Source organism: Phragmites australis, chromosome 7 (genome assembly GCF_958298935.1).
Source record: "Phragmites australis chromosome 7, lpPhrAust1.1, whole genome shotgun sequence".
NCBI lineage: Eukaryota > Viridiplantae > Streptophyta > Magnoliopsida > Poales > Poaceae > Phragmites > Phragmites australis.
This window is the reverse complement of record NC_084927.1, coordinates 22,694,567-22,766,382: the sequence shown is the minus strand read 5'-3', so window position 1 is coordinate 22,766,382 and position 71,816 is coordinate 22,694,567. Positions and strand designations below refer to the sequence as shown.

General features: G+C 46.5%; 2 protein-coding genes and 1 pseudogene across 2 annotated transcripts; 1 reads left to right on the top strand and 2 right to left on the bottom strand.

The window, feature by feature from the left end:
* Nucleotides 1–36,587: 36,587 nt before the first annotated feature.
* On the top strand, nt 36,588–38,078 carry LOC133925482 (uncharacterized; annotated as a pseudogene).
* Nucleotides 38,079–38,322: 244 nt separating this feature from the next.
* LOC133923497 (glutathione S-transferase T3-like) lies at nt 38,323–39,563 on the bottom strand. The gene is made up of 2 exons (XM_062368784.1): nt 38,998–39,563; nt 38,323–38,920 (listed from the first exon to the last, which is right to left on the bottom strand). The coding sequence occupies exons 1-2, from the start codon at nt 39,415–39,417 to the stop codon at nt 38,354–38,356; spliced, it is 987 nt and encodes a 328-aa protein (XP_062224768.1). The 5' UTR covers nt 39,418–39,563; the 3' UTR covers nt 38,323–38,353.
* A 1,045-nt stretch (nt 39,564–40,608) lies between these two features.
* Nucleotides 40,609–53,899, bottom strand: LOC133925481 (uncharacterized). Its single transcript, XM_062371395.1, has 4 exons — nt 53,828–53,899; nt 40,969–41,727; nt 40,748–40,877; nt 40,609–40,664 (listed from the first exon to the last, which is right to left on the bottom strand). The coding sequence occupies exons 1-4, from the start codon at nt 53,897–53,899 to the stop codon at nt 40,609–40,611; spliced, it is 1,017 nt and encodes a 338-aa protein (XP_062227379.1).
* Between the last annotated feature and the right edge of the window lie 17,917 nt (nt 53,900–71,816).

Sequence of the window (71,816 nt, the reverse complement as noted above, 5' to 3'; positions counted from 1 at the left end):
GTTATGACTTCCTCATTGGGGGGAGACCTCCAACACGTGATCGGTGGTATTGCTATGTACCATGTCCACCATAACCACGGCATAGCTACACGTATTGGGACCGTATGTAAGATACTGACGCCTGGAAGCACCTGGCCCCTTGCAACCTCAATGTGATATCCACCAGGCCTGATTACAAGGTTGCAGGATGTGGGCCCTTCTAGCAGGTCAATTGTATCCAGCTCAATATCAGTAGCAACTACTTGTTGCTCGACCTCCCTGGAGGCGTAGCTACTATTCCCTGTAGCTCCAGGGCTAAAATCCTGTGGTATGGAAATCTCTATTCCCTTTGTTGCAAGCTGCCCCATGATGCTTGAGCAAACTTTCTGGGTGATGTCCCATGTCAATGCATCCACATCCACTGCATCCGACCTCTTGGTCTTCTTGTACATCCCGATGACTTCAGGAAAGCCGTATTTTCAGCCCTAGGAACTTGATACACTTCACACTCTACCTGGGTGCTCCGAGTTTCCCAGCGCCGCTGTGAGAACATCACTTTCCCTGACCCTAGTGAAAGAACCTTGGTTGGCTTCAGCTGCCTTTTCTTTGAGTTTTTCTGCGACTGTCTGGGTTTCGCTGTTTCTGAATGTGATTTCCCCGCTTTCGGATAGCTCACCCCTTGCACGTAAATATGACAACGATCATCCCGGGAATTCATTCCAAGGATTCTCGCGGCCTTCTCTGGCTAATTTCTCGTCCTCTTCCTGCCATTTCACCCTTTTCCCCGTGTACCCGGCTACGCCGGTCCTGTGGTAATGCTTGTTCTTAGCCCGAAGCTGCTTCTTCTTCTCACTCTCCTTCTTGAACTGCTCTGAGTTCTTCATCTGCACAAAAGCATCCCAATCTTCCAGTATCAAGTGTTTGTAGCTCTCGTAGGGTGCCACCCCTTTTGCTAAGTACTGATTCACAAGCTTGCTCTTAAAGCTTCGGTGAAGTTTCACGATCGCTTTCATTGCTGCATTGACCGCAGCGTTCTTTTGACGCTCGCTCATGTTTCCAGGGTACTCCAGATACTCCATGACGATATTATTGAACAAGTCCCTCTTCGCTTCATCAGTGAGGTCATCGAACTTAGTCGTTATTAGCACCCTTTCCCGAGCAATGAGGCTTGTGACCCTCCAGAATCTATTCAGGGCCTTTTCTTCCGTAGGCAACCTGTCAGCATCGATTCCTGTGATGGTAACCTTGTCCGTCGGCTACTGTATTTGTGTCCTTGGCTTTTGGGCTCGTGCAACACTACCAGCTGTCTGGCTTGGAGACTGCGCTGCTGCCATCTAAAGAGAAAAAAAGGGGAGTTGACATAAACAAAGAATATTCCTCCATTCAACAGGTATAAAATGTATTGACTCGCTTGTATCAATACCTCTGTGGCGGGATTGTATTCTTTGTCACTTGCCTGACGTTGGCTCTCCCGATTCGGTGATGGGTCAGGGCTCGGGCTGTGATACTAGCTTTCACTGCTGCCGGAGGAGGACTCCGGGTGTGGGTTTGGGCTCCTATCCTCCCCATCTTGTGCCGGGGGGGGGGGCCTCTAGTGCTAGCATCCTCTTTGCTTTTGGTTTCTCAGGGGTGACAATCTTCTTCTGCCCCATGAAAATCAAGTATAGTATATTCTGTTCTCAATAGAGGAAAGAAAAGGAATCAAGGTTAAGAACAGTATAGCATCAGTCTAAGTATAAGAGGTGTAGAAAGGTAGCTAATTTTGACAAATCTGTCTAACTACACGACATCAAAGTACGCTCAAGTACAAATTGTTAATCCCTTTGTTTAATCAAAATATAAGGTATATAGTTGTTACACCTGTCAAACTGTAGACCTTTGAGCATATCATACAATGAATACTCTTTCCTAGTTTTGTAAGAGTTTTTTTTGTTTTTGAGCTAAAAGCTCTCTTGCCTGCAGCAACATACAATTTTTAGGAAGGAGTATGCCTTGGAATAATCTTACACATATGCTGTTAATTTAACAACAGGACAACAACTGTCTCGTATAGTAAGAGCGCATGCAATAACATAGTTAAGGATATAGGATGCACAAGTCAGTCAAGTTATTTAATAACCATCACTGTCTAGAAATGTCACATGTGCACTTAACATAGATTCAATTTGTGAAGATTGTATGTAAATCACAGTTTAACAAATGAGTTCGAGCAAATTGGTATGTGCAATATAGTTCTTCAGATTAGTAGGTGCAGATGATGAACTACTTCTAAGAGGCATTTGTGCGATAATGAGAGCATGAACATTAAAATTTCACAAATAACATAACAAGAGCAACTTTGACAACAGGTTGACAAACAAAATATTGCTCTCATATGTTCATTAACAGCTGGCCCCAGAATAACTATGCTTCTGCTCCCTAGCTATTCTTTATACATATCACAGATTGGTTTAACAAATTGAGATCACACCTTGATGAAGACTCAGAACAATATTTCTCTGAATTAACTATTGCATCCTAGACATGGCTGCTGTACAAGAGAGTAAACACTAAAAGAGGAAACAAGGTCCTGAATAACCAAATACTAGCAGCACATACCAACAAATGACATAAATTACTGTATAATCAAATCATGCTGCTCTTCCAAACATCAACCAACAGGTTAATCTCGAAAAACAATTAACAACATTACATGTCCAGGAGCACAATGCAATTAGGCAGTGAACTGGAAAGCTACAGAAGCCCAAAAACGGTATAAGGAACCGATCAAAGTACAATACCAGTCACTGCCTATGTCGTCCAACAATCAGAGAATCAACCAATACTTCATCTATTGTACTCAATAATCTAGACCAATCTCAACATATTTAATCATCACAGAGCATATTTAATCAGAGAATCCAAATTTTTTGAAAGTTGCCACATGATGCCCAGGGAGAAGGAGAAGGAAGAAGGAGAAGGGGGAAGGAGAGAGAAGTACTTGGATCTCGGGGTTCTCGACGACGAGCAATGGATGACGGGGTGACGGTGGGGACGGAGACGGATCGGGGGGCAACGGTGCATGGTGACAGCGATGGCACGTGGCGACGGCGACGGGTGGATGACGATGGGCAATAGGGCAACAGTGGTGACGGGGAGACGGGTCGACAGTGACAGGTGGAGAGCGACGGCGACAGGTGGATGGCGACGGCTCGTGGCAGCAGGTGGAGGGCGACGGCAAAGGCAAACCCTAGCTTGCGCAGGCAAAAAAACTTAGGCAAAACGAGACTACGCACGTGGGGACTAGCTTAGGTTATATACAAACAAGTCATAGGTGACCGGTTATAAATGTCACACGTCACTTATTGTAATTAAAAGGTGACGGGTTATTAATATCACCCATCACCTTTTACTTCAACTCGGCCCGCACATATAAGTGATAGTTGACGGGTTGTAAATGTCACCCATCACTTATTGTAAGTAAAAGGTGACGGGTTATGATTCATAATCTATCACCTTTTACTTTGACTCAGCCTTTAAGTCATAGGTGTCATAACCCGTCACCTTTTACTTTGACTCGGCCTTTAAGTCATAGGTGACGGGTCATAAATGTCACCTGTCACCTATGAGTATGACCCATCACCTTTTAGCAAAACTAATATTACAAATTCAAATTTAACATTAATATTAAAAATTCAAATTTGACATTAATATTACAAATTCAAATAACTTGAAACTTAAAATTCAAATTTGACATTAACATTAACGATTCAAATAACTTAAAAGTCAAATTTGCCATTAATATTACAAATTTGACATTAATATTACAAATTTGTCATTAATATTATAAATTTGACACTGAAATTCAAATTTGTCGTTTTCGTGCTTTCTTGACATGGATCCCTTCGTTATGGTCAGCACGGATGTATGGAGTTTCCTGGATCGGTGAAAGGCGTGGCACGACTGCAGTAGCAAAAGGGGGGATTTCATCGAATTGATTGAACTCCTCCTCATCAATGACGTTTGCAACTCCGATGATGCGTCTTTTCCCAGTGAGAACCACATGACGTTTCTTCTTTGTTGTGTCAGTCACATAAAAGGCTTGGCGAACATCTTTAGTGAGTATGAAGGGTTCATACTTGTATCTGACATGTTTGAGATCAACGCTAGTGAACCCATACTTGTCATTAGTGACGCCTTTTTCCCCATGTACCCAACGGCACCGAAATAGGGCTACCTTGAATCCCAAGTAGTTTAGCTCCTTGATCTCCTCTATTTGACCGTAGTATGTACCCCTCTGCATATCGTTGTCATAAGCATCTATACGAACACCACTGTTCTGGTATATGCTGTTCTCATCTTGGGCAACCGTGTAAAATATGTATTTGTTTATATTGTCTTCTTTCTAGCTCCTCCAGCGAGTCTGGATCGAACACCTTTTGTTCAATTGCATTGAAGAAAAAGCACAGGCTCAGGATAGCCTCAAGAACCTTTATTGGGAGGATGTTCCTAATTGCTACCGCAAGCAGTGACGCCATCATCACATGGCAATCATGGGAATTCATCATGGCGAAATTCATTTTTAGCTCTTTCACCGAGACAAGTCTTGCGATGTTGGATGAGTAACCAGAGGAAAATTTCACATTGTGCAAGAACTCGCAGAATTCTTTTTTTCTCCTTCCTGGAGAGAGTGATAGTTGCTAGGGGTAGGTGTTTTCCTTTGCCTGTGTCTTGTGCATGGAGGGCCTTAAGCCCATTTCTTCAAGGTCAGCTCGTGCATTCTCATGATCCTTTCCTTTTCCCTTCATTTGGAGCAATGTACCGATCAGACTCTCGCAGATATTCTTCTTTACATACATGTTGTTGATAGAGTGACGAACATCTAATTTTTTCCAATACTCTAGCTCGAATAGTGTTGATTTCTTATTCCACATTCCTAACTATTCATCATCCTTAGAGGATTGATTTTGCTTGCCAAGGACAACATTGATATCCTTAACCTGATTGTGGACATCTTCCCCGCTGAAATGCCTCGGAGGTAACGCTTTCTCCCTTGTGCCATCGAACTAGCGAATATCTAACTTTGGTGTATATACGCATAAGGAACATACCATACAACGACAGGGTATATTGTGCCCATGGTTAACAGTTTCGGATATTATGAAACTGAATCTGTGGTACCTAATACTCCCAAAATTACAGAAAAGATATCCTAGGAAGGTCTCGATTGGTTACCCAACTCAAGACGACTGGTATCCTTATCAGATTCATTCGCTCTACCTTGGCAGACAAGATGAAGGACTCTCTATTGACTACAGTAATATAGGAGGCAGTACCTGACCCCTATATAAGGCAGGATCTAAACCTGTAGAGGGAGGATCCAATTTGACACAACCCATCTGCATCTCGGTGCAAGCACCAAGACCAGAGGGGATACTCGGTGACTTCAACCCTAGACTAGCCCAGATCCGATCTACTCCGTGTAATAGGTATAGACACCTTGCTTCTACTCAAGAGATATACATATACATTATCAACCACACAGGACATAGGATATTACTCCACCCAGGGGCCCGAACCTATATACATCGCGTGTCTCATTTCTAGTTCAATTTTTGAATCACGAAGGCAACCCTGTTATTTCTGGACACTTTGTCAGGAATAAACCCTCGACACCTCCGGCACGCTCGGGTGGCAGCAAAGCCGAGTGGAGTTGGATTTGATGAGGCTGTGGGAGTCGTACTTTCTCGGGCACACTCCATTGTCAATGAACCCTGAATAGAGTTGAAGTTGACGAAGGCATGGGAGTCACACTCCCTCAGGCATACTCCGTTGGCGACGAAGCCTGGAGGAGTTGAAGTCGAGGAAGCACTCCCTCCAGCACGCTGAAGTCAACGAAGGCGTGCACGAAGTTGAAGTTGACGAAGGCCTAAGTGTCGCACTCCATTTGGTATACTCCATTGGTGATGAAGCCTGGCGGAGTTGAAGTCGTCGACGAAGCCCAAGCGGAGTCGAAGTCGTCGATGAAGCCCGAGTGGAGTCGAAGTCATCGACGAAGCTTGAAAGGAGTCACAGTCGTTGACGAAGCCCGAGCGGAGTTGAAGTTGTCGATGAAACTTGAATGGAGTCGCACTCCAGGGGTGACAAAACCAAATGGAGCCGAACTCTGTGAGGTAGAGGTGGTTCATACTGCCTCAACACTTTGACCAATCCATTCTATACACGTGTAAACATATACCAAGTAAGAAATAGCTAATAAGCTATGAGTATACATAAAGTTAATACTCCTTGCAAGGCCTCGGGCCGCGGTTCACGATAGCCTATAAGGTGTAGTAGTGCTTCATGCTGCGAAGCTCGTTCACCAGCAAAGAAGAGCTTTGTGCCTGCAAAGTCCTGGATGGTGAGGAGGTGGCCATCGGTATGAAGACAAAGACGAGGGGCTGACTGGCCCATCTGAACACGCCGACCACTGTCCCAATCTGCGAAGGTTCAGCCCCCTTCTCAGAGGCCCTTCGCACAAAGGCCGCAAAGGCTGCAAAGGTTCAAATGCTTCTAACGGATAGACTAAGAAGGCTGGCCCGAAGGGAACTTCGACCTCAGTGAAGGGTTGTTTTGACATGTGGAGAAGGTGTTTCTATCTACTCTCTCCCATTGGAACTGGATCCCCATGGACGGCGCCACTATTGGGACAATAGTCTCCAACAGAATGGGCCTTAGGGCTTCACCCAGAGGTGCTCCCCGAGGCTTAGAATGTTCGGACCCAGGCCAAGGGGGAGAGAGAAAGTAAAGCTAGTGGCTATAATGAACTTGGGAGCTCATGACCCCCTTAGGGTCTTATATATATGAATAGGGAGGGGTATAAATCCCCCTCCTGCCTTTGATGGGATACATGATTTACAACTTACCATTACATAGATTAGGCTGAATCTTTACATGGGCCTATTCCTGGGAAATTGGGCTAACCCTCAACACCTGTGGTTCGAGCTTACTCTAATGCTTCCCTGCTGACTTGCCAGGGATGCCGCTAGAGCGTGACATAGAGTTCTGTATTGATAGTATTCCTAGTACTTGACCTATTTTAATATCACCGTACTAGTTGGTTCGCTCTTTTAGAAGAATTGAAGAAACAATTGGATGAACTATTGTCTAAGAAGTTTATCCGACATAGTGTGTCACTTTGGGGAGCTCCTGTTCTATTTACAGAGAAGAAGGATCGGAGTTGACGTATGTATATAGATTATTGTGCCCTAAATGCAATGACTATCAAGAATAAGTACCCATTACCCCGTATAGAGGACTTATTTGATTAGCCGAAGGGAGCTAAGGTATTTTCCAAGATTGATTTACAGTCTAGGTATAATCAAATACAAGTAAGAGAAGAGGATATTGAGAAAACTTTATTCTCTACCCGGTATGGGCATTATGAGTTTAAGGTTATGTCTTTTGGACTCACGAATGCACCTGCTTATTTCATGAAGATGATGAATAGCATGCTATATGAGTATCTGGATAAATTCATAGTGGTGTTCATTCACGATATTCTGATTTAGTCCAAAACTGAAGAAGAGCATGAGCATCATTTAAGGATTGTACTAGAGACTACTCTACAGGAGAATAAGGTCTTTGCTATAAGTTGAAGAAGTGCGAGTTCTGGGTATCAGAGATTGGCTTCCTGGAACATATCATTAATCAGCAAGGTATCTCTGTTGATAAAAGCAAGGTTTACACAATAGGGGAATGGGAGAGGCTGACTAACGTGAAGGAGGTGAGGAGTTTTCTAGGCTTAGCAGGATATTACCTATAGTTTGTGAAGGATTTCTCTATTATTGCCAAGCCTATGACCATGCTCACATATAAGGGAGTAAAGTTCCAGTGGACAGTTGAGTGTGAGCATGGTTTTCAATCATTGAACGAAAGATTGGTGACTACTCCTATCATCACTCTTCCTAAGACTGGTAGACGGTTCACAGTCTATTCTGATGCCTCTTGAGTGGGTCTTGGATGTGTTCTTATGCAAGATGGCAAAGTGGTTGTATATGCATCGAGACAGTTAAAGATCCATGAGCAGAGCAATCCCACTCATGATTTGGAGCTTGTTGCAGTTATTTTTGCTCTTAAGATCTAGAGGCATTATCTGTATGGAACGACATGTGATGTATTCATAGATTATAAGAGCCTCAAGTATATTTTCACTCAGAAGGACTTGAATTTAAGGCAAAGGAGATGGTTGGAATTGATCAAGGATTATGACCAGTACACACCAGGTAAAGCGAATGTGGATGCAGATGCTCTGAGCTGCAAGGTAGTTCTCCCCTATGTTGAGTTGCTTGAGAGCAAATTTCGAACGGATGGATATCATACAGTTATGGTTGTGTGGCAGACGTGGAGTCACGGGTTATTTTTGAGTCCACCATACCTGAGCGTGTTTTGGAAGCACAACAACATGATCGGTTATTAGAGTTGGTTAAGAAGTGTATTAGAGAAGGAAAGGCTGGTGCTTTTTCCTTGGACGCCTCGAGAGTAGTACGGTTTCGTGGCTGTCTATGTGTGTCGCAGAAGGCTAAGGTTAAAGAGGATATTCTAAGAGAGGCACACCGTACTCCATGCATGGTACACCCTGGTGAGAACAAGATGTATCAAAATTTAAAGAAGAGCTATTGGTGGAAAAGGATGACAGTGGATATGGCAAAGTATGTGGCCTTATGTGGAGTTTGCCAGCAAGTGAAAGCTGAGCATAAGCGTCCCGCCGTAAAGTTACTGTCACTAGAAGTTCCCTTATGGCCCTGGGAAGAGGAACGCACCGAGTCAACTTAGAGGCCGACTCGGTGTCCCAGTTGCGACGCCCTTATAGGGCAGAGGTCCTACTACCGCCGCCTCCTATGACTTTCCACTAGAGCGTTGTGTACTCTATGCCCCCGCCGGCCATCTCCGCCCACGTCATCGGCCACCAGATCGCCGCTGTCAGCCACTGTCCCCGCTAGCTGTGCCCCTCCCCGCTCTACTCAAATCGACTACAGTCCTATTGCTACACCTGTGGTGCGGTTTCTGCTGTTGTTGCCATGCTACACTACTACCGCTGCTATGCTGCTATTGTGGTTGCACCAGGGAGCGGTTGAGGGAAGCAAGAGAAGGAAAGAAGGAGAATGACAAGGAGGTTATTACTAGTAAATGCTCTGGCCCCGCTTTCTTGGCTGTACCGATAAATGCTAAGGAGCTTATTCAAGTTCGTCCATTTCAGATAGAAACTACTATTCCATTGACAATTTTCAAAGAAAAGAAAAATATTTGCGACAATGAGTTGTATAACTGTACTACATACACAGGTATCCTATACGGACACATGTCTGTGGGGACCTTCTAGATACTCGAAAATATGGGTTGACTCGGAAAAGGAATCCCTAGGACATATGGAAACCGCCCGTTGGGAGTCAGTGTATCCCTTAAATAAGGAAGTCTATCTTTAATTTTAAGGATGATAGAATCCTACTCGGAAAGGAGTCCGAGTATGGTATGACAACCCTACACCCCTATATATGCAGCCGGGGTACCCCACGAACAAGTGATAAGTTGAAGGCATGAAGCTTACAAACAGTATCAAGAAGTCTTACCTGCACATTAGGACTAAAGGGAGATATGGCCAATGGATTAAGCTACTCCAACACTTAAAAAGAAGTATCATGGCCACAAAAGGGGAGAAAATTGGGATAAATAAGATAAGAGTAAGGTAAGCCAAAAAATTTTAAAAAAATTCATATAGTAATTTTCAATTGGTATCAAGCATGCTCTTATATAATCAAAGCAAGTAGTTGAATTTAATTTTTTTATTATCTCTTGGTTTGGTTGTGTTGTCATCATCACAAAAAAGGAGATTGAAAACACCTAGGCCCTAATTTAGGATAATAATGATTTTATTGATTAAAGTTAACATGATCAATGGGATTAACATGGTTTGCTAGTATACAATGTTTTAATCTCATTGATGAAAGGAGATGTACTTAGGGAACCAAACACCTCAAAGTATTAAGTCAAGGGCAAGGATTTTGCAAAGGAGATATACTTATCACTATTTCATGTGCTCTCCGTTCATATAGTCACACGATTTTTTGCATGAAATACACTCACATGCGGTTCGTGGCACTCCAACCTGGGACCTCTCAGCTTGCACGATCCGTCCTTACCATCCCACCATAAAAGTACTAGTGATGACAATAAGATATGCTTTCCTTTTAATCCTTATTTTCTAAAATTTTGTTATAATTATTAGGCATTTAATGACCTCAAATAAAAAAAATTCAACTACACAGTTGTAGATCTTGTCAATGGCTACAATTTTCATATAAAGTTTGTTGCCATCGGACTTCGTATGAAAAAAATATGAATTTTTTAAGATAAGCTGTCATCCATTATCATTGTCGGTTCGTAACACGAGCTGACAGTGATACTGTCAGTTCATGGCTACAACTGGTAGTGATAGTCAAGTTTCACTGTTGGTTCATGGTTAGAACCAGTAGTAATAGTCAATTATCACTGCCGGTTCTTTTCGAATGGACTTTTAGTGCCGGTCATTGATATGAACCGATAGTAATACTTCATCACTACTGACTTGTAAGGAACTGGCAGTGATGGGATGACATATATAAGGATTTTTTTAGTAGTGTTACACTACTACAAAAGCTATTTTTCGAGACACCTAGGGTTCATTTCTACATGCGGTTCATATGACAAACCGCCTGAATAGTAGGCGGGGGGCCTGTGCAGTTTTGGACCGCATGTGAAAATTAATTTTCACAAATAGTTTCTTATGTGAACCGCCTGTGAAAATAGCTCCATTATCAAGGCAGTTCACATAAGGAACCACCTGTGAAAATAACCATTTTTATAGGCGGTTCACATAGTGAACCGCCTGTGATAATAGACTCCATTTCTATAGGCGGTTCACATAAGGAACCACCTGTGCAAATTATTTATCTCCATAAATAGTTCATGTCCGCGGGGAGCTCCATTCAGAATGAGCTCACTGTTGTTCGAACAGAGAGCTCAAAAGGCAGCCATGAAATTTGAAAACAAAGGAGGAAGGTTTGTTCTTCAATTCCTTGGAGGAGACATCTAAGGTAAGAATATCTCATCGTAAACTATCATCATTTTGAAGTCTAGATTTAGATTTATGGCTTATTTAGGGTTTGAATAAGTTCTAGAGATGCTCATGTTCTAGCCATTTAGATCCTCAATTAGCTTAAATTTGTGGCAATATTGATTCAATTGTGTAGATTCACATGATTCTAGCATTATATTTCAAAAATGTAGCTTCAATTTGATGTTTTTTTAGCCTCTAGGAGGTTTTATCATGAATGGGGATTTTTTTTGATATAGATCAAGATCTAGATGTAAAGCGATAGAGTAATGAATCCACATTGTTTTGAGCCATAAATTTGCGCCAATGTAGATTCAATTGCGTAGACATATTATAATCATAACATGCCTAATTTTTCTATTTTAAAAAAAATAATTATTATGATTTTCTTATTAATTAATTAATTTATGTATCTAATTTTGTGATTGAAGTTAAAGATGGACAAAGCATGGATGTATGATGCGCCAAGACATGGAGAAATATACATCAAAGGACTCTCTGCTTTTATTGAAGTTGCCGAGACGGACGCTTTGACTAAGAAGATAAAGGAAATATATTGTCCATATTCTGACTGCAAAAACCTGAAATTATGGGACAAATCAAGCATAATCAAATCATACTTGATCTTGAGAGGTTTTGTCGAGGATTACACATGTTGGTCCAATCACAGCGAACAACACGCAAGAGAACCAAACGGCGACATCGCTGCTGATCAAGGGGATGGTGATGATGAGGTAGTCGAAGGTGACACTGACGTTATGATGGATGATGATACTGATTTCGATCTGGAGGAAATGTTACGCTATGCAGAACCGCATGTTTTAAGGGACATGAGAGGTTTAGATAATTTTGAGGTGTTACAAAAGGCATCGAAGGATCTTTTGTATGAGGAATCGAAGGGTTGTGATAAGGAGTTTACGGTGTTGCATTCGGTGCTTGAACTTCTAAGGTTGAAGGCTAGCAATGGATGGTCCGACAAGAATTTCTCAGATCTGTTGAGTCTCTTGGTAAACATGCTTCCAAAACCTAACTCCTTGCCCACCACCACTTATCAGGCGAAGAAGCTTACCTGCCCATTGTTATTGGATGTGCAAAAAAATACATGTGTGTCTGAACCACTGTATCCTCTACCGTAAAGAGTACGAAGCCTTGGAGAGATGCCCAGTGTACAATGCGAGTCAGTATAAGAGGAATGATGATTGTGAGGACGAAGTTGCTTCTACCAACACGAAGAAGAAGAATAGTAATACTGGTCGTGATGAAGAAGACACTTCTTCCAACGCGGAGAAGAAGAGAAGAAGTCCTGCCATGGTGATGTGGTACCTGCCAGTGATCTCCCGCTTGCAGCGTTTGTACTTGAACCCTAGGGACTCTGAACTGATGTGTTGGCATTTTGATAAGCACAAGAAGGATGGAACTAGGCTCCGACATCCCGCTGATGCTAGCCAATGGAGAAACTTTGATGCTATGTATTCAGATTCCGCTGAAGAACCAAGGAATGTAAGGTTCACATTGAGTACTGATGGAATAAATCCTTTCGGTGATATGAGCACCTCACATAGCACTTGGCCAGTAGTCCTGGCAATCTACAACCTTCCTCCATGGCTATGCATGAAGCGAAAGTACCTTATGCTATCCATTCTTATCCAAGGACTGAAACAACCTGGCAACGATATAAATGTGTGTTTTGGAACCATTGATGGAAGATATGGTGAAACTGTGGAATGATGGGGCCCGGATGTGGGATGAGTTTCGACGGCAGTACTTCACGCAGAAAGCCATGATTTTCGTTACCATCAGTGATAATCCCGCCCTTTTTTCCCTATCGGGACAGGTTAAAGGGAAACAAGAATGTGTAGTCTGCTTAGATGAAACCGCGTCTGTGTACCTCCTGTACTCACAAAAGGTAGTGTACACGCGACATCGACGGTTCTTACTCAAAACTCACAAATACCACAAGATGAAGAAACATTTTGACAACACGATTGAGCAAGGTACTGCCCCAAAACCTCGCAACAGGGCACTAGTGTTTGAAATGGTCAGGAGCATCAATGTTGTTTTTGGGAAGCCGCCGAAGGGTAAAAAGAGGAAGAAAAGTGAGATGCTGAGCAGCATGCTGTGGAAGAATATGCCAATTTTCTTTAAGTATTTACCCTACTGGAAGAACTTGGACATTCTCCACAGCATCGATGTCATGCATGTTGAGAAGAATGAGTGCGATAGCATCCTTGGCCTCTTACTGGACATATCGTGCAAGACAAAGGATGGAATCAAGTCACGTAAGGACTTGGTGCATTTTAAAATCAGGCCAGAGCTACACCATGAAGACAGACCAAATGGGAAATATTATCTTCCCCCGGCTAGCTACTCTCTGACACCTGAGGAGAAAAAGGCACTGTACAAGTGCTTATGTGGGGTGAGAGTCCTAATTGGTTACTCATCCAACATCAAGAAACTAGTCTCAATGAAAGATTTAAAGCTAATCGGCATGAAGTCTCATGATTGTCATGTGATGATGACACAGATGCTCTCTATTGCAATCAGGGGTATCAAGCCAGAATACATAAAGGTGGTCATCACACAGTTGTGTCACTTCTTCAACGCAATTGCTCAGAAGGTGATCGATGCTAAAAAAACTAGATGGTCTACATAGTTACTTGGTACAGACTCTGTGCCAACTTGAGATGTGCTTCCCTCCATCTTTTTTTGATGTCATGGTACACCTCTTGGTTCACATGATAATTGCACTGGGCCCTGTATTCTTACATCAGATGTATGCGTTTGAGTGGTACATGGGCATTCTCAAGGGCTATGTACGGAATCGTGCTTACCCAGAGGGTTCCATGATCGAGGGCTACAGTATCGAGGAAGTCATTGAGTGTTGCATCGATTACATAAAAGATGCTAAACCGATTAGTGTACCTGTATCCCGACATGAGGGGAGGTTGCCTGGGAGAGGGACCAAAGGAAAGAAAAGATTCATCGATCATGATTACAAAGCAGTGGAAGAAGCACATTTCACCATCTTGCAGCAGCTCCAAATAGTGGCGCCGTACGTCGAGCAACACCTGAATGAGCTTCACACAGAAAATCAAGGCCGCTCATATGATTGGATCTTGAAGAGCACAAGCGTCGCTTCATCACATGGTTCAAGAACCAAAACCTACCAGATGGTGAATCCGTAGATAGATAAAAGAAATATGAAAATGTTGGCTTGTGGACCATCAAGTTTAGTTACGTCATGGCAAGCGTATGACATTAATGGGTACACGTTTTATACCAAAGCAAAGGACAAGAAGAGCACGACCCAAAATAGCGGCGTTCGGATAGAAGCCTATGACACAACAGGTGAAAAGATCACCTACTATGTTTTCATAGATGAAATCTGGGAACTCGACTATGGAGTGAATCTGCAGATCCCCGTATTTTGGTGCAAATGGGTGAAACACCCAAATGGTGTGGTGGTGGACAACTACGGGTTCACAACTGTCGACCTCAGCGTTGTAGGCTGTAAACATGACCCGTGGGTACTCGCTAATCACGTCGCACATGTTTTCTATATAAACAACCCCGCGAATGAAAAGAAGGACATAGTTGTTGCTGGAAAACAAAGAATTATCGGAGTTGAGAATGTGGAGGATGAGGAAGAATACAATCAGTTTGATAACATGCCGCCTTTCGGAGTTCTAGAAAAGATCAAACATGTAGAACCAATCCTCGATAGATCTGTGATACTCTACATGCGCCTTGATGGTGTAAGGAAAACAGTTCAGAGCAAATAGTGCAATGTTATGTAACTTAGTTTTCAATGTGATTTTCATGTTATGGAACTTATTTTTTAATGTGACATTGATGTTATGTAATAGGACTGTCAAAAACATATTTAAAATAGGCAGAATTGAATATTGATTTTCAAAAGTGACAAAAAATATATGTGTTGCATTATTTTACTCCCAATATTCCAATGTGATATTGATTTACAAAAGTGACAAAAAATGACAATGATGTACAAAAGTGACAAAAATTGACAATGATTAATAGATTTGTCAAAAACATTTCCACAGGCGGTTTGTTACGTCAACCGCCTGTGGAAATGATTTCCACATGTGGTTGTCTTAGCAAACCGTCTGTGGAAATGAATGTTTATATATATCATGCGCGAGCCCTGCAAAACCCTAGACCCCATTGATTGACTCTCCTCTGCACCATCAGGCTGTCTCTCCTCTGCGCCGCCTCCAAGCCCGGCCTCCTCCTCATCCCTGAGCCCGGCCTCCTCTCGACGCGGATCCACGCCGCCACAAGCCCTGCCGAGCCCAGCTTCCTTGTCCCCGAGCACCGCCACCGTCGACACCGACAACCTCTCCCTCAGCTCCAACCCTGTAATGCCCCAAAAATAATATAAATAAGTGTTGATCGAACATTTTAAAGAAGATGCAAAAGGTTGACCTTTTGACCCATCACTCGGATGGACGATCGGAGACCACGGATGCGTAGGGCTCGTCGAAATGATTCCGTTTGACTACTCACATGTTATCTTCAGACTTCGGAACATGAAGCTGCGAATTGGACGCTTGAGATTTAAAGAGAAAAAAAAAGAGACCATCCTTTTCTTCTTAACCCTAGAGTCCTGCTCTCTCCCTCCCTACAGCAGTAGCCACCATACCTTTCTCTATACTGCACATAGAAGGAAGAAAGAGAGGGGAAAAGAAGAAGGAAGGGGGAGGAGATCAGGAGGAGGAAGAAGGGGGGCCGATGCCCCTCTCACCCAGGTAGGAATTCCTCTCCTATTTTTCCTTGTCCTGAGCCCCTCCCCATCCCCTCTCATCTGCATCTTGTGGATTGTGGAGTTGCTGGTCTGTGCAGCAGCAAGGAAGAAGGAGAAAGGGAGAAGGGAAGAAGAAGGGAAGGAGAAGGAGGAGAAGAAAGAGGAAAACCCTGAGCTCTTGTCAAGTTGCTCGTGGTTGCCCTAGGTGAGGATTCTCCACTCTAATCCCCTCCTTTTGGGTTGATTTTTGTGGTTTAGATCTCGAGTTTAGAGGGGGCTTAGGTTGAGGTTTGGTCGAAATTTGTTTCCTCCTCGTTCTGAAAATCGTCAGTTCTGTGCAGTCCGTGTTCAACGTCGTTTTTGGGCATGTTAGCTTCTGAAATAAATTTTCCCACCATGGACAAAGTTGTAGGAGACTTCAATAGATTTCTTTTGGCACCAAAATTACCCTCATAGCATCTGTAGTTTGAGATATATCATCGTTTCAACTTGACTGATTTTCTCTGTCAAGAATCTGGACAGTAGTAGATCAAACCAGTTTTTTGCCATCATATTGGTATATTTTTAGGATTTGATCTGAAGAAAAGTTGTAGAGTTTTTCATAATATTTCCAACGGCATAGAGAACGTTATCATAGGAGGAGTAGAACTCCAGTTATAGCCTCTTAATCGTTGCTGCTGTTGTTTCATCGTCAGAAAGTTCAGTCATGTTCAGAGCATATTTTGGCCACCTTAGGTGCTTCAAATACAAAAAGCTATAACTAGAAAGTGGTAGAAAATGGAGTTTTATAGCTTCTGCGAAATTGGTAGAATTTTTGGATTTGTGTATTAATTACGAAAAAAATATGAAGGTTTCTGTCAGACCTTTCAGGACAGTTTTCAATGCTGTTTTCAACAGCAGATTAGAGGCTCATATTGACCTGATAAAAATATGGTTTCTCCACAAAAGATTTAGCCAGTGTTGTGTAGTTTTGCTACTAGCTTTAACTTGCTATTCATTCTACCTCCACCCAAATTATATGTTCAGAACCATGATCCATTTAATATGAACTGATTAATTGATGTTTTTGATGAGATGAGGCACGATTACTTGTTTATATGTGGTTATGTTGCCTTATGCTCTCATATCCATGAAGACTGTTATTATGGTGGTATATGTGGTTGATGAAGTCTATGAGGCGATGTGGTATTTACAGTTTCATATGCATTCATTTGCATTGCACGTCATATGAAGTAATATGTAGCCGTTTGCTGGCCGCGACTTGTACCGGTACGCGCCGTACGTTACCCGAGGAGGGGTACGGTGCAGCTTTACACCTTGTTGGGTGTAAAGGCAGTGGACATGCATTTGCATTGCATTTGCATTTTGCAGTACTTAATTGAATTATTTCCTATTATTGAAGTCGATGTTGAGAAGCAAATGCCTCTCCAGAAGATCTGAGGATGTGGTTTAATCTTTTTAGATGAGTTTTATGATAATCTTGGATGTCTAACTTGGTTTGTTTTTATGCTATTGTTACTCTCTTTTAAATCGATGTCTAATGAACTTGTAGTTTAAATAGCTTGTTAAAGCAGTTTGCTTGCTGAGATTTTATATCTCACTCCTCTTAATAACCTTTCCAGGTGCTTGATGCTTGCTTGCTTGCACGGGATGGGAGTAGCAACACTTCTACATGTTATAATCACACATATTAATGCAGTAGTGGTGTTGTAATAATAATGCAAGTGTTGGAGTTGTTTAGCTCTTAGTGTTGCTTAGCGTTGATAAACTTGTTTTAGTTTGCTTTGTTGGAGGTCAAATTTAATGCCTTAATGCATTGATTTTGCTAGGATACTTATGTGTTAGTGTGTGGTTTTATTTATGCACCATATATCTATGTTGTTGCTTCCACTTTATCTTGTTTTAGAGGAGGTGTTGCCAAAATTTTATAATTTTGGCAAGTCAAGTGGAGTAGTTTGTAGTAACATTCCAGGCTTTCGCGGTGTCTGTGGTGTTACAAACCCCGTCCACCACCGCAAAGGCCGACAACCTCTCCCTCCGACGCCATCTGCCATGGCCGACGCCAACGCCGACGGCCTCTCCCTCCAACCCCGTCCACCACCATCGACGCCGACGGCATCTCCCTCTCCCTCCGACCCCGTCCACCTCATCGCCGACGCTTGGAGTGGTGAGTAGCCATCCCCATTTATACGCCAAGGCCACATTGATGCAGTTGATTGCTGCCCTCTACGGTGAGATGGGAAAGTGGTTGATGTGTTAGCTTTAGCTGATTTCTTTGGAATTTTGTGTGGAGTCATCAGTAATGGCTTAGAGCTAGTGATTGGCAGTAGCATGGTCTCGAGGGTTGATTCCATGGGTACATGTCGGTTTCATTTTTGCCGATTGGCAGTAGATGATTCATTACTGGGTTGTTTCAGTGAAAACTCAGCTATGTTATCACTTTGCCGATTGCCTACTTTTGTAATAAGAGATACACATGTCCATATGTATTATTTTGTTATTCCAGTGCATCATACTTGCTTCATTTTTGATAATGAGATTAAGATACTTTCTTGTTCACTGTGTCCCTATCGATTTTTTCGTGTTGCCTTTTCTAGTTAACAAAAGAGTCATGGTGACTTTGTGAGGAGATAAAAAAGATTGTCACTTCCAGCAATGTTAGCACTCCAGCCTGTGTAGCCACGGCACTGACGACAATGGTTGTTGGGTACGCTCTTGCTGTTGATATATAACTTTCACTGTTCTACTTCACTATCATCCAGTTGGGATGTACTGCCCTTTGAGTTAATGTAATTTGTTTATACCGATATGTTCTGTACTTGACACATGAATGGAGTCCATGCTGATCATAATATGTCAAAATCGTTTCTTGACTCATTGATCTATGTTGTTACTGGTTTAGGACGGGAAGAGGTTAGAGGAGGATATTTACTCTCAGACCAGCTTTTGGCTGGTTTTGACTTTTGAGTTTCGAACTTTTTTCCCACCATTGAGAGCAGCAACAAGTATAATAACTTGTTCTGCACACTGCCGACCATTTCCAGATGTACATAGCTGAGTTTTCACCCAAATAATGCAACTGCTAAACTTTTTGTAGTTGTGTTTAATTCTACTGTATTGTAATCGCCTTGCACGAAAGTTAAGGATGTGCTCATGAAAAGTTTAAAACATATATTTTGATTCTTTTTCTTTCCTCTAGATAACAATAATCCAGTGGTCGATTAAGTATCATGGTGCAGAAGAGGACAATATCCCCTAAGAAACCAGAAGCAAGCAGGAGGTCGGATAGGAGCCCAAGCCCCCCTGAAACCAGAAGCACAGAGGATCCTTGCAATAGAGGGCTCCCCGGCACAGATGATCCTCGCAATAGAGGGCTCCCCGGCACAGATGATCCTCGCAATAGAAGGCTCCCCGGCACAGAGGATGCTCGCAATAGAGCCCGTCCCGGCACAAGATGGGGCGGATGCAAGCAGGAGGTCGGATAGAAGCCCAAGCCCACACTAGCCATCCTCCTCCGATAGCAGCGAAAGCTCGGGCTCAGGCCACAGCCCGAGCCCTGTTCCTTGCGATCAGGAGAGCTGACGTCGGGAAAGTGACAATGGCTACGATCTCGCCGAAGAGATATCTAGTTGAGTCAATGTATTTTATACTTCTTAAATGAAAGAATAATTCTGTGGTTTATATCAACTCTATTTTTTTTTCTCTCTAGAGGGTGAGGGTGCAAAGATCTTCATGTTGATCATCTGCATCACAACCTTCCGCTCCCTCTGTGCCTGAAACTTTGGGTCCCTCTGGGGGTACGCTAAAATGAAGACAGGGCGAGCGAAGCAGAAACAAGTTGACATTCGACACTTATACAATAACTCAAGTCAGTGTTGAAGGGGAGCCTGTTGCACCTCGTGAGGCTTACACCAAATTCCGTAACAGTTACGGATTTCGAGTCAAAGAGTACGTCCCAATCACTATAACTAATTAGCGGTTGCTACCGGAAGAGATGAAAGAGTTCTTGTGGGCAACATTGCAGAGAACCATCCGATTCCCCTCGGGAACAGAGGAAGCCGCCAAACAGAATGCATTGAAAACCATGGGAAAGAGCTTCCGGGGCTAGAAGAGTGAGCTGAATAAGAACTTCGTGAAGAAGAACTTGGTATCCTTTAATAAATATAGAAAGATTACGCTAGACCAATGGGCGGAGTTTGTGCAGCAAAAGATCACACCCGAGGCCATGAAACTAGGTGAATCGTTCAAGCACCTTACGAAGAAGAACAAGTACCACCATCACCTGGGCTCGTCGGGGTACGCCCCCAAAATTTCTGAATGGAGGAGGCAAGAAGAAGAGGCTGCCCGGGCTGAGAAACCCAACCCTTTGAAAAACTGTGACGAGTGAAGCAGGAACTGGGTCTACGCTCGATCAGAACGAACCGAGTCTAGAGACATATCCTTCAAAAGCCCTGAGGTCATGGAAGTGACCCAGACCATTCAAGGGATTGCTAACGAAGGGTCTTTAGACCTTGACATGGAGAATGACCTTCTTACCAGGGCCCTGGGGAACAAAGAACACACAGGTCACACTCGAGGCATTGGATAAAAAGTGGGCTGGAAGCAAGGGTTCCCAGATACCGTGGGCCAGTACAAGATCCGTAATAGATATAAGAAGACCCTGGCGGAAGAGATACAAGAACAAGTTAAGGTCCAGTTTATGAAAATATGGAATGAAAAGGAGAAGGAAAGGGTGACATTAATGCTGACAGATCAACCAACCAACCCAGGCTTTTGGAGCAGCGTCGGATCCACGCATGTCGATAACCAGAGATATCATGTGGATGATATCACAGAGGCTACCTCTTGCATGCTACATGTTCACTGTCGAGGCTGCCACGGGCCAGGCCATTCCAGGCCGTGCATTTCACAATCAAGACATTCCGACCAGTTACGCGAAGGTACTATTGTTATTGTAGGTCCAAAAGTTCGGTTGAATATTTTCTTAAAGTTGGATCACCTGAGGCAAGAAGACAAATATTTGATAGATAGATAGATAGCAGTAGTTATAATTTCTATTTTATAGATGGCTGATTGTTTCTAGGACTTTTGATTTTGAGCTATATATGCTCGTTTTGTTGTATGACATGTATATACAACGTATCTTCTTTGGTAATATACTGAGCATTCAAGTTACCAATGCAATGAACTAAAATATATATGCTTGTCTTATTTTTCTTTTTAGTATATATGATACTAAGGCTGTAAGGCTGATTGATTGTGCCAAGCCAAGCCAAGCAATCAATGTCGGCTAATGCAAAAAACCGGCACTAATAGTCTAAGTATCAGTGCTGGTTCCGTATTATGGACTGGTACTGATACTCATTATCAATGCCGGTTTATACTGGTTCATAAACCAGCACTGATACTCACGGATTACCAGTGCTGGTTCAAAAAACCGGCACTAATAGTATTTTTGAGCTGGCACTGATGATATTTTCTATAGTAGTGACCTCTAGTGCACATCTAGATAAAAATTGTTTAGGTTTATTTTTTATGCATTAGCCAAATAGTTATAAAAATACTAATTCACCACCTTCTTAGGACATCTTGATCTTTACACACTGTCCATTCCACCAGCCTCCGTGCGCCACTCTTTGCCGTTTTTCCCCTCCAACAATGGCCACTAGCCATATCTAAGACATCGAGCATGTCATCCACCCCGATGACCCCGAGCTACAGGTATCCTGAGGCTGGTGAATATACTATTTCAACATTTCAAATATGTTGTTTTAACAATCATACGCAAATATTGAACATATTCTTATAAACTGTTAGTTTAGGTTTTGCGGATTGTTGAATCAAGTTTTTTTAATTTAAATACAAATATAAACTACGTGGATTAATTTAGCATTTACCTGAACCTACAGGGATTAGGAAAAAATGGAAATGAAAGAAAATATAACGAAAAAGTCAAAATAATAGATTGGGCTGTTTCTCACTATTAGGCCCTGCATGGCTGACTTTTTGTTGCTAACTAAAGGTTGTCCATTATATAAGGATGCCTAGGACCTCCGCTCGTAAAATTTGCAAAATTGTCGACACTCCACAATACACATTGTAGTTTTGAGAAATTTCACAAATCATCGAGGGAACAATTATCAAAAAGAAGAAAGAACCATCGTGGGAAACGAATGTAAGTTTAAAAAACCAAGAATGTGTTTCATCCTCCAAACTTGCATCGCAGGGAAATAATTAGCTTGTTAATTTTTAACTTACATTTCAAATTTTGAATTTAACAACGAAGCAGATGGATAAATTACAAGGCCTCATTTAATTTTGTGAAAGTGGCACCTCTCAGGTTCGATATCCCAAGTTGCTCAATATTTCTAGAAACTTAGATAATTACAACGCCTCATTTGAATTTTTTTGGGAGGCGGTGCACATGTTGCTCAACATGGCAGTAAAATGGGATGTGGTTGCTAGGTTGAATTTTTCAACATGAGGAGCATTAATTTTTACAGAGCAAGTGTGAGATGTTTATATTTGATCTTAGAGGCCACCCACTAAATTTCTATATCCAAAGATACTTTGGATGATATTTGTACGATGTTTTAAGTACTCCTTCCGGTTATAAATACTTGTCGTTTTGATCAAGATCCGGTCAAATTTTTAAAACTTTGACTGCCAATAACTTCCAAAATATTTAGTTTGGAAACATAAAAATCACACGTATAGATTTGTCTTGAAAAATACTTTCATAATATTATATTTTTATTAGATATTATAACTATATTCAAATAGAAAATCTTGATCAAAGTTGCATATCGAAGATCGTAAAAAATCAAAAGTGACAAGTATTTATGACCGGAGGGAGAATCTTTGAGGCCACCTACTTATTTTTACATAGCATCCTAGTAAGTCGTGGTCATGCTTGGAACCTCACGTAGGGATGTGAGCATTATCGGACGGCTTAGACATGTGGTCGATACCCCATATAACTAAGTATCATCAATGCATGCCTCACTGGCAGAGGGGTCAGATGGAGGGTCAATCTGTTTGTTTACGTGAGCGATGCGTTAATTTACTAGAGGAACATGTGGTAGATACCTCACTAAACTATATATGTTCCAATTGTCAGACATGTCAGCTCTCAAAAAATAAAGTGTCAGACATGTGGTAGATACCCCTTCGAATTTGATACCTTGCTTGAAATGCAAGAAAAAAAAATAGCTAGTGTGTTGCGCAACGACATCAGATTGCTATACTCGTGTCACTATGCCCGAAAGCCTAAACACAAACCAACAACTTCCGGGGTGTTAGACCCTCTCCCCTAAAAGAGTAGCCTCATTATTGATGTCCTCTTCCACAAACTATGTAGCAGCAGCTATCTTAACTAATAGAAAACACTAGAAGTTCGGCGCGGCATTGTTGCGCCCGATGGCCAGTTCACGTTTTGGAACCTACAAAAGGTACAATACAAATGTGAGCGACCTCTACCTGAATGATCCGACACATGGGTAAGAGCTTACTTTGATGTGATCCAATGAATGGCCTTCATGCCAGTTCCCATCATAGTGCTCCTTCGAAACTCTATTTTTCTGATAGGTTGTTTTGGATCCTTACACTTCATGTACTCTGCATCTCCCATCGAAGCAAAACATAGCAGTAGAAGGCATGCTCAGGAAATATTGGAGCCTGTCATGTCTGACTATTTCTTCGAAATAGTATAACCTGATGGTCTTGATCGCTGAGCCTCCAACGAATTCCATGAGGCCCCAAATGAAAAGTTAGAGGCAAGAGAAGTTATAATCAGCTGTCAGATCTCAAAGAAGAAAGTGCAAGTATATGAACAGAGCAAACATATTTCTTTTGAGGGGCACAGCAAATGGGCTTTGAGACGTGATCCAATTAAATCGTATGGTACCTCCCCATTGGTTTTATACAAAAAAAGGCTTATTGTGTCCGTTGTGGTGCTTTACCTTACAATTCAAAACACGGGATGAATGAGCCTATCTTCTTAAGGGAAAATGTTGATAGCTCCTTACAATTTCTTTTATTTGCGTGATAACTCATACATAAAAGGTTCACATATCAAGTTTCAGCATCTATATCAATGTCCATACAAGTGTCGTTTCCAATTCCAAATACCACTATACGGTGTCACGAGCTAACAGATACAAGGTACTCGAGGCAATCGTTTCCAATTCCAAATACCACTATACGGTGTCACGAGCTAACAGATACAAGGTACTCGAGGCAAGCAGGAAGCTGCAGCAAGAAGACAAAGGGGGTAGGCTCAGGAGAAGCATAGGTGGGGGGATGCGAACCTGAGAGTAGCTGCGGCGGTGACGGTGAGATGGCGATGCCCAAGGCGGTGGTGGCGGTGGGGGCAGCGGTGGCGATGGCGGTCACATATTGCCAAGTGCTAATTATCTTATCTGCTTCTAAATAAAAATACAACTACCATTATTAACCAAGTCAAGAAAAATACAACTACCATTATTATCCAAGTCAAGAAGGAATCATGTGTAAATCAATTGATGTTAACTAATTGGCATATGCACAGTGGTAATTCTAAGAACTGAAAAAGAGATGCAATCTGTATTGTTATAATTATTATTGTAGAATTAATTCTTGTGGGTTTTGAGAAGAAGAGAGCGACCATAGTATTTTGGTACAAATTTCATGGAAGTTTTAGTATTTCATGGATACTTTCAGTAGCATGATCTAATACAGAATAATCACACCAGTAAATCTAACATATATCAGCTTGTTTTCATTGAGTGTTTAGATTAACCATTTTTTATCTCCAAGAACAAAGTTACTATGTTCATGTTAAACATGAATATTTTCAGGCTATGAACCTATGCTCACATAAGAAATTGCATTGCAGGAGAGGATGAAGGGCTTTTTCTGAGAAATCAAGTTGAAATGTGCCTTGATTTTCGTGTAATGAGTGATTGATATTGTCATTTATTTGGTTTGATGATCTTCGGTTTTGCATGAGCTTTGATGTGATTTGAATTGATTTGAGATTTTATTTGAGCATAATGATTATGGACTAATTAGAATTAGAGTTAGAGATATGTGTTTGCTTATCTCATGGTGTGCAGGTGATGGATGCAACTTAGCGGTCGACGGTGGGATGATCGGGGACAAGCGGAGTGCTTGGTGCCAGACGATCAAGAAGGCCGGGCGGAGTCAAGGGTGATCCTAGCTGAACACGTGAAGGTCAAGCAAAGCATTGAAGGCGGATGGAGACAGCGTGTTGACAAAATCAAGCGAAGGGGATGCTAGTGCAAGTGACAAGGCGGCCCGAGGGATCCGAAGCGGGAGAGACTTGCCGGCGGTCAGGATCGCATGACGGAGTACACACGTCGATATCGAAGCGCTTGCTTAAGGTGTAAGCAAGGCGGTGAGTCACGCTTTGAGAAGCGTGCATGCGATTTCGCTGTTTGGCCTCAAAACCGTGGGAGGACTGGAGGAATATGTGGCACCATCGCGAAGCTTGCGTCGAGGCGAAGCTAAGTCGTGAAGGCGCCGCGGCCGTCCGATGAATGGAGAAGAAAATGGACTAAAATGCCCTCGATGGTAGGTAGGAGTGTACTACAAGAGAGGGGTATTTTGGGAAAAAGCTAGGAAACTTAAGAGCCAAGTTTCCTATGCTTATAAATAGAGAGGTAGGGCTAGAGAGAGCTTTGAACCAGCCACTTGAGCCCCCTTGTACTACTTATTTGAGAGCCTTAGAGCTAAGGTTTTAGAGGAGAAAAACATGAGTGCTTAGCCTATGTAATAGATGAGAGTTTTGAGAGATAAATCTTTATAATCCGTCTAAAATAGGGCTGACCTCTTTGAGTAATTTAGTTTATGTTTTTGCATATGCTTGAATTCCCCTCCTTCTAGTTTCCCTCTATTGGTTCCCTTGTAAGTTCGCAAGTTTTTCGGTTTTTGATTTTGATTTTCGTTTTGGTTTTTGGGCTGAAATTTCAGCACCTTGTGAGACCATTCTTCTTGTTGCTAGAGGTATAAAAACTCACATATGAGTGTATGCTCATGGGTCTTGAGTACCCTTACCTCTAGATCATCAACATGGAGAGATTCCTTGCCCGTAGATCTTTTCTTTGAGCTGCAGTTTTTCACTTTTGCAGTGTTATTTTTCTTGATGCTAGTGGCTTAAACACTCACATACTCATGTATTTGAGCGGGTCTTGAGTCCCCTTGCCACTAGACTATCATTTTGAAGGATAACCTTGTCTGGTGTCCATCTTATCTAGTTTCTTTGGAAGTTGCGAGTTTTTGTACACAAAGACACATGGAATGGTCTTGAATGGAACCTATGATTTATATTCCATCTGTGGAATCATGTTGCCATGAAAGTAGTCTTCTTACTTTTTCTCTCTAATTCTTTTGCTTTCGCTTGAGCGTTTTGAGGTACGTTGGGTGAGAAATAGGAAAAGGCCATCTATTTCGAAAGAAATTTGTTAAGGCGCTGTCGGTGGATGAACACCGCAAGCGGGGATCCTGAGGGACCCCCTTTGAGATTCGGCCGGGGGGCTGATTCTGGATCTACCTCGTACGTAGATTTAATGTGAATGTATGAGATCTAGGCGAGACGGATGATCGTCGGCTAGTAGGAGTAAATGCACAAGGGATTTTATACAGGTTCGGGCCGCACAGAGCGTAATACCCTACTCATGTGTGTCTGATGTGCTATTAATGCTCTTGGAATAACTTTCTCTGGATCTCTGTGTTACAAGGTTTTTTGTCTAAGTCTTGAGCTCCAGTCTTCAAGTGTCGGTCTCTCTGAACTTATCTGAAGGTGAGCTCCGATCAATTCTAAGTTAGCATGTCCTCTCCAAAGTGCTCCCTCCCCCCTTTTATCCTACGGGGGGGCTCTGCATGCCCAGAACGGGGGCAAGGGTCCCCGTATGCCATAAATGGAAAGCAACCATTATTGGGCTACAGTTTGATGTTATAGGGGTTGAAAATGCTCACTTCGGCCGGTCCCGTCACCCATTACGCTCAACTTTAGCAGGTGCAGGGGGGCCCACTGGGCAGTCGCCGAACAGCCTCACACCCCCGCTTGGTCAGAGCAGATCTGACACAGCAGGGGGGCAGGCAATATGCCTCGAGCCCAGCGACGATATTTCCAAGCTGTTTCCTTTATGGGCCCCGCAGGGTGACGTGCGATGGGATCCGTCGCATTAAATGTCCCCACGCCTCCTGCCAGGCGGTGCCAGGGACTGACGTACTCAGTACGACAGGCGTGGGGGGGGGAGTGGTTGGAAGTGACAGGCCACGCTCCCTCTTAAATGCCGCATCGGGCCTCCCACTGACTGACACGTCGCCGTGAAGCCCTCGTGGGGTCCACCGGCAACGGGCTTCTCAAGTCTTCGGGGAACTCTGGGTACTCGGGGACCAACTGTTCATAGCCCCGAGCACCCTCTCCCGGATTTGTCTCTTCACGGGTCCTCGGGAAACTCCGGATACTCGGGGCCAACTGTTTATGGCACCGAGCACCCCTCCCGGAACTGGCTCTTCTCGGGTCCTCGGGGACATGGCGCCACGAGGGATGGCGTCACGTGGCATTGTGCTATCCAGGCCTCGGGACTCAGGAACCCCCGGTTCCCAGATCACCGACAAGCGCCTATTCACCCCCCCCTCTAGTCGTCATTCTCGTTCCCACAATTGGTATCAGAGCCGGTTTGATCACTTGTTAACCTTAACCGGCTTTGTGATCCGTAGGCGACATGGAAAGAAGTGGGAAGATTCCCCTGTTTGATGGCCGTGATTTTTCGTACTGGAAGGTGCGCATTGAGGCTTATCTTCTAAGCCAAAGAAGTGCAATATGGGAAATAGTTGATTCCAACTATGAGATCACTGCTGCTCGCACGACTCAGGTTCAGATCAAACAGTATGAGGCCAACAATAAGGCTAGAAATATTTTGTTCACAAGCCTGAGTCGGAATGAGTTTGACAGGGTTCAGCACCTCCGTACAGCCCGGGAGATCTGGTCTACTCTGAGTGTATTTCATGAAGGCACTAATCAGATTAAGGCCAGACGCCAAAGCACATACAACCAAGAATACCAAATGTTTGTGCAAGGCCCCGGAGAGTCTTTGGATGCGATGTTTGCTTGCTTTGATGGGATTGTTAGCAATCTTCGATCAACTGGTGTTTTGCTCTATTTTGACCATGAGAGAGCGATCAAGCTTCTCTATGCTCTTGACCGTAGCATATGGGAAGTGAAGATCTCGAGCATTGAAGAGTCTCCAAGTTACGACACGTTGACTTGTGACGAGCTCTTCAGCAAGCTCAAGTCCACCGAGATAGCCAAGGTGGCTCGAATCGGTCTCGGAAGCCCCCTGTCTCAAAACATGGCGTTGGTTTCCGGATCTGGTGGTGGCAATCAGTCTGCAGCTAGCTTTTCTTGTGCTAACACTTCATCGAGTGGATTTGCTTTGTCTTCCTTGGTTTCTGTTACAAAGGAGCAGGTGGACGCGCTGGATGATGAGGACCTTGCGCTGATTGTGAAGAAGTTCACCCGCTTCTACAATAACCACTGAGACCGGAGGAGGGGTGGTTCTCGTGTCTGCTTTGAGTGTGGTGACACTACCCACTTCAAGGCGGACTACCCCAAGCTCAAGAAGAGGGAGGACGGTGACCATGACTACAACAAGCACAAGAAGAAGAACAAAAAGCCCTTCTTCAAGAAGAACCACGACAAGATGGCCAAAAAGCGGCCAAGAGGACTTCTAGGGCGTTTGTGGTGGCTCTCAGCAACATCGACACTTCTTCTAGCGAGGAGGATAGCTCGAAGGAGGATGAACCGCAAGCAAAGAACAAGAAGAAGGCCAAGGACTTCACCAGCCTCTGCTTCATGGCAGACGACCACAATGACGACAGCGACCCCGAGCTGGATCCCTCTGAGGTATTGCCTTCCTACGATCAGCTTTCCATCCAAGTAGATACATTGAATGATGCTCTCATTAGCCAGGATAGGTTACTTAAGAAAGTTGTGCGTGAGTTGAAGGATCTTAGGCCTAAGTATGAATCTGTCTCTGCTGAACTTGCATTACTTAGGTCTAGGCCCGATGTTGAGGAGTGTGAGAGTTGCCTGATTGTCATGGTTGAACTTGCTGAGCTTCGTAATGTTCATGCTCAAGTCGCCAGTCAGCTTGAGAGTGCCGAGAAGAAGCTCCTTGAGGAGAAGTCTAGATCTACTCTCTTAGGTGCTTGTATAAATTGCTCTTTGCTTGCAAAGGATGTTGATCTGAAAGACAAGCGCCTGAAGGAGCTAGAGTCTAGATTGGAGAGTGCTGGGAGTTCTAAGGATGTGCAGCCGAATTGCTTCACCTGCACCATCTTTCAGGACAAACTCAGCTGGGTTAGAGGGCAAGTTCAAAAGCTTCTAACTGAGAATGAGTATCTCCTTTCTCCGGTGGAGAAGTGTTCAGAGCGCAAAGGGAAAAGGAATTTGATCTTAGCCAAGACCAAGATGTGTCCTGACAAGGCGGGTTTAGCTCTTGGGTTAGGTTTTGAGAGAGTGGCTTACAATAGAGAGAGTAAGACTGTGTTCACCACACCTACTACCCTAGATGCTGAGAAGTCCAAAATCAATACCACACCACAACCCATCAAGAAACCAATTCCACAACCCACGAAGAAGAAGCCCGCACCACAACCCAAGAGAGCTCCACAACCTAAGATGAGAGAGCCTGTAAGAGAGCCCCGAGTGACCGACAATCGAGTTCCCGAGAGACGCTACCACTGCACCTACTGCTAGAGAGATGGTCACTTTGTTGGGTTTTGTTTTCGCCGTAGGAGAGATGAGCGGCGTGAGTGGGAATGGAGTACCTGGAACATGTACCGCCCCTCTATTGGTGTACATGAGTCTTTTCCTCGTTTCCACTCACGAGTCCCTAGCGCTTTTCAGTCTTTTCCTAAAAGTGTTGCCCGACGTGGATTTTACCATGACTCATATGGTTTTGGTCTACGTGTAAGAGGCTTTGAGTCCCAGCGCTTTGACGGACCACGTTTTCCTCATCGTGGTACTCGCCCCCAGCGTGTTGGTGTTGAGTTACCTACTATTTCTGTTTCAGGGCGGATGACCCAGTACTAGATTCCTAGGAGGTTTTTGACTAACCCTAGTACTGAGCCATCCAACTTCTATTCTTCTCATGTGTAGGTGGCAGGCGGAGGCCTGGAGAACAAGTGGCTCATCGACTCCGGTTGTTCGCGCCACATGACTAGAGATTCATCATGGTTCTCCAGCCTCACCCCTGTGAAGCGACACGAGTACATCACATTCGGGGATGATCGGAAAAGAAGGGTGAAAGCCAAAGGTATGATAAAGGTGAATGAGAGTTTCACTCTCAAAGATGTGGTTTTGGTAGAGCATCTGGGATACAATCTTCTCTCTGTATCTCAGTTGCTAGATGAGGACTTGGAAGTGCGTTTCAAACGCAATACTTCTCGAGTTCTTGATTCTTCTGACGCTTTGATTTGCAAGATTTCTCGAGTTGAAAGAGTTTTTGGAGCTGATTTTTCTTAATCTTCTAGTTCTTCTCGGTGTTTACTTGCTCAACATTTTTCTGAGCTTTGGATGCGGCATAGGAGATTAGGGCATGTGAGCTTTGATTTGCTTACTCGTTTGAGTGTCATAGGCTTGATCCGAGGATTGCCCAAGCTCAAGTTTGAGAAGAATCTTGTGTGTGCTCCTTGTCGGCATGGCAAGATGGTTGCCGCTCCTCACCCACCAGTCAATCCGGTGATGACTAAACGACCGGGAGAACTTCTCCATATGGACACTGTTGGTCCTTCTCGAATTCTTTCGGCGGGTGGAAAGTGGTATGTTCTTATCATTGTTGATGATTTCTCTCGCTACTCTTGGGTTTTCTTTCTTGTGAGCAAGGATGAAGTATTTTCACACTTTCGGAGCTTAGCTTTGAGATTGTTCACAGAACTTCATGGTGCATTGAAAGCAATTCGCAGTGATAATGGCACCGAGTTCAAGAACTATCTCTTTGATGCTTTCTGCCTTGAACATGGCATTGAACATCAATTTTCTGCCCCTCGCGTTCCTCAGCAGAATGCGCGTGGTTGAGAGAAAGAACAGGACTTTGGTGGAGATGACTAGGACGATGCTCGACGAGCATAGGACTCCTAGGAAGTTTTGGGCTAAGGCCATTAGCACAGCGTGCTACATCTCTAATCGGATTTTCTTGCGCTCGATCTTAAATTTGACTTCTTATGAGTTGTGCTTTGGGAGGAAGCCGAAGGTTTCACATTTGAGAGTTTTTGGTTGTCGTTGCTTCATCCTAAAGCGTGGCAATCTTGACAAGTTCGAGTCACGTTCTTCCGATGGTATTTTCTTAGGGTATTCTCTTCATGATCATTCTTACAGAGTTTATAATCTTGACACTAACACCATCATAGAATCCTGTGATGTGACTTTTGATGAATCAACCCCCTGTGCTAGTTCTGCCTTTGAGTATGCAGGTGATCAGGAGATGAGCGAGAGCATCTTTGTAGATGGCGATCTTCCAGCTTTCGATGATGATGAGGATGATCCACTACTTCCCTCGACCACACCTACTCCAGTGCTTGCTCCTGCTTCTTCTACTCCAGCAGAGAGTCCTGCAGCCTCTACTTCTACTTCGGCTACTCTCGAGCCTACACCCGCACAGGTTGAGGGGGAGTTCACCTCTAGGCGTGAGGCCCCTCAACACATTCATCGGCGACACCCTCCACACATGATGATTGGAGATCTTGAGAAGAGGGTAACGAGGTCTAAGTCCGCTTCTCATGCTCATTTTACTGATTCTGCATTCGTTGCTTCTTTTGAGCCCCATGATGTTGGATATGCTTTATCTGATTCGAGTTGGGTCAATGCCATACATGAAGAGCTTGAAAACTTTGAGAGAAACCAAGTTTGGGTCCTTGTAGAGCCACCTCCTAATGTTCACACCATTGGCACCAAATGGGTTTTCAAAAACAAACAAGGGGAGGATGGGTCTGTAGTGAGAAATAAGGCTAGACTAGTGGCTCAGGGTTTCACTCAGGTAGAGGGGATAGACTTTGGAGAAACCTTTGCACCAGTAGCTAGACTAGAAGCCATTAGAATCCTTCTTGCATTTGCGGCATCCCGAGGTTTTAAGTTGTATCAAATGGATGTCAAGAGTGCTTTCCTAAATGGCTTCATAGAGGAAAATATCTATGTCAAGCAACCCCCAGGCTTTGAGCACCCTAAATACCCACATAGAGTATACAAGCTTCAGAAAGCTTTGTATGGGCTTAAACAGGCCCCTAGGGCTTGGTATGATAGGCTTAGGTCTTTCTTGCTAGGGTATGGGTATGTGATGGGGTCAGCTGATAAAACTTTGTTCACTCTTAGGCATGAAAATGATTTCTTACTTGTTCAGATTTACGTGGATGATATCATTTTTTTTGCTCTTCTCATGCACTTGTGGCCAAGTTTGCAGAAACTATGAGCAGAGAATTCGAGATGTCGATGATGGGCGAGCTCAACTTCTTCCTTGGGCTGCAAATCAAGCAATGCAAGCAAGGTACATTCGTCCATCAGACGAAGTACACTAATGATTTGCTGAAAAAGTTCGACATGAGTGATACAAAACCATTGGCGTCACCGATGGCTACCTCGACCGTGCTTGATCCGGACGAAGATGGCGAGGAGGTGGACCAGCGGGAGTACAGGAGCATGATCGGCTCCCTTCTGTACCTGACGGTGACAAGACCCTACATCCACTTCGCCGTCTGCTTGTGTGCTCGCTTCCAGGCTTCACCGAGGACGTCTCACCGCCAAGCGGTGAAGCGCATTCTAAGGTATCTCAAGCACACTCTCAAGTTTGGACTTTGGTTTTCTGCTTCCTCTTCGCTTTCTCTTCGAGGTTTTTCGGATGCGGATTTTGCTGGCTGTAGAATTGACAGTAAGAGTACCTCTGGTACTTATCATTTCTTGGGTACTTCTCTTGTATATTGATCTTCTCGCAAGCAGTCTAGCGTTGCGCAGTCTACTGCCGAAGCTGAATATATAGCTGCTGCTAGCTGTTGCTCACAGATTTTGTTGATGGTTGCTACCTTGAGGGATTTTGGGTTAGATTTCAAGAGTGTGCCACTTTTGTGTGACAACACCAGTGCTATAAGCTTAGCCAATAACCCAGTTTAACATTCCAGAACCAAACACATAGATGTGATATTCCACTTCCTGAGAGACCATAATGAGAAGGGAGACATTGAGTTGAGCTACATAGATACCCAACACCAGCTAGCCGATATCTTTACCAAGCCTCTAGATGCAACAAGGTTTGCCTTTCTGAGGGGAGAGCTTGGTGTGTGTCATCCCTATGGTATTGTGTGAGGGGGAGTTGCCTTTGTACATACTCTATCTTACTTTTATTGCATTTGGATTGCATAGCATTTTGTAATATAATCATGTTAGCAAGCTTCACTTATATGTTCTTTGCACTTTTTTGTACTAGTTGTGAATTTGTGCTAAGTATAGTGGATGTATAACAATTTGTGCAAGCTTAGTCTCTTACTGAAACATGGCATAAAATCTGTTGAACAAGCTTGTCTTTTCTAAATAATAAACTTGAAATACGAACATGATCTCTTGTCACCCTTGAGTATTTGCTTTAGCTTAATCAGTGCTTAAATTAGGGCTAATTTTATGAAAAGCTTGTGCTAGACCGCTTTGTTCAGTTCAGCGGATTGGGGGTCTTTAACCTTTGTCTATGTAAATGTTTAGCCTATGATTAACCCTTGGGAGAGCATGTGCTCTTTTGTGTCGCAAAGGCACAACTTGTTTTGGCTTTGTGAAAAATTGCATATCTTGAAATTCTATGTTGAGTTAATAAAATGAATGATCAAGTTTTGAGCTAAAATTGAATCCAATACGGTGGCTTAAGGCTTCATATGGTTTGCCAAAGAAGTGAACTCATGGTTGCTTAAAACTCACTTGAGGATAGTTAAATGATCAATGAGAAAGTTAACTTGTGCTTTTTAATGTGCTAAAAATATTATTTTTCATGTTGTCAAACTAAGACTTGGATTGATATGTGGGTGTTTGCATAGCCCGTCGGGTTGAACTTGGTTGCCTAGTTTGAACTTGACATAACACTAGTTTCTCTAATCTTTGCACTGATCATGAAACTGCGGATGCTTTTATGGTGACATCTTTTGGATAATTGAACAACATGATCAAAACTTGCTTCACTCTCCGTACTTGTGACATGAACTCACTTCGAGACTTTGTGCGCCTTTGAGTTATATTGTTTACTTCTCATAGTGCTTTGACATATCTAGTTCTTGCAAGTGCTTTGTGATCTATATGTGAAGCTTTGTAGGCTTGCATTTCATTTGCACATCTTTTGCATAGTCTGTTATCCTTGATGTTTGCATTGCCAAAGGGGGAGAAAATATGCCCAAAAATATTATGCTCAAATATTCAACAAAGGGGTGTGTTTTGGTTTTTTGAGTTTTTCTTGCTCTTTTGAGGTTTTTGGCTCATCTTTACCGCTCTTAGGGCTTTTGCAACCTTTCTTATGCCAAGTGACATATTTTGCTCTTTCTCGAGTTTTTGTCACTTGGATGAGCTTATCTTGTTTTAATTTCATCAAACCAAAATTTTTGTGCTTTGCGGGTTGTCAATGCACTCATCAAGGGGAGATTGAGAAACCAAGTTGAAATATGCCTTGGTTTTCTTGTGATGAGTGATTGACATTGCCATTTATTTGATTTGATGATCTTCGGTTTTGCATGAGCTTTGATGTGACTTGAATTGATTTGAGATTTTATTTGAGCATAATGATTATGGACTAATTAGAATTGGAGTTAGAGATATGTGTTTGCTTGTCTCATGGTGTGCAGGTGATGGATACAACTTGGCGGTCGACGGCGGGATGATCGGGGTCAAGCGGAGTCAAGGATGATCCTAGCTGAACACGTCGAGGTCAAGCAAAGTATTGAAGGCGGATGGAGACGGCGTGTTTACAAAGTTAAGCGAAGGGGATGCCAGTGCAAGTGACAAGACGGCCGGAGGGATCCGGAGCGGAAGAGACTTGCCGGTGGTCAAGATCGTATGACGGAGTACACGCGTCAATATCGAAACGCTTGCTTAAGGTGTAAGCAAGGCGGTGAGTCACGCTTTGAGAAGCGTGCAGGCAGTTTCGCGGTTTGATCTCAAAACCGTGGGAGGACTGGAGGAGTATGTGGCACCATCGCGAAGCTTGCGTCGAGGAGAAGTTATGTCGTGAAGGCGCCGCAACCGTCCGATGAATGGAGAAGAAAATGGACTAAAATGCACTCGATGGTAAGTAGGAGTGCACTTTTGCAGGGTTGTTTTTCTCGATGCTAGTGGCTTAAACACCCACGTACTCATGTATTTGAGCGGGTCTTGAGTCTTCTTGCCACTAGACTATCATCTTGGAGGATAACCTTATCCGGTGTCCATCTTATCTAATTTCTTTGGAAGTTGCAAGTTTTTGCGCACAAAGATAAATAGAATGGTCTTGAATGGAACCTATGGTTCATATTCCATCTGTGAAGTCATGTTGCCATATAAGTAGTCTTCTTACTTTTTCTCTTTAATTCTTTTGCTTCCGCTTGAGCGTTTTGAGGTACGTTGGGTGAGAAATAGGAAAAAGTTATCTATTTAAAAGAAATTTGTTAAGGCGACTATTCACCCCCTCTAGTCGTTATTCTCGTTACTATATTTTCATTTCAGTTTATAAGCAGGTTTCTATGTGCTAGTCTGAGCTGCACTCAAAATACTATATTAGAGAGGGAGAGCCCACTAAGTACTCTATTCTTTTGGGCTAAATGGAGCAGTATGTACTGTTCACATGTTCGATCTTGAAAACAAATTTCCTATCAGTGATTTAGCAATTAACTGCTGGATATATAGGTGAAAACTCCAATTGGTTAGAATACTTTTTGTCATTATAATTCAGTGAAGATAACTGTGCTTCGGTGCAGTGATTGTTTCCCTGTGTTTGTTCTGGAAAGCCCAGGTGATACAATTGCTCTTTGGTCCTTCGCTACTTTCTTTAGGGATTTGTAATGCTAGACTTAATTTTACCTCAGTTTGAGCATATGCTAGAAGGGGAATGTGAAAATTTGCAGACATAACCACGAATTGTCTTATCTATTTATTTATATATCAAAATTGGTAGGAATTGCTGAAAGCCCAGAAGTACTATAATAATAGAATATAGAGCTTACATGTCGCTCTTCCTGCTCCTGCTGAGCTTGCAAATCACGCTCATTTTTTTTTTTTCAGCAAGAGCTTTTGCCTGAAGTATCACATGAACAGCAATATAATTGGCATCTTTAATACAGATGCTAGAAATTACCAATTAAAAGAAAAGTTACAGATTGATTATAGGTTAGCATACCACACGCTCCATTGTCCTTTGGTGACGCTCTAAGAGCATCTCCATCCGGCCCCCTAAAATTGACCCCTTATATCTTCATATAGGGGTTCTTCCTATCCAGACTGACCCCCTATTTCTCTGTGCGCTCCAACCGACCCCCTAAATCTGACCCCTTATATTTCACTCACCCATATTTTAATATTATCCTTTAACTACCAAATTAATTCTAACGGCTATATTTCTAACGGTTTTTTCCCAACAGCTATTTTTTGCAACGGTTACTTTTTTTCAACGGTTTTTTTTTTCAACGGCTATTTTTCCCAACGGCTATTTTTTCCCAACGGCTACTCTTTTGTCCAACAGCTATTTATTTTTCAACGGCTACTTTTTTTCAAACGGCTAGTTTTTTCTAACAGCTACTTCCAACTCTATGTAAACCCGGCCAGTCCCCGGTTGCCATTCACAAGTCACACTCCTTTGTAGTTCCCTCTCTGATCGAAATGAGTCATCATTTTCTGGTAGATTCATCGTCGTCGGAGGAGGATGATGACGACGAATTCATTCTTGCTACACTACACCAAGCACACACTCAATATGCGCTTTTGAATGCTGCACGACCTGGGGGTTCTGTGCCTGGACGTCAGTATATCAACCGCAACAGAGAAGCCGGGCATTGGAGGCTATACGAAGACTACTTTTCAGATGCTCCTACCTACGGTCCAACTTTCTTTCGTCGCAGGTTTGTATCTGTTTTTGTTTGTTCATTATTTTTGTGCATCCTCTGGGGTTCGGCTGATTCTTATTACTTTCTTCAGGTTTAGAATGTCTCGTTCTCTATTTCTTCGCATACTGCAAGCTGTAGAACAACATGATGATTATTTTGTGCAGAAAAGAGATAGAATCAGACGTCTTGGGTTATCTCCTTTGCAGAAGATAACCGCAGCATTTAGGATGCTAACTTATGGAGTAGCAGCAGATGCTACTGATGATTATATTCGGATTGCAGAAAGTACTGCTGTAGAGTCTTAAAAGGTTTGTGAAAGCTATTGTTGAAATCTTCGGTGATGAGTACCTGAGATCCCCAAATGATAATGATACAGCTAGATTACTTACAATTGGAGAGCAAAAGGGTTTTCCCGGTATGCTTGGGAGCATAGATTGCATGCATTGGAAGTGGAAGAATTGCCCTGCAGCATGGCAAGGTCAGTTTACCGGTCATGTGCACGAGCCCACCATTATTCTAGAAGCCGTTGCTTCACATGATCTTTGGATTTGGCATGCCTTCTTTGGTTTACCAGGATCTCACAATGATATTAATGTTCTGCACCGTTCTCACCTATTTGCAAATCTAGCTGAAGGGCACGCTCCAGAAGTGAACTACACCATTAATGATCATAATTATACAATGGGGTATTACCTTGCAGATGGCATATATCCTCAATGGGCCACATTTGTTAAGCCAATACCATCTCCACAAGGGAATAAGAGGAAATATTTTACGAAAGTACAAGCAGCGGTGAGGAAGGAGGTGGAACGAGCATTTGGAGTTCTGCAATCTCGTTTTGCCATTGTTCGTGGGCCAGCAAGATTTTGGGATCAAGACACACTAGGACAAATCATGACAGCTTGTATCATCATGCATAATATGATCGTTGAAGATGAGCGAGATGCAGAAGGTGACCACCATTTCGATGGGATGGGAGAAGTTGTGACAGCTTCTCATCGTCCTACGGCTGAACTGCAAGCGTTTCTTCAAACTCATCTAGCCATTACTAACAGGGAAACTCACTCACAGCTTCGTGATGATCTAGTCGAGCACCTGTGGAAAAAATATGGAGGGGTGTAGTGTGTAGTTGTACCAATATAGTCGGTACCTGCCATGTACTGTTTTAATTATGTATGCACTCGTAATAATGTAGTCAGTACCTATTATGTATGCAGTTGTAATAACGTATGGTAATGTATGCAGATTTTTCATCACACAACAACTAACATAGATAGTCCGTACAACTAACATAGATAGTCCATAAAACTAACATAGAGTTTGTACAACATACTTAAAGTTTATACAACATACTTAAAGTGCCAACAAAATACTTAAAGTTCTATATATGAAGTAGCTCAACCCGAGCCTGTGCCAAACAGCCGAGCAATGATCTCATCCTGCAAGCGTGTATAGTAATGTCGTTGTCGCTCACTCATAGCACTAAGATCCATATTCATCACCTTATCATCTTCAATCCTTCTCCTTAACTCAATATCTTGTTCCTTCAGTTCAATCTTTTTCTTCTCAAGTGCAAGTCTTTCATCATTGCGCTCTTTTTTTGCAACCTCTTTCAAGGCTTCTGCCTCTTTCTTCTTAGCCCACAAGTTTTCCATCGCTTCCATGTAAAGATTATCTCCAGAAGAAATGGGATTTTTACCTCGCCGCTGTCGCTCTTTCTCCGCCTTCCTACCTACTGGCCTAACCACGGGCTCTGAAGTATGACCCTCCCCATCAACCTCTAGATGACTCTCATTGGTCCCAGGACTGGACAATAGACTTCCAGTGGTGGATGTCTTCTGTTTTTTCTCGCCGCACCTATCCTTCCACTTTTGCTCGTGCTGCAAGATATTCCAACAATGCAACAATCCGAACGATCTGCCTTTCGGATCTTTTGACTTATACAATTCACATGCATGCATTACCTACACATGTAAGTACACCTTATTAGACTTGCACCACCATATAAAATGACAATCAAATAAAGAAGAGAACATTATACCTTATCTTGTTCTGTCACCCCGCTTTGCCTCCTGTTTTGAATCTGAACATAACATCCACAAAATCGGTTAACACCTTCTAGTATGACAGACCAACGATGCTGTAGAGAATTGGAATTACGATCAGATGCAAAGTCCTTGTGCTCATGAAAATAATCAGTAATTCTTTGCCAATACGTAGCACGTGATTGTTCATTCCCTTGTATAGCATCCAAACTAACTTCTAGCCATGCCGACACCAACATGTTGTCTTCTTTTACACTGAAATTTTTTGATCTAGCCTTTTTTGCTTTTTGGGATGCACCAGCTTCTACATGTGGCGTTTGTTGCTCCTCAAGTGGGCTTGCAAATTGACTATCATCCCAATACGGTCCATTGTCTTCAATGTTTCGATCACTCATCAAATCCAAAAAACTATCCATTGTTGTAACCTACACCTGCATAACACAAATTGTATACATATAATCAATTTTTAGCATTGCAAAATTTACACATAATCAATTTCTACCATTTCTCTCTAAAGCCGGCCCACTCCAAACCTCTCTGCAGCCGGCTCCAAATATCTCCCCGTCGCCTCACTCTCCCAGTCGCCTCCCTCCTCCTCTCTCCCACTCCCCGGCCGGACTCCCTCCCTCTCTCCAGCCGGACTCCTTCTGTGCCAGACTCCCTCCCTCTCCGAGTTCCTCTCTCGCTCAGATCTGCTGGGCGGGGCACCGGAGGTGCTGGGCTGGCGGCGCGGGCAGGGGGGCAGCGGCGCGGGATGCCAAGGGGCCCGGCGGCGCGAGCGGTGGGGCAGCGACGCGAGCGGCGAAGGGGGCCAGCGGCGCGGGCGGCCAAGGGGTCCAGCGGCGTGGGCCACGCGGAGGAGGCGGCTGCGTCGGTCAAAACGGAGGAGCCGGCTGCCAGGCAAGCGGAGGAGGCATCAGCGTGCCAAGCGATGGGACAGGGGAGGGGGGCGAAGGTGTACCTGGCGTGGATGGCGGAGGAGATGTCTGTGGCGGCGCGGGAAGCCGGCGAAGGGGGCCAGCGGCGCAGGCGGCCAAGGGGTCCGGCGGCGCAGCCAGGGGGCCAGCGGCGCCAGCGGCGAAGGGGGCCAGCGGCGCGGGCGGCCACGGGGTTCGGCGGCGTGGGGCACGCGGAGGAGGCGGCTGCGTCGGCCAAAACGGAGGAGCCGCCTGCCGGGCAAGCGGAGGAGGCGTCGGCGTGCCAGGCGGCGGGACAGGGGAGGGGGGGCGAAGGTGTACCTGGCGTGGATGGCGGAGGAGATGTCCGTGGCGGCGCGGGAAGCTCGGTCGTTGATGGATAGGGGCTCGATACACACTTCCTACAGATGAGGTTCGAAGATGCAATTTTAGGGGTCCCTCAAAGATTTGGGGTGAGAAAGGGAGCCGGTTGGAGAGGTTTTTGTACTGTTTTTCCTAAAAAATAGGATAAGAGTGGGAAAGGGGGCCGGATGGAGATGCTCTAATATTGCCTTCCTTCTTTCTTCACTCTCTCCATCCACTTCTTGAAATAGGTGCTATATATGAAGAATATTAAAACTTGGTCAGTGATAATTGCATACACTCGAAATAATGCTAGAGTAGTACTTGCATGCTAAAAAATGATTAATGTTAAATCCTGTTGAGGGCCTGATTTGTGACCACCCCTACATCCACAACTAACAACACTGAATATAATTTGTGCAAATTAGTTTCTAAGATAGCACAAAAACACTACTAACAATGATAATGTGCAAATATTAAATAGTACCTCCAAATATAGAAGATAGATCATCCATAAGATTGCTTGATGAAGGCTGAGTGAAGGGAGGAGCTGAACCCGAAAATGTCCTCACAGTACCAGAACCAGAACTACCTTGAGGTTGAACATCAAAAGGATTCTGAAAAGTTAAAATTATCAGAGAAAAAAAACAAGGTTAAACCCGGACAAATTGTCTACAAAAACAACTCATGCAGCTGCTCAGTGCTCACCGTTGTTGAGGTTTGTGATCTTGGTACACTGCTTGATCTAGAAGGCATACCAAAGATAGACTCAAGATCAGGTAGCGCTGTTGCTGCTCTATGCTTATTTTCTCTTGCCCGTGCTTCAGATGCAGCCCTTTCTCTAGCTTCATTAGCAGCCCTTTGTCGAGCTTCAGCAGCAACCCTCTCAAAAACTGCTCTTTCAGCCCTCCTTCTTGCTTCTGCTGCAGCTTTCTTAACAGCAGCTCGCTCAGCTTTTGCCCAAGCTTCTGCAGCAGCATTCTCCTGAGATTCTGCTGCTGCCTTCTCCCTAGCTTCACGAAGCGGATCTGCCGACGCTGGGCCGGGAGAGGAAGCCGAGGGCAGCGCGCAGGGGAGGGGTGGAGAAGGAGGAGGAGGAGGAGCGGGAGCGGACGACGATGTAGGGCGGCGGCGGGCTCCGGCGAGCGGCAAAACGGGGCGCCGGCGGCCGGATCCGGCCCGGGCGGGGGCGGATCTGGCCGGCGACGGCAACGGCGAGGGGGCGACGGCCGGCGAGGGCGAGGAGGCGATGGTGGGCGCGGAGCGCGGCGAGGCGAGGTGCACGCTGCGGCGGGGCGGGAGCGAGCACGGGCACGGGAGGGGGCTCGAGAGGAGAGGCGGGTGGCCTCGAGGAGGGAGGCGGCGGAGATGGCCCGCTGTGCGGGAGAGGAGAGCGCACGAAGCGATCGTGCCGTCCAGCGCTTTGATCCGACGGACAGATTTTTTGGGGTGACGTGGCTCAACGAGCTTCCAGAGAATGGACGGCAAATACTATGTACTAGTGATTTGCGCACGCAGTGCTGCGAAGTGTAAAGCTGTATATATTTTTTTATATGTTATTTTTTTGACAATGACGTATAAGTATTTTCTGACAATGATTATGTAGAGTTACAAGAGTAGTACTGCTATTTAGATGTTGCTGGAGGCTAATTATACATTATGTAGCTGTACATGATTATGGCTGGAAGAGGCTGGCGCTATCCTGATCTGAGTATTTTGTTACAGGTGCGCATGCATGTCTTACCAATATCTACATGAGTATATTACATGAAACGTAATGGCAGTATTGTTTCAGTGTTTGACAGATTAACAGGCTGGTTAACACAGTTTCAAAAGCAAGCTTCAGCAAAAAGGAAGAAGATCGTGCTCCATTCTGTGGCAAAAGACCAGCAGTGCTTCAAAAGTCAAAACGTGCTCGTTGTGCCTGGAACTGGAAGAGGAAGGATCGGTATTTTTTTCTATGCGCCAGTTGTAAGGCAGTGGATAGGAAAAAGTGGCATGTAGCTGGAATTTACCTTCAAGTATTATTTTTCTGCGTGTGTGAAGGCAATGGATTGCTTGTTGTTTTTGGAGTGTCATTTTTGCTCTTTTTGCGGGTGTGGCTGTCCTCCTAGTCAAGGAAACAGGAAGTTAAAAAAACAGAGACATGTAGGTGTGAAAAAGTGTGGGAATAGAATTTAATGTAGTATAAATGTATAGAGGGTAATTGCTTGTTGTAGTGATAATATATTGTTGGCATCATGTATTGGTAGGTAAAGAAAGAAAAAATGTAAGGCAGTGAAAGGTTTGCGTTTTTTTCTTTTGTTTGTGTGTGCAAGTGTATCAGGCGAAAGATTTTTTTTTAATCATTTCTAGAGGGATGAAGCACTTAATAGGAGTAAAAAGTTTGTTGTAGTCTGGTGTAAGAGTGATTTTTAACTATGATTGAAAGCTAATGGATTTGGAGGCTCTAATAATTGTTTAGGAGGGTTGTTTGGAGGAGAAGCAGGAAATGAGATAATTTCTGTAGAACTGACAGTTTATTAGCCTATCTTACATTTTTTTTCTGTCCATGAAGTTTACTATATGCAGTGGAATAGTTTAGTACTTTTATATGGTAAGCTGTTCAAAGAATATGGGAAAAAAAGATTACACATTAGCCATTCTGTATGTGTGATGCAACAAACATAACAAGCAGGATTTCATAACATAACTGGTAGAAGTATTATGTCAATTGTTAAAGTATGGATAGCACTATGCAGTAACAGTAACAAAGGGGAAAAAATTGGTTAATAATATCATGCATAAGATTGCTGATAAGGTGTCTATGCTATTTTCCTATGTGTGAGAACCATTCATTTATCTTTATTGTGTAGCTCCTAGTGCTTATATTATTTTCAAACTACCGTTTTATTCTGTACTTAACATGGACAAAGCATTATGAGCTTGTAGATAATAATAGATGTTGTTTTGATACTTAGATGACATCACATGCTTAATTATTTGATCATTAAAATATAGTAAAAGAGAAACTTGTGGTTTGACTGGGAAAGCTGGCATGTTTTGATGGCTTCTATCCAATTATGGAAAGATATAGCAGCTAATACTATCAGTGTACTCTGCCGCGAGTTAATTTAGAATCAGAAAAATTTAGCAGTGAATTAATCTTCTGCCAAAGTTTCTAGCGTATTTTCTCGTTGAACTTATATTTCAGTGGCCACCAGCTACACCATTGTAGTTCCAATGTTGTATCTTTTGCTATTCAATATTCTGAAAATTCTTTCATAGAAATAAGTCAACTATGCATCAAGGACAAGCCTTATGAAGGTTTTAAGGGTTTCACATGGCCTCTGGCCGTATACACGTTGATCTTCTGTTCCTGTGTTGATGAACATGCTAGATACAGGATATGGTGATCTGGCACCAGGATAGGTGGTATCAGCTGTGCTTTTAGCAAAGTCTGTTGTTCATGTTCACATGGTTTGTTTGTAAACAATGTTCTAAGCTATGTGGCAACTTTCTAACACATCAAAGAGAACAAAAGGGTTGTGATATATGGAGATTGAAGAAACATTTGAAAATATAAGGTGATATATGTAGCACAACAGTGAGGATTTTTTTAAAAACTTTTTTGTAATATAGCATGAGGCACAGTATAGGATATCGTTACTTATTTGTTAATATTATAATCATGAGCAAGAAGCAGTTTACATGCATATGAAATAAATTAATTGAATGTTCAAAATTATAAGCAAAGACTACTAATTGTAAATGTTCTGAAAATAATAAATAGCTTCGAAGGTAGTTTGTTTATTAGCAATTAGAATCTTAGAATGAGAATAATGTAATGTGCTAGTTTCGGGAGTTTGAAGTCTACCATTTTTGAAGTATCTGTGCTATCTTGGAATAGTCTTTTGCGGGTAGCAGAGTGTTTAGCCACAGCGGCAGTGTCCCTGCATGTTAAATAGATAAGTAGTTGGGATACCACGCAATAGGTTTATAAATATTTTCACTTTGTATGTATTGGCAGTGAGTAGATACAGGAGTTCAGTTTTTTTGAGTGGGGATTCATCTTGTGATAGTGAAGGTGGAAGCGTCTGCAATATGAATTCAGTATATAGTATCATTAGATGATAATAAGAGACTATTGTATGTGTTTGTATGTATACTTAGTAGACTCTGATAAGAAGTGTATACTTACAATGTTTGCTGATGTGGCTTTGGTACTTGTTTTTTCAATCGGTTCTTGTGGTGGAGATGTAGTGTCTCTCGATCCAGATCGTATGGTAGGATCAGGATTAATGGCATAAGGATCGATTGGATAATTGTGTGTTTGAGATGTTGGCTGGGTTGTTGATGATGTTGGATGGGTTAACAGATGCAGTGGTTGTTGGGAAGATGATGAGTATCTATGCTGGTGACTCTTTGTGTATTGAAGTGTGTGTTGTCTCCCATAGGTGGTAATGACAGAATTGATTTGGTATGATTTCTGGGGATTGTAATAGCTTTGCTCTGTCAAGGTCATTCCAAAAGTATATTTCAAGGATACTATCGCTGCTGTCGGTGACACAGGAACTAGGGGTCCCCAAGTCCCGAGGCCAGATCAGCAGTTTGCCACGTGGCGCCCTCCCGCAGGGATCATCTCCGCGAGGTATGAGAAGACTAAGTCCCGGGAGAGGGTGCTCGGGGCCATGAATAGTGGTCCCCGAGTACCCGAGTTCCCCGATGACCCGAGAAGACTAAGTGCCGGGAAGAGAGTGCTCGGAGCCATGAATAGTGGCCCCCGGGCACTCAAGTCCCCCGACGACCAGAAAAGCCAAGTACCGGGAAGGGGGTGCTCGGGGCTTCGAACAGTGGCCCCCGAGCACTCGAGTACCCCGAGGACCCAAGGAAGTTAGTTCCGGGAGAGAGTGCTCGGGGCTGTGAACAGTGGTCCCCGAGCACTCGGTTCCCCAAGGATCCGAACAGTCAGTTCCGGGAGAGAGTGCTCGGGCCGTGGTCAGTGGCCCCCGAGCACTCGGTTCCCCGAGGACTAAGAAAGGGCATATCCGGGAGAGAGTGCTCGGGGTTGTGAACAGTGATCCCTGAGCACTCGGTTCTCGGAGGACCTCAGAAGTCCTTCGCCGGTGGCCCCTCACAGAGGTCCAGTGGTGAGGTGTCAACCAGTGAAAGGCCCGATGCCGCATTTAAGAGGGCACGTGGCCTGTCACTTCCAACTGCTCCTGTCACGCTCGTTGTCAGTCCCTGCCACGACCTGGCAGGGAGGCGTGGGGATATTTAATGCACAGGTCCCATCCCGCGACATCCGGCGCGCCTCGGGATAACATCGCAAAGACAAAGGTGCCCCGCCTGCAGCCCTGCTGTGTCAGGTATACAAGACCGAGTGGGCACGCCGGGCTGTTCAGTGGCTGCCCGGTGGACCCTCTCCGCGGCGCCCGTTGCAGAACGGCATGATGACGAGCCAGACCGGACGGGGGCGCGTTTTCAACCCTCCCCGTTACTTCGCATAGCAGCCCATGATGGTTGCTTTCCATTTTATGGCGCCTTGGAACTCACGCCCTCCCTTTCTGGGCACGCTACCGCCCCGGTGGGTATTTAAGACGGGGCGGGCTCCCCGGTGAAGGAGGGAGACAGAAGGCGAAGGTTGAGAATAGCAAGTCGAGGAAGAAGACAGATGTTCAGTACAAGCACAAAGCTCAGATCACTGAAGAACAAGGAGCCCGAGGCTCTAGGCTAGACAAATATTCTTGTAACCAGCAACATCTCTGAGAGACATTCTCAGAGCATTTATAGCATACACACAGGAGTAGGGTGTTACGCTCAGTGCGGCCCGAACCTGTCTAAAAGACCTCATATGCATTTACTACTTCTGCATCCGATCATTCCATTCCACCTGCATCACATTTACGCCCATTTATTTCACCCGCAAAACAGATTCAGAATCATCCCCCCGGCCGAATCTCAAAGGGGGTCCCTCCGGATCCCTGCTTGAGGAGTTCACCCTCCGACAGCTGGCGCGCCAGGTAGGGGGGTTGCATCCCTGAATTTGTTTTGTTTTCCTGCACAAAAAATGGCAGGTGGACATCGTCTCCGACGCACCGACTCCAGTTCCAGTGAAGAAATGGAGCCCCTCGCACAGGAGGCCCCAGTCTCTGCTGCTCCTCAGCAGCAGTCACGGTCCGCCCGCACGGCGCTCCCCTCTCATGGGGACCATGTGTCACACCTGGTTTTAACGGCCAAAACCAGATGCGGCTTATGTGTGCCCAGGATGTTCAACACACATAAAGACGTCACAGGTGAAGTAACAAAAGTAATACTTCTATTAAATAAACATTAAACTTTTACAGCAATTGACATATATTGTCTTCTATGAAGATATCTGCAGCGGAACAGAAGCACTGGTGCCCAACAACACCGCAGGCAACTGACCGGGAGACACGCGCCTAAAACGTCACAACCTCGTCTTGATAGTCTTCAACATCTTCACTCACTGAACATCAACACATATGTCGCATGATATAGGGAAAATAGCAAGTGTGAGCACATAGAGTACTCAGCAAGTGGGGGAAAGTAATGATATGCAGGCTTATACCAAGAATATGCTAACAAATGGTATTTTTGCGTAAATGCGAGTAATGAAAACATATTTGGACTGAAAAACATTAAGCAGTTATTAAATGAATGTAACTCATACAGTTCAGCATCCAGCATACAAGGCTCCCCACCTTGCACACCATAACCTTCTAGTACTCCCTGTACTATAACCAAAACCATCTAGTACTCCCTGTACCAGAACCATAACCACTACCATCTAGTACTCTCTATACCAGAACCATAACCACAACCATCTAGTACTCCCTGTACCAGAACTATAACCACAACCAAACTCATAACCACAACACACTAATCATGTGAGGATCCAAGTCTCTGATATCCGTGAGCACGGCTGTTATAACAGTTTTACACTCTGCAGAGGTTGTCCAGCTTTCCCCACGAGTCAGTGAATTCCATGTTGCCGTGTTCGCAAGACACTTAGCACACGCCAGTGGTGTGCCGCCAAGAATCACTGTATGACACTTTCCACTAACCAGAGACTAATCCAGTATGTGTCTGCCCACTAGGTTTCACCGCCAGGCTTTTACGCAAGCAAAGCTCATACCCAGAAGCCCCCTTTTGTGCTAACTCAACGCACACTGGACAGACTCTAATCAGTATGTCACGCCTTACCCATATCAGCCTCATGGTTGGTACGTTACTTCTTGGATTGTTGCTCCACGAACCGGTCCTTACTTAGGTAACTTGAGCAAACACTAAACCAACATCATAACCATGACAACCATCAAAACTACTTTTCTCAAGGCCTAAGGTTCCATGTTGCTAGACCATTAACACATTAACCACCAATGTTGTATATGTTCATTAGTCAAGATCATGACACTTCTTAACATCCCAAAAGCATGGCTAAGCAATCTACCCATAAAAGACACCTAACCATAAACCATCTAGGTTTCAAGGAATGATAAGGGAAAATCTAGGGAAACCCCTAACATAGGTGACTACCCATCATAATGACTCTGCATGCAATTTTGTAAAACAAAACATTTAAAACATAGGTTCAATATGATTAAGGACACTTGCCTTTTTTCCAATGCTGTTCAGTGTTGTTGAAATCTTGATCTTGGAGTCCCTCGAACTGCTTCGGAACGATATCGACTAATCACGAAAACTACCGATAAATAACACAAAGGAAACACTAAGAACAACATACCAAACATCATCAAAACACTTCAAAAATACTATGGTTGGATAGGGATGATTTTAGGAACATTTAGATGCAAGAATTGTCTAAATCAGAGTTAAGATGAAAAGAGAATAACTTTCGGAAGATGGATTAGACTGAAAAGAAAATGCTGATTTTCCGGAACTATCTTTCTATGGGAAAGGTTTTATCGCACAATCACTGTGTCAGGCTTGACAACATTATTGTGAAAGATTCAAGAAGTGTAGGGCTGACTAGACTTCGCTGACTAGGCTAAGGAGAATGATGTGGCGCTGACTTGGCATGCTATGCAAGTACCATCTTGGATTAAAGAAAGCATACGCTGAGATCTAGTATCGACCACCTATGATGGATCAAAAAGGCTAAAGGTTACGCTTCTAGGTTTAGGATACTACTGGTGACTCTATGTAGCGGTGGTGGTTTGGGTTTCATCAGAGATAGCGATCGGGCACGTGCCCACAAACATCGATGTCGGCTTCAGTAGTGTTTCAGTGAAACGAGGGAAGCATGGCGTAGAACACGGAAAGACAAACTTAGTGGTATGGTTGGTTTTGGAAGGGGTCATCCGAAGTAGCGGCAAAATAGCGATGACTGCTTCTAGGTTTGGTGGTGACCGTGAACAGATGCGAGAACGAAGACGCTCGCGTTCCAGGAGATTGACTATGAAATTTGAGAAACTGTTTGAACAAGGATGTTCATATAACCCGGGAACACAATGCTATGGCATAGGTTTTGGTAGATCATCCACTGAGAGGAAGAACGATCAGCATAGATGAGACGGGTGATGGCTGCGACATGCTATGGTTGGCAATGGCGTCCTGGTCGTGTCACTGCACAAACAGGGATGGGCTCCTAGGGTAACATAGAAGACTCCATGGGACACGCCGTGACGTGATTGGTGCATCCATACGGCTTTCGGATTGACAGGGGACGCGAATGCAAATCCGGTGCGCGTGCAGAACACGTCCAGAAACCGGACAGCGGGTATGTCGACCTTGATTGCGGTAGTTTGGCTGCTCTACTGGCCGAGCTGGTTGGTGAGGGCGTGGGGAACATCATGGGGCATGCACCGGTGAAAGGGCTTGGTGATTTGACCTCTGGTCGGTCGGGAACGTCGATGCCAATCAGCTACAGCGCGGCTGTCCGCGACGATGACGACCGTGGCGGCATAGATCGGGCTTTGGCCGGGGCTAGGGCTTGGCTAGGGACTTAGTATGATGCTAAAACAGTAGTAAGGGAGGAGAAGAAGAGATCCTCATGTTACTTTGGTGGTCGAGGAAGAAGGATTCACGGAGAAGATGACGTAGCGCATCACGGGCGGCGGCGACTCCGGCGAACGGCGGCGCTTCGGCGACACACGGACAGGGCAGCTGTCGGAGGGTTAACTCCTGTCGCAGGTTTCCTGAGGGACCCCTTTTTAGAGATTCGGCCGGGGGGATGATTCTGAATATGTTTGCTGGAGAAATAAATGGATATGAATGCAATGGCAGGTGGCGTGGAATGATCTAATGTAGAACGCAGTAAATGCACTAAAGGGATTTTTAGACAGGTTCGGGCCGCACTGAGCGTAATACCCTACTCCTGTGTGGATGCTATAAATGCTCTGAGAATGTCTCTCAGAGATGTTGCTGGTTACAAGAATGTTTGTCTATCCTAGAGCTTCAGGCTCCTTGTTCTTCGGTGGTCTCAACTTCTATGCTTGTACGAAGATGTTCTTCTCTGCTCCGGGTTCACTGAGATTCACCTTCCATCGCTTCAACTTGCCTCTTTCTTCCTTTTCTTTTGTTCGTGCCTGCTGTCTGCCTTAAATACCCGCTGGCAGTTGCGTGCCCTGAAAGGGAGGGCACGAGTTCCGAGGCACCATAAATGGAAAAGTGATCATCATGGCCTCTCTACGAAGTGACGGGGGGTTGAAAACGCGCCCCTCGCCCGGTCTTCGGTCGCCATAATGGCGCTGGCAACGGGCGCCGTGGAGAGGGCCCACCGGGCAACCACCGAGCGGCCCGGCGTGCCCGTTCGGTCTTGTACGCCTGCCACAGCAGGGCGGCAAGCGGGGCGCCTCGGGCCTCGCGACGCTATCCCGAGGCGCACCGGATGACGCAGGATGAGACCCGTGCATTTAATGTCCCCACGCCCTTCTGTCAGAATATGGCAGGGACTGACACCGAGCGTGACGGGAGCAGTTGGAGGTGACAGGCCACGCACGCCCTTAAATGCGGCATCGGGCCTTTCACTGGACGACACCTCATCGCTGGACCTCTGCGGGGGCCACCAACAAAGGACTTCTTGGGTTCTCGGGGAACAAAGTGCTCGGGGGCCACTGTTCACGGCCCCGCGCACTCTCTCCGGAATTGACTGTTCGGGTCCTCGGGGAACCGAGTGCTCAGGGGCCACTGTTCGCAGCCCCGAGCACTCTTTCCCGGAACTACCTTCCTTGGGTCCTCGGGGTACTCGGATGCCCGGGGGCCACTGTTCGCAGCCCCGGGCGCACCCGTCCCTGTACTCGGCTCTTCTGGTCGTCGGGGGACTTAGGTGCTCGGAGGTCACTGTTCACCTCCCCGAGCACTTTCTTCCCGGCCACTTAGACTTCGCAGATCATCGGGGAACCCGGGTACTCTGGGTCCACTGCTCGTGGCCCCGAGTGCCCTCTCCCGGGACTTAGTCTTTTCGTACCTCGCGGAGGTGAACCTCGCGGGAAGGCTCCACGTGGTGGATTGCTGGCTTGGCCTCGGGATTCGGGGACCCCTGGTTCCTGATTCACCGACAGCAGCAGAGACTTATAGGACTTGGGGGCATGGAATAGAGGTAGGAGAGGGTGTGCAACTCATATATATAGGGCTAGGGGTGGCTGGTTGAGGTGGAGTCCAAATCGAACACGAATCGGATTCGAGTTTGAGTCGGTTACGATTTCCTTTTTTACAGCTCTGTATTCCGAGGATGATATATACATCGTACGGACTCCAAATTGGACATTTCTTGATTCTAAATTGTAGTACTCGAAAAGATCTACAACTGTTGTAGTCATTGGAACTTCCGAAAACGCCAACTTAATTTCCAAAAATGCATCACAAGATAAACTATTTGAACTCGGACTTCTCTGCGCAGCACTGATTTCGGGGGCTATTACTCTTAACTCTATTATCCAAAAGAGGACTTCCATAGGTTCAAATCGAAGCTCTCGACGAGACCTACAACTTTGGTGTTGTCAAGATTTGTATTTGAGGCCGTTTTGAACTCTGAAACGTCATGAGAAGATGAGACTGTACAAGACTCCGCGAAAATTTGCAGATTTCGTGGATCTTTTGTTGGGCCATCTAGAAGACTTGGCTGAGGGTTTGGACTTAGCAAGATTGAGTTCAAAGACACTCTAGGTATATCTAGGGTTCAGAAAAGAAACTTTTGCAGAGAAATTTGAATAGGATTTGAATTTGAATTGAGCTTGGAGTGAATTTAAGAGAAACGAAAAATGATGTTGAACAAGAATAGGAGTAGATTAGGAATTTGAATTTGGGTAGAATTTGAGAAAGAGGAGAGATTGACTTCAAATAAGGATTTGGATAAGATTTGAATTGAGCTGGAGAAGGATCAGGTATGATCAAGGATTGAATAGATGATGAATTCAAAGATTTTAAATTCCAACCATTAAGATCCTTAACTTACTCACTACTGAGTTTTGTAAAAACCTTTTCAAAATCTTTTTCACTCAAAACACCAAACAGAAAGAAAAGAAAAAGAACTCTAATGCATTTACCTGGCTCCTAACAAAACTCAGCATGCAATGCAAACAAAATAATAACCTATACTGATTGATTGATTAAGAAAATAGGTTTTAAACCTATACTACTGGTGAAGCTATTCAATACTTTTGGAAAATTTTAGAAATTTGAGGAATCTAAAAATCAGGGTGTTACACCATGTAGCTGGGCCCAGCAGGGCCGCCGCTGCCGTTGCGAGCGCACCGCCTAACCCTCAGCAAGCGGTAGAAACTCCTGCCGTGAGGTCCACGTCTAGACAGTGCCGGACGCCGTTACGGCGCAGGCTCGCCTTCGGCGATGCCAGTCCTGGGAGCGCGCTGCTTGCTACGCAAGCTCTCTTCAGGCACCCGCTAGTCCAGGTGGCCGGGGAAACCCCAAAAGGCCGCTGGCTCCAGGAGGTGGCCGCCCTGGTGGGCACGGCTCACCGTCAGGTGTTGGCTGAAAGCTCCCGGGGCTACCTCCCACCGCGGTGCAACCAAGGCCGGTCCGTCCTCAGGTGGCGGCCGAACCGGCCGGGGGGCCTCCAAGCGGAGTGCTGCCCCCCCTGGCCACTACCAGAGCTCAGGACCTCTGCTTGCATCTCAACGAGCGGAGGGCCAACGGGAGTCCCGGTATGAGGCCGAAGCTGAGGACTAGGCCTCCTCCATGACGGCCCATGACAGCCGGGGCTCCCCGACTCGCCGGCGTTCACTGCCCAAGGGTGCTGCCCATGCTGCGGGGTACAGCACAGGCTGCGCACCTTCACCAGCGAGCTTCGTCGGGTCAACTGGCCCACGAAGTTTAGGCCAGAGCTGCCGGAGAAGTATGATGGGTCCATCGACCCCGTCGAGTTCCTCCAAATCTACACCACCGCTGTCCAAGCAGCCAGCGGCAGTGAAAAGGTGATGGCCAATTATTTTCAAGTAGCCTTGAGGGGCTCTGCCCGTTCTTGGCTTATGAACTTACCCCCAGGATCCATCGGCTCCTGGGATGACCTCTGCCACTAGTTTGTGGCTAACTTTCAGGGCACGTTCACGCGCCCCAGCTTGGAGTGCGACCTCCACGCCGTGAAACAGTAGGAGGGGGAGACGTTGTGGCACTTCATACAGTGCTTCAGCCAGGTCCGCAACACCATCCCACGGATAACCCCCCATGCCATCATTGTCGCGTTCCGGCAGGGTGTCCGCAATGAGCGGATTCTCGAGAAGCTGGGCACGCACGAAGTCGAGACCACCGCGGAGCTGTTCGCGCTGGCCGATAAGTGCGCAAAGGCGGCGGAGGCTCGGGCGTGGCATGTTCCGCGCCCTGAGCAACCCGCTGCCGATCAACCAAGTCCTTCCCGCTCTGACAGGCGGGAAAAGAAAAAGAGAAGAAGGCGCGAAGCTGTCCCTGTCGTGCCGGCTCAGGGTCCTGCCCGCAGGCCAGCCGAGGAGCCTGACCGCCGGCCGGTGCGCCGGGCGGCCACCGACTGAAGGTCCGCGCCCGCAAGGGTTCCGGCTCCTGCGAGGGCTCCTGCTCCCGCAAGGGCCCCCGCTCCTGCGAGGCCCGAACAAGGGAAGTGGTGCCAGATCCACCAGACCGAGTGGCATGATCTCACGGAGTGCCGCACGGTCAAAGGCCTCATCGAGCGACGCCAGAGGGACCGCGAAGAGCCCCGCAGGGGCGGCGACGACAGAGCTGCCCCCGAGAATCAAGAGCTTGGTTTCCAGGAGCCTGAGCACACCATCGCCTTCATCGACGGAGGCGCGTACACGCCCTCCTCCCTCCGCTGTGTCAAGACCATGCGGTGCGAGGTGTGCTCGGCAACCCCGAGCACGGAGGCCGCAAGGCCCCTGAAGTGGTTGGACTCCCCGATCACATTCAGCCTGGTCGGCCACCCCGCAAGTACTGCAGGCATGGGGCGACTACCCCTGGTAGTGTCCCCGACCATCTGCAACGTAAAGGTCAGCAGAGTGCTGATCAACGGGGCTGCAGGCCTGAACCTCCTTTCCCGGGAGGCCTTCGAGAAGCTGTAGGTGCCTTCCAGGCGCCTAAAGCCATCGTTCCCTTTCTATGGGGTGACACCCGGGCACACCTTGCCCGTCGGGCAGGTCGAGCTGCCCGTAACATTTAGGAGCCAGAACAACTTCCGAATTGAGAACGTCATCTTCGATGTCACGGAAGTCCCCCTCCCCTACAACGCCATCCTCTGGCGCCTGGCGCTTGCTCGGTTCATGGTGGTCACACACTATGCATACCTCACGGTTAAGATGCCGGGCCCAGCAGGGCCCATCTCCGTGCCTGCCGAGCAGCTATACTCGGCCTTGGTCTCTGCTCGGGCCGAGGTTGAAGGACACCCAGGGGGCCCGAGACCCTCTTCATCCAAATCACGACTCATCGCCGACGCCTCCGTTCCTACAAAGGAGGTCGTGGTGGGCGAAGACGCTTCCTAGGTCGTCCGAATCGGCGGTGACCTGGGCGGCAAATAGGAAAGCGCGCTCGTCGCCTTCCTCCGGGCTAACGTCGACGTGTTAGCGTGGTAGCCGTCCGATATGCCCGGGATCCCTAGGGAGGTGATCGAGCACCACCTTTCTGTGCGCCCGGACGCACGGCCGGTGAGACAGAAAGTCCGGCGGCAGGCGCCCGAGCGCCAGGAGTTCATCCAGGAGCAAGTAAGTAAGCTCCTTGATGCCGACTTCATCCGAGAAGTCCTCCACCCCGAGTGGCTGGCAAACCCAGTCATTGTCCCGAAGGCCAATGACAAGCTCCGCATGTGCGTCGACTACACCGACTTAAACAAGGCTTGCCCAAAAGATCCTTTCCTTTACCCCGCATAGATCAGATTGTAGATGCAACCGCGGGGTGCGATCTTTTATGTTTTTTAGATGCAAACTCTGGTTATCACCAAATTCGCATGGCTGTAGAGGATGAAAAAAAAAATCTTCTTTTACCACTCCAGTGGGGACTTATTGTTATGTATCAATGCCATTTGGTTTGCGCAACGCTGGGTCTTCTTTCCAGCGCGCTGTGCGCATAACCTTGATTCGCAGGTCGGCCGCAACGTCGAGGCTTACATCGACGATCTCGTGGTCAAATCCCGAGACCGCGCCACCTTGCTGGAAGATCTAGCTGAGACTTTCAACAGTCTCCGCACTACCCGCTTAAAGCTCAACCTTGAGAAGTGTGTCTTCGGGGTGCCTGCAGGCAAGCTCCTCAGTTTCCTGGACTCTAGCTGAGGAATCGAGGCCAACCCTGAAAAGATCCGGGCCATCGAGCAGATGCGACCCTCGGCTCGACTCAAGGAAGTTTAGCGCCTCGCCGGCTGCATGGCGGCCCTCGGGCGCTTCATCTCCAAGCTCGGGGAGCGAGGACTCCCCCTCTTCAAACTCCTCAAGAAGACCGGTCACTTCGACTGGACGCCGAAGGCCGAGTAGGCCTTCCACGACTTGAAGAAATATCTCACCTTGCCGCCCGTACTGGTGGCCCCCTCCGAGGGTGAGCCTCTTCTGCTCTACGTCTCGGCCACACCTCAGGTTGTGAGCATGGTACTGGTGGTGGAGCGTGATGAGGGCTCGGGGCAAGGTGCTGGGTCCCAGCTCCCGGCCGCCCCTAGGTAGTCTCCAGTTCTCGCGGCTCCTCCCAAGCAGGGAGTAGAGCCCGAGCACCTAACTCCTCCTGAGCAGGAAGTCAAGCCTGAGCACCTGGCTCCTCCCGACCAGGGAGTCGAGCCCGAGCACCTGGCTCCTCCCGACCAGAGAGTCAAGCCCGAGCATTCGGCCAGCCCCGACCACGCCGCTGAGCTCGGGGGCTGTGACAAGCCCTCGAGTGAAGCCGCAGTCCGGGCCTGCTGTGTACAGCGACCGGTGTACTGCATCAGTGAAGTCCTCCGAGACGACAAGACAAGATATCCCCAAGCCCAGAAGCTGCTTTGTGCCGTGCTCGTCGCTTCCCGAAAGCTGCGCCACTACTTCCAGGCGCACAAGGTCTCGGTGGTTACCACGTATCCGCTGGGGCCAATCCTCCAGAACCGAGAAGGCACTGGGCACATTGTCAAGTGGGCGTTGGAGCTGGCGGAGTTTGATCTGCACTTTGTCAGCTGCCAGGCGATCAAAAGCCAGGCGCTCTCTGACTTTGTGGCGGAGTGGACGCCCGTCCCCGAAATCGACCTTGATGAGATTTCCCCATATCCCGGGCACGATGCGCCCGGGTACTGGGTTATGCACTTCGACGGATCCCTCACGCTGAAAGGTGCAGGGGCCGGAGTGGTTCTCACCTCCCCAACGGGTGAAGAACTCCGGTACGTCATACAGCTGCATTTCCGAGCAACCAATAACATGGCGGAATATGAGGGCCTCATCGCTGGCCTCCGAGCCGTGGTGGGCCTTGGGATTCATCGCCTGCTGGTCAAGGGAGACTCCTAGCTGGTGGTCAACCAGGTGTCCAAGGAATACCATTGCGCAGATCCTCAGATGGCGGCGTACGTGGCGAAAGTCAGGAGGCTGGAGAGGCACTTCGACGGCCTGGAGTTGCGGTACATATCTCACCGCGACAACGCTCTGGCCGATGACCTCTCTCGCCTGGCCTCTTCCCGTGCGTGCGTCCCTGCCGGAGGCTCACACAGCCTTCCGTCCTGACTGCCGACCAGGATGAAGGGGAACCCTCAAGCCTAGTTGAGGGAACCCAGGCAGCGCCCTAAGTGGGGAGCCCCGTCAGGGTGCTGCCGCCCGGTGAGTGCGCTGCGCTTGCCGGCGATTCTCAAGATGCCTTATGAATCGACGAGATCCGAGGGTACTTGAAAGAAAATATCCTCCCCGGGGATGATGCCTCTGCAGAGAGGATTGCACAGCAGTCCAAACGTTATGCCATAGTAGACGGGGGTCTCTACCGGCGCGGCACGGACGGTGTCCTCCTTAAATGCATCACCCGGGCAGAAGGCGGTGAGCTTCTCACTGAGATCCATGAGGGTGAGTGCGGTGGCCATGCATCGTTCCGCACGCTGGTCGGGAAGGCCTTCCAACAAGGTTTCTACTGGCCTACAGCTCTCCAGGATGCTTCCGAGTTGGTTCGGCGCTGCAGGGTGTGCCAGTTCCACGCAAAGCAGATTCACCAGCCAGCTCAGGCTCTTCACACCATCCCCCTGTCATGGCTCATCGCGGTTTGGGGGCTGGGCATCCTATGATGAGGACATCACTCTTTTGGATACACACACACCGAGTATTCCTCCAACAATAGGTCCATTGACACGAGCTCGTGCACGTCAACTAAATCATGAGGTGAGCTCGTTCCTTAGTGTTCCTTTATATTTTGATAAGGATGGGATGCTACTGAATAATTATGATGTATTGTTACTTAGGAACACGGGAGAAGAACAGCAAGGGCGCCTAAGCCAAGGTGGAGGTCCAATCAAGTTCGAGTCCGTTTCGGAGTCCAGGACCAGACTGCACTAAAATCGTCGCCCAGGACGCATACGGACTCCGTTTTCGACGTTCTACACATGGTTGGAAAGCTAAGGAGATAGGCTTTCAAACGGGACTGGTCCCATGTCCAAATTCTTTCTGACTCAACAGGAATCGTCGAAACAAGTGGACATCCAGAATCTGTCAGGGTGCTGTGCCACCATCTTTTGGGCCGTTGGGACGTGTAACGTGTTGGAGTCCATTAGGGACGCATCCAGGGGTCCTTGGTCGACCCTAGTCTTTTATATACAGTAGCCGCTGCCCCAATTAGGGTTGGGTTTTGCTTAGATATTGATCTACACACAGATTGTGAGATTTTCACTCTTGTTCCGGACCGACTAGGCCGCCGCAAGTGTTTGTGTAACCCCAACTTCGAGTGCTTGAATTCTATTCGCAATATTTCAGATTGCATCTTCTACGTTCTTGCTTGTGTTCTCGGTACGCTTGCAGGGATTGCGCCTTCTTGGCGAGGTCAACCGCGCGACACGGTTGATAACCAACGGAGCTGTGGTGTAGTGATTGCAAGGGAGATGATCTATTCGGGTCGAAGCCTTTGGATCATCAATGTTGAGTTGTCCACCTACCGACTTATCGCTACCTATCGGAAGATCAGGCCTACAATCTCATCATCCTGGGTCCATTCTCCCGAGCAATCGGGGGCTATGAGTACCTCCACGTCACCATCGACAAATTCACCAAGTGGCCGGAGGCGGTTCTATTCATCAAGGTTACCAAGAACACAACGCTTCAGTTCATCCGCGGTATCACAAGTCGCTTCGGTGTCTCGAACAGAATCATCACCGACAATGGCACTCAGTTCACGAGTGCCCTGTTCGGGGATTACTACGAGGATCTCGGCATCAAGCTCTGCTTCGCCTCTGTCGCTCATCCTAGGAGCAATGGGCAGGTCGAGCGTGCAAATGCTGAGATTCTGAAGGGGCTCAAAACCCGGACCTACAACGTGCTCGCAAAGCACGGGAAAGGGTGGATCGATGAGCTACCTGCCGTGCTATGGGCCAACCGGACCACGCCGAGTCGCGCCACCGGGGAGACGCCATTCTTCCTCGTATACGGTGCTGAGGTGGTCCTCCCCTCCGAGCTCACTCGTGGCTCCCCTCGGGTGCATGCCTACTCCGAAGTCGAACAGGAACAGCGAAGGCGCGACGACGTCGACTACTTGGAAGAGCGCCGGCGACGTGCCGTCGTCTGAGTAGCCAGGTACCAGTAAGGCCTCCGGCGCTATCATCAGCGTCACATTCGGGCCCGGTCACTCGAGGTTGGGGATCTAGTTCTCCGACGCGTTCAATCGCGTGAAGGAAGGAATAAACTGTCTCCTATGTGGGAAGGCCCCTTTACCGTGATCGGTGTCCCGCGATAAGGCTCGTTTCGGCTGGCTGCGGAGGATGGGCAGACGCTCCCAAATGCGTGGAACATTGAGCATCTGCGCAAGTTCTATCCTTAGGTGGACATGTTTATGTTCGGGCCAACCAGGCCGGGGTTCCCCCCGCCCAAGTTGGCCGGGGGCTACCACCAACCATGTAAGTCACCCAATCTTGTACAAAATTGTCAATATATACCCTCATTTTCCAGTTCTTATTTCAAATTTTATTTCAAATTTTCTCTCTGGAAACCATATGCTTAATCTGTCTGGTGAGATGCTCGATTGTGCGAGAAAAACACGCTCTCTCATTTTTCCCGTTGATAAAAGAATCCCGATCGGTATGCGCGCAGGCAGTTGCCGCAGACCTAAGTCTGTTGTGGTAGGCTGTGGTGTCCGGTGCCATGGCAGTACCCCAAGCATCACTCAGCCTCTAGGGTTCTCGGGTAATCCTACCGTTTGAGCAAAGAGCGGTCGGGACCGCCTAGACCCCAGGGGCGGGCTGTCGGTGCTCAGTCTGGTCAGTCCTTCCCGGGCGTCACCGAACCATAGGACCTCTGGGTTATGCCTCTGTCTGTATACTTCACCGGTCCGGGTATTCGAGAGGTCTCGGGTCAAAAACGAGAGCAATCTATAATGAGTACCCCACTAACAGAGCACACCAAACAAAGAATCTTTTCCTATTTTCTAAAAGCTTACAGATCAACAACCAAGAATGAAAGCAGCTCGACCGCAAGGGCCTCCATGCCCAGGGCGCTGCTTGAGCCTATGGGGTCCTCGGGCAGTACTACTGCTCGGGCACGAGTGGTCGGGACCGCCTGGCCCCTGGCTCCCTCTCATGCTCTCCAGTGCTCGGGCGCTCCGTCCGGGGGAACCAAGTTCCCGGGCACCCCGAGTTCGGAGCGCATACCCCTCCTGGATCGGTCGGCCGAAAGGCTGACAGCTGTCCGGTGAGTGGCTAAAGTCATACAAGTTTACATTCCTACTTACTCAGCAATCTATAGTTCCCAAGTTATCCTCGGGACCCTCGCATTCTAATCTGTTCGGCGAGATGGTCTCCTCGCGCACAAAACCCTGCCCACGTGTTCGCTTTTTCTGGAATGACAGAACAGACAGTAGTCGAGTGTACCATACGAACAGCGATGTCTGACCGAAGTCCTTCATGGTGGTCATGGTGTTCGGCCATTTTGGCAGTACCCCGGGCACTACCGAGCCTCTGGGGTTCTCGGGTAATCCTACCGCTTGAGCAAAGAGTGGTCGGGAACACCTAGACCCTGGGGGTGGGCTGTCGGTGCTCGGTCCCGTCCGTCCTAGCCCGGACACCACCAAACCGTGGGGACTCTTGGTCGCATTTCCGCCCGCACGTGTCTCCGGTTTGCTTGTTTGAGTGGTCGCAAAGTGGAAAAGTATTCACTGGTCGTGGTGTGCTCCGTGCTGGATCGACCTATCTCCCAAGCAAGGAAGTTCGTGCCTTTGTCTCTTGACTTAGCCGCTGCGGACTCGTGAGGGCTCGAGGGCTAAACGCGCGGATTGGTCTCACTACTCGGACGATGAGTGGTCGGGGAGACTTCGTTCTCGGGGGAGGAAGGTTGGGCTCGGTCCGGCTAAGTACTCCTCGGGACATCAAGTGAAAAGCGAAAAGACTTCATCAAACATCAAGACAAACATTGGAGTTGCGATCCCAAAGAAAGGCTTCTATTATATTCAAAAAGAACCCTTCGGAGGGATCACTCCCATATTTACAACAAGTCAAGAAACAAAAGACAAAAGCCTAATCTAGGTCAGCGGGCTCTGAAGGCGGCGAGGAGTCTTCGCTGCTGCTGCCACTGCTCGGTACCGGCGGTGGCTCCCGCGTGAAGCACGCCACCACCTCGACGGTGACGCCCCGGACAGCCTCCCGGGCGGCCCCTTCCTCGGCCTCGACCACCCCTTGCCGGACTGGCTCCAGCGAGAAGTTGGGGTCTCGGCTCCGGTAGTAGGCCAGGACGTGCTCGGCCACCGCTTGGGCCAGAGCGCGCCCCTCCCGGGATGCCAACTCCTGCATAGCCCGAGGAAGAGCCTTCAGGCGCCGGCTGATCTCCTCGAAGCCGAGGGCGATGTGGCCGATGGTCTCTTGGTCCATCCCCTTCTCGCCCACGTTGACTCGCCTGAGCCCGGCCACCCTCACGGACCTCCGTGCTTGCCGAAGGATGTCTCGCATCATCAGCTTCAAGTTGGCCCACTCGGCGACGACGGTCTTGAGCTCGTCCTTCGCGATTTGAAGCCGCTCCTCAAGGCTTAACCCCTCAGCTGCACTGGTCGGGACGCCGCTGGTCACCGCGGCTTCGGCTTGTCCCCGCTTCACCTGCTCGGCGAGGGCAGCAAGGGCCCACTCCCGTACTGCCAGGTCGGCCTCCCATTTGGCGGCCTACTCCTCCCGAGCAGTTAGGGCCGCCGACGCCGAGGCGGCCTCCGCTTCGCGACGAGTAAGCTGCTCCTCCCGGGCGTCCTGAGCCGACGCCGAGATTTCGATGTCAGTCTCACGGACCGCAACCTCCTCCTCCCGATGGTGGACTTCGGCGCGACTCTGCTCGAGTTCGTCGTTCCGGCGGGCTAAGTCTGCCCGGGCGGTCTCCACAGTCTCCTCGGCCACCGCGCGCATCGCCATCTCATGGGTTGCGCGGGCCGAGGTGATGCGGGCCTCCAGGAGCCGACCGACCTCCTCTAAGCGCCCCCTTTCCTCGACGAGGGCGGCACGGTCCCTCTCGAGCTGTGCTCGCTCCCCCGCCACGGCCGCCTCCAGCCGCTCGATCACCTCCCGGGCGCTTCCTAGCACGTCCGGGAGGGGTTCTGCGGCCTGGCTGGATGATGGCCGGGCGCTGGGTCCCCTGCGAGACCTCTCAGCAGAGGCGCTCGGGGTGCCCGATTGTTGCCACGTTGGAACCGCCCTCACCACGGCCACTTGCCCCGCCCTCGAAGTGCTCGGGGCGGGCTCAGCCCGCGCTGGCTGCTCGGTCACAGCCGCTGCCCTCGGCTCAGGGCAGGGCGGCGCCTGCGGCTCCGGCTCGACCGGCGCGCTCGGCTCAGTCGCGGGCGCGCTCGGCTCAGTGGCAGGAGCCGGCCTTGGCGCCTCCGGTCGCCTTTGGTCTCCGGCGGCGTCCTTGGGCGGCCTGGAAATAGAAAAAGGTTAGTCCCCTAACCTACATCCGGGCAAAACGTGCTCGGGAAAAGAAGAAGACTCACGTAGACTTTGGTCTGCGGTACTGCCACCGGGACTCCGGGATCTTGAACTCTAGGCCCTGCGGCTTTGGCCTGGGGTCCGCCTTCCTCCTCTTCGGCGGGGGGCTCTGTCCCTCGGGCCGTTGAGGGGCTCTCGTGGAGCCTACCTCCGGTGGCGGGTCGGCCCAGGCGCCCGCTGTAGCGCCGTCGCGTCGGCCTTGGTATTCGGGCTCCCGCGCCCTGGACCTTGCCTCTGTCGCGGATTCCACGCTGGACGACTGGCCGCCCCGGCCTCCCTCCTTCACGCCGCCTGCCGACGGCCGCTGCCGTGGAGACGACGAGGACGACGGCTGAGGCAGGAACTCCCGGGGGCGCTTTCCTTTGTCCCCCGGGGCCGCCGCTCCGCTGCCGGCGGCGCCTTTCCCGCCGGCCTGATGGCTGCTGCCTGCGGCCTGCCACCTACGGCGTCGCCGCCACCGGTCCTCCGCGCGCCGCCCGTCTCCTCGTCTACCCTGGGAACCTGTATGGTTCCGGGGTTTCGACGCCTCGGCCGGTCGACCAAACCCTGGGCGTCGAACTTGGGCAGTGTCGCTTGCAGCGCCACCTGGCCCGGGTCCGCGCAGAGCGCCAGCTGCTCCCGGGGAAGAACCGCCTGGGTGTGGTCTTCCACGCCGGTCACCACCCGCAGCAGAGCCGCCAGCGCCCCCTCGTCCAGGTTCCCGTCCTCGCCGATCTGGGTCCTGGTGATGTTGTGGGGGCCCGTGTACATCCAGCTGGGGCGGGCTCGCTCCCGTAGGGGCGCTAGGCGGCGGTGCAGATAATCCGCCACCACCATCACCGACGTCAACCCCGCCTGGCACAAGTTGTCAATGCGGTTCAGCACGGGCCGCTTCCCAGATTGACCTCTGTGGCTCCGCCACCGCCTCCGGCAACGCGAGGCGGTCGTGGGGACTGACGTCAATGTAGACCCAATCGCGCTGCCATCGTCCCACTTGCTTCGCAGTATCTGCGGGATGTAGAGCTCAGCCAGCCCGTCCCGCAGCCGAAAGTTGCAGCAGCCGGTGACGTCCGCGGTGGAGGAACCTCTCTTCTTCCCGGCCGGCCGCAGCACGAAGAAGTGGCGGAACAGCGCCACCGACGGCGGCACTCCCACGAACATTTCGTAGAAGTGCGCAAATATCGCCAGGATGACCACCGAGTTTGGACTCAGGTGGACCAACTGGATGCCGAACGTGTCGAGGATTTGAAGGAAGAACGTCGAGAATGGCAGCACCCGCCCGGCCGCCACGAAGGAGACGAAGACGATGATGCGCTCCGGCCGGTCCGTGATGGGTGGGAAGCTCGCCAGTGTCGGCACCATCAGCTTCCGGACCTTCTCTGCCCCCTCCTCATTGACGATCTGTGACTCCAGTAGCACGCTGTCGGGCCCCTTGTCACGGCGGCTGCTCCCTGCCTTCAGCATCTTGTCGGTGGTGGGGAGTGTGTTGGAACGGGTGGGAGAAAGGAGGGCGCTGTGGGTCGGAGAAAGAGCGAGAGCTCTCAAAAGCAAGGAAGAAGAAGAAGGCAAGAGGCTTGATCGCAAAGATGGTGTAAAGGGGCAACGGTTCTCTCCCCTCTCCCTTTTATATCCTAGGGATTTCAAACGATGCCTGCCGCGACTCATTCGGCGAGACGAATTTCCTCGTTTGGCGCGGGCGTCAGGCGAATCTCCCTTGATCTGTGCGGTTGCCAGGCGCACTATCCTCGATCTGTGCGGTTGCCACGCGCACCACCCGCCTCGTTATCACGCGCCTCGGAAGTCGGTTGGACACGCATTCGTTCGGCCCCCCGGTGGGCTGTACCTGAAGCCTGGGCCAAAGAAACCAGCGCCTAAAAGCAGGCCACGTGGCGCCGGTGCTGGGATCGGCCTCGATGAAGACGATCGCCCCACCCGCAGTCTCTGAGCCATCGCCTGCCAATGGGCCCGGGGGCTGCTATCGGTGACACAGGAACCAGGGGTCCCCGAGTCCCGAGGCCAGATCAGCAGTTTGCCACGTTGCGTCCTCCCGCGGGGATCATCTCCGCAAGGTACGAGAAGACTAAGTCCCGGGAGAGGGTGCTCGGGGCCATGAACAGTGGTCCCCGAGTACCCGAGTTCCCCGATAACCCGAGAAGACTACGTGCCGGGAAGAGAGTGCTCGGGGCCATGAATAGTGGCCCCTGGGCACTCAAGTCCCCCGACGACCAGAAAAGCCAAGTACCGGGAAGGGGGTGCAAGGGGCTGCGAACAGTGGCCCCCGAGCACTCGAGTACCCCGAGGACCCAAGGAAGTTAGTTCTGGGAGAGAGTGCTCGAGATCGTGAACAGTGGTCCCCGAGCACTCGGTTCCCCGAGGATCCGGACAGTCAGTTCCGGGAGAGAGTGCTCGGGGCCGTGGTCAGTGGCCCCCGAGCACTCGGTTCCTCGAGGACTAAGAAAAGGCATATCCGAGAAAGAGTGCTCGGGGCTGTGAACAGTGATCCCCGAGTACTCGGTTCCTCGAGGACCTTAGAAGTCCTTCGCCGGTGGCCCCCACAGAGGTCCAGCGGTGAGGTGTCAACCAGTGAAAGGCCCGATGCCGCATTTAAGAGGGCGCGTGGCCTGTCACTTCCAACTGCTCCTGCCACGCTCGTTGTCAGTCCCTGCCACGGCCTGGCAGGGAGGCGTGGGGACATTTAATGCACAGGTCCCATCCCGCAACATCCGGCGCGCCTCGGGATAACATCGCAAAGACCAAGGCGCCCCGCCTGCCGCCCTGCTGTGTCAGGTATACAAGACCGAGTGGGCACGCCGGGCTGTTCAGTGGCTGCCCGATGGGCCCTCTCCGCAGCGCCCGTTGCAGAACGGTATGATGACAAGCCAGACCGGACGCGGGCGCGTTTTCAACCCTCCCCGTCACTTCGCGCAGCAGCCCATGATGGTTGCTTTCCATTTTATGGCGCCTTGGAACTCGCGCCCTCCCTTTCTGGGCACGCTACCACCCCGGTGGGTATTTAAGGCGGGGCGGGCTCCCCGGTGAAGGAGGGAGACAGAAGGCGAAGGTTGAGGACAGCAAGTCGAGGAAGAAGACAGAGGTTCAGTACAAGCACAGAAGCTCAAATCACTGAAGAACAAGGAGCCCGAGGCTCTAGGCTAGACAAATATTCTTGTAACCAGCAACATTTCTGAGAGACATTCTCAGAGCATTTATAGCATACACACAGGAGTAGGGTGTTACACTCAGTGCGGCCCGAACCTGTCTAAAAGACCTCCTGTGCATTTACTACTTCTGCATCCGATCATTCCATTCCACCTGCATCGCATTTACGCCCATTTATTTCACCCGCAAAACAGATTCAGAATCATCCCCCCGGCCGAATCTCAAAGGGGGTCCCTCCGAATCCCTACTTGAGGAGTTCACCCTCCGACAGCTACAATGTCTGGTGGGGGTGTCACTGGCAAATCTCGCTGTTCGTAGCACTTGTTGGACTGGTTTGCCTACAATGCGGCGCCCAACCTCTCCAAAAGCTATCATTTTAGCCTCGGCTGTGCCATCATTTGCAACGAAGCACAGCCTGTACCTGTGTAAATTGATTGGCATCGTGTATTAGTAATTGAGCTTTTATTTGTATGTAAAGAAAAGGGAAAGGCTGCTTATTTGAATCGGTATCCTGTGCAAGAGCATGTGTTGCATCTGTAACCATCGCCATCTGGTATACAGGCTCTACCGCATCTATTACATGATGGAAACCACCAGGGACTGGTTAGGACCAAGCGGCTGATAGTCACAGTACAACGGCATCCACCTTCCTGTTATTGTAATTAGTTAATGATTGTTAGAAGACAGATATAATAGTAGAAGCAAAATTAGTTGCGCTGTGTTGTTGAGAGGTAGGCGGTAGTATTATGGTAGAAAGAATGACTATGTGAATAGGTAGGAAGAATTGCAAAATGCATGCTGCGTACCGGGAAGTCGTATGGATCCATTGCTTCTAAATCATTGAGATATTTATCTTCTAGTTGAAGCGGTTCTCGCAGTGATGTTTTTTCTTGCGGAGGAGCAGCGATACGATTGATTGGTAATCGATGATTCGCAATACTGGGCACTCATGTATTTGAACAAATGTGTTAAATATGTGATGAAAAGTGGAAGTTAAAGTGATATCATGATGTTACAGGGTCATGTCTACTGGTACTAGCATTGCATACCTGCTGTAAAATTCTTTGGCCTCTGGAATTGTAGGATTGAAATACCACCGGCACGCAGTGTTTCCACTTAGATATTCTTCTCCTGTTTAAATAAAGCAATTAAAAGTGGTGTTATATGATTTTGAAGTAGTAATTTTTGCTTGAGACCTAAATCGTGTTTACCTGCGTATGTTTTCATAAGGTTGCCAACAATAAGGACAACAATTGGGTTAGCTTCCTCTTCATTGTAAACTTCATCAATGCTGAATTCAGCGGCTCGCTGCCCCCATAAAGTCAATTTGATTTCAGCATTGCTGCAAACAAAGAGGATTAGTTTTCTTTGTATCTTCATTGGTTGTATTTGTGGTGGATCACTAGAGGAATGGACATATAAAACGTAAAGTGCAAATTGGTTACCTGAGATCCTTGAGGATCACATCTCTGTTTAGAGTTGGCTTTGGTTGGTTTGGAAGTTGCACCAAGCGTGTGTCAGAAACAGCAGTGATTATGCCGAGGACATCTGAAGCGGTTGGCATATCAATTTGTTAAATTCTTGTAAGAGAAGTAGAAAGATAAAATCATTGGTTTGTAGGTAGTAAAATACTGACCTAAAAATTTTTGTTCTCACCAGCATGGCTTCGTAGGTCGTTGATTGGTGTAAGCTTGTAGATATACGCTGGGAATGTTTCTGTCACTTCTTTTGCTGGTGTTATTTTGGTGAAGCAGGTGAATTCTATCATGTAGGGTCCATCAACGGGCCTGTAAAGTGATTTAGCCTTCGATACTCTAAAGCGGCTGATTATATAGGTGCCGCCTTCTTGGATCAAAATGCTTTTAGTGTCAACCTCAGAGTTAGGTATTTCAGCATAGATGGCATTCCCCTGTGTTTCCAAACTTAGAGTAGGGAGTTAAGGTATCAAGGAAGCATTTTAAAACTATCTGTGGAAATCGAATAATGGTTGTTGTGAAAGGTAGATTAACATATATGCTGCAACAAGGTGCAAAATATGTAAAAAAGCATGTTAAGTTGCGTAACTGTCATAGAGGGCAAAGAAAAGTTCATTTTTGTCAATTTTTATTTTTTGGATCAGCTTAATATGGAACTGTTCTGCACCCTACACTTATGTTTTTTTCTCTTTTTTTAATCATGGGTTGTTTATATTTTGCATATTGTTGCTGCTGCTATGTTTTTATATCTGTAGTGTCTTTGCTGGAGAGGATAGAATTCAATGGTAGTCTAAAAATGCATAGAGTATAGTTGCTTGCTGTAGTAATAATATATTTTTGCTATTGTGTATTAGTGGGTAAAGAGAGGAAAAGCGTAAGGTAGTGAAAGTTTCCCTGTGTGCAATCACATAAGATGAAAGATTCTTTTTTAATCATTTTTAGAGGGACGAAGCACTTAATAGGAATAAAAAGTTTGTTGTAGTTTGGTACAGGAATGATGCTAACTATGATTCAAAGGTAATGGATCTGGAGGTTCTAATAATTGTTTAGGAGGGTTATTTGTGGCAGAAGGAGTAAATGGGGCAATTTGTGTAAAGCTGATAATCTATTAGGCTATCATATTTTTGTGATCTCTATGAGTTTTATTGTAGGGAGAGGAATAGTTTTGTGCTTTCATACGAGAAAGTTTTCAAATAACATGACAAGAAATATTACATGGTTGGCATTTTGTAAATGGCATGTAATAAATATAACAAGCATCATTTCATAGTATAACTGGTAGAAATATTTTCTCAATTGCTATACTATGCATAGCAGTATGCTGTGACAGTCAGCAGAGAGAGAGAGAGAGAGAGAGAGAGAGAGAGAGAGAGAGAGAGAGAGAGAGAGAGAGAGAGAGAGAGAGAGAGAGAGAGAGGGAAAAAAGATAAATAATGGTATGCATAAGATTGCTGACATGAAGTTCTGTATGCAATTTTGCTATGTGGGAATTATTTAGAGATTATAATAGGAGGAAGTTACATTTTATTGTAAACGATGATCTGAGCCATGTGGTAACTTCCTAACACATCAAAGAGAACTAAGAGATTTTAATGTATAGAGATACAAGAAACATCTAAAATATAAGGTGATATATGTAGCATAACAGTAGGGATTAGAAAAAAAAAACATTGTTGTAGTATAGTATGAGGCACAGTCTAGGATCTTGTTATTTATTTGCCAATATTATAATTATGAACAAGGTTTGCACAGCATATGAAACAAACAGAAAAATTTTGGAATACAAAGGGTAATTACATAAGCAAGTCTAGTGGTGGAAGTTGCCTGGAAAGAACGCTATTGATATTATGGAAGTTGCAAGTTGCTATGACACTTTTTAATCATGAGGAAACATTTATCATTCCTGTTGCCATGTTTTTAAATCATGGCAAGTTTCCTTGTCAATATTGTAATTATGAGCAAGAGTTCATTTTTTTGCTGTTGCTACGTTTTTATATCCAAGGTTTCAATTTGTGATTACACTCTGTTTTAATTGGCGTTAATCTATAGTGTGAAGTACATCGAAATTTTAAGTCTCTACAATTTAGTTGCTGCTGAAATTGAAAGTTCCCTCTCCGCTCCTCCTTGTAAGATAGTGTGCTAGTGCAGTGAGTTTAAAGTGCATCATCTGTGACTATACCTGTTGTTGCAGTGATATGGTAATAAATTTTTGAGGTTTAACAAAAATAGTGTGTTTCCAATATTAGAAATCATGGTAAAAAATAGTATCTATTCGGCGATGCAAGTACGCTGTTTTTTTTGGAAGAGCATTTATAAAAGAGTTGATAAAAAAAAGTTAGCCACGGAGAGCGAATTGATTTGGTACATTTCTCGAAGCTAGTAATATCTAATAAAATTTGTAACCCAAGTCATTTTAATTATGTAAAAGAAAGGGGATCAAGATATTATATGCATTAAAACTTTGAGGAAATGATATAATTCAATAGGATCTGTACATTGTTGGTGAAATGTTTATGTATCTTAAAGAGGTTCCTAAAGTAGCTTTAGTATATGTTTTAGAATTAGGTGTGTTAGCAAAGCCGACATTTTATTTTATTTTCAGATCTAATCTAAGTGATGCAAATTGCTGAGAAATCATTTTAGAACTTGCATATATATTCAATTATAATCGTAGGTAAAAGGAGTGGTCAATCGTGTAGTAGAATAGTGTGCTAACTATGTAAAAGCGTATGGTTATTTTATCTATAAATCTTATGTAAGTAATGCAAGCTGTTAAGTAATCATTCTAGACCTCTCACATATATTCGACTAAAATGATAGATAAAAGGTATGATAAATCGTATGGCAGGACAGTGTGCTGAATATGTAATAGAATGTGTTGTCACCTTTTCATCTGCAAGAACAAGATCCACGTGCACTTTAGGGCCATCATCAGTGCCACCACGATATTCCCATTTACGCGAAACGCGTACACAAACTACCCAGTGCTTGGACTTTGGGTGTAGTGTGGGAAGCAGATCAAATGCCATACTGAAAACCCGTAGGTTAAACATAATGAAAATGTAAGATTATAATAGTTGTGCTGTAATAACTAATGAATACAAATTACCTGCACCAAGTAGATATAAAGAATAGGCATGGTTGAAGAATATTGCTCTATAAATGTTTGTTGAAGTCAATGTTTGTTGGATCAGTAGTTGTATATATAAAAATAGCTTGTTATTTAATTTATGGCGCTGCAATATGCAGCTGTAGATAAGAATCATAGTAAGGTTCAGTTTTCATGCAAAGCTACCTTTTATGCGTAGTGGGAGAAGTATAGCTTTGCTTTTTTTTCCCCTTCAGTGTTTGCTGTGTGTTTTTCCTTTTTCGCCTTCATCCCTGTGCAAAATACATGCTCGTTTTATGTTGTAGCAGACATAGTTGTGATGTATGTCAATACTTCTTTGTAAACTATATTGCGTGTTGTGGCATTGCAGTCTCCATCGTCATCTTGAATTAGTATTTTCAGGCCATGTTTTGAAGTAACGCGAGATACTGCGACATACAATTGACCATGAGTAAATACAGGTTTTCTTAGGTAGACACCTACTCTATCCAGTGTTTGACCCTGGCTTTTATTTATAGTCATAGCATAGCATACTTTTATAGGAAATTGGCAGCATTCAAGTATAAAAGGCAATTTAGGATTTTTTAGTGTTAAAGAGATGCGGGGCATCAATACAGTTTGGTCTGTGTGAGTGCCGGTTATTATTTGTGCTTCAATAATCATATCGCCCATATTTGTAACTATTAAATGTGTTCCATTGCATAGGCCACCAGATTGGTTTAAATTGCGAAGTAACATTATTGGAACTCCTTTTTTAAGATTCAATTTATGTTGTGGGAAATTGTTTCCATTCAATGAGTTCAAAAATTCAATGGGATACAGTAAGTCATACGAATCATGGACAGCTTGTGCTTTGGATATTTTGTCGCAGCTTAAGTATTCTTTTTCATCACTGGAAATAAGAGATACTATATGTGCGTTGATTTGGTCAGACAATTCATTTGTTGGAGTTAGAATAGCCCTTGCACGAAGGTATGGAATATCATAATAGTTTTTCTTTAGGTCTGTGTATACGGCATCAACTAAGCAAGTGATTTTATCATCATTGGTCATGAGCAGTAGCTCTTGAGGTATTTTTATCCATGTAGGCTCTAGTTCACCTTCACGTGCTGCTGCCTCTAATTTGCCTTCACCCAGGTCTAGCACCCATTTGCTAAATTCAGCAATTTCTTGTTGAGCTTGCGGTTCTAAATTCGAAGAGAGAAGCCTCATATTTTTTGTTAATGTTAAAATAGTAACGTTGTTCCAAAAGGGTGAGTTAATTATCGTTGCATTTACGATCTGTGCCCTAGTGCCACCTTCAATGACTGGTAAGATTTGCCTAAAATCACCTCTAAGCACAACGATCTTGCCACCAAAGGGAATTTGTTCCATGTGTGGTGATTGACATGATAACAGATCTCGAAAGGTTCTATCCAGAGTTTCAAATGCTGCTCTATGTGTCATTAAGGCTTCATCCCAAATTACTAATGAGGTTTCTTCAATGAGTTCTGCAAGCATAGTTCCTCGTTTGATATCACAAACAGCTGCATCATCTATATCACAAGGAATTTTGAATCGGGAATGCGCGGTTCTACCACCTGGCAATAGTAATGATGCAACACCAGAAGAAGCAACTGTAAGAACAATTTTTTACGTGCTCGCAAGTATGTGACTATAGCATTCCATAAATAGGTTTTACCAGTACCTCCATAGCCAGAGATGAAAAAAAATTCAGGAGCATTGTTAAGGACTGCGTCTGTTATACGTCTAAAAGCATGCTTCTGGTCATTATTGAGGCCTGAGATTAGTCTATCATATTCAAGCTGTAGTTCATCAATGTCATATGATAATTATTCATCTATGAATCTATTGTAACATGCTGTTTCAAAGTTGTTTGATTTGTGTGGTAAGTTATAATCTTTAATTCTGCCCCCATTCTTTGCAATTAGGGTTGAAAGGTCGTTAAGTAAATAATCTTTTAGATCAGAATCACGCATCTGATAGTTTTGATTACCAATGACCTCTCTAAATCTATATTGGATATCATCAGTTAACGTTTGCCAAACCTTTTCGAAGAATGTGTATTCGTCATTGATTTCACAAAATAGCAACATTGTAACAAATAACTGTCTAAGTTGCGTAGAAGTAGCCCAGGTTGCTGCCTCATCAAAAACATCGTACCATTCTTGATCATTACCAAGAAGGCCACGAGAATTGAATGCCTCTTTAAATGTTGCATGTGTAATACCATTGTATGTTCTAATATCATCATAACTTTGTGCGCCTTTGACAATCATTAATAACATTCTAAGGTAATAGCACTCTCCAA

What these genes read in the sequence shown, in the direction of transcription:
- LOC133923497 (XM_062368784.1), bottom strand. Translation starts at nt 39,417, where the DNA reads ATGGATAGTTTTTTGGATTTGATGAGTGATCGAAACATTGAAGACAAT. An exon ending in GGGTGACAGAACAAGATAAG is followed by an intron (nt 38,921 to 38,997) that starts GTATAATGTTCT and finishes TTACATGTGTAG; the next exon opens with GTAATGCATGCATGTGAATT.
- LOC133925481 (XM_062371395.1), bottom strand. Translation starts at nt 53,899, where the DNA reads ATGACGTTCTCAATTCGGAAGTTGTTCTGGCTCCTAAATGTTACGGGC. An exon ending in CGACCTGCCCGACGGGCAAG is followed by an intron (nt 41,728 to 53,827) that starts GTGTGCCCGGGT and finishes ATTCTCTGGAAG; the next exon opens with CTCGTTGAGCCACGTCACCC. An exon ending in GATCACAAACCTCAACAACG is followed by an intron (nt 40,878 to 40,968) that starts GTGAGCACTGAG and finishes TTAACTTTTCAG; the next exon opens with AATCCTTTTGATGTTCAACC.